Source organism: Chrysoperla carnea, chromosome 2 (genome assembly GCF_905475395.1).
Source record: "Chrysoperla carnea chromosome 2, inChrCarn1.1, whole genome shotgun sequence".
Taxonomy (NCBI): Eukaryota; Metazoa; Arthropoda; class Insecta; order Neuroptera; family Chrysopidae; genus Chrysoperla; species Chrysoperla carnea.
In genome coordinates this window covers 76,061,660-76,133,748 of record NC_058338.1, presented here as the reverse complement: position 1 = coordinate 76,133,748, position 72,089 = coordinate 76,061,660, and the positions used below count along the sequence as shown (strand labels likewise).

At 28.9% G+C, this 72,089-nt stretch overlaps 2 protein-coding genes across 2 annotated transcripts; both read left to right on the top strand.

The window, feature by feature from the left end:
- Nucleotides 1–28,162: 28,162 nt before the first annotated feature.
- LOC123292929 lies at nucleotides 28,163–49,886 on the top strand. Its single transcript, XM_044873643.1, has 8 exons — nucleotides 28,163–28,329; nucleotides 28,920–29,113; nucleotides 29,388–29,550; nucleotides 38,804–38,995; nucleotides 39,257–39,468; nucleotides 40,368–40,501; nucleotides 41,366–41,459; nucleotides 49,745–49,886. The coding sequence occupies exons 1-8, from the start codon at nucleotides 28,165–28,167 to the stop codon at nucleotides 49,884–49,886; spliced, it is 1,296 nt and encodes a 431-aa protein (XP_044729578.1). The 5' UTR covers nucleotides 28,163–28,164.
- Nucleotides 49,887–51,398: 1,512 nt separating this feature from the next.
- Nucleotides 51,399–70,425, top strand: LOC123292928 (proton channel OtopLc-like). Its single transcript, XM_044873642.1, has 9 exons — nucleotides 51,399–51,409; nucleotides 52,957–53,065; nucleotides 58,045–58,399; nucleotides 60,515–60,708; nucleotides 62,105–62,267; nucleotides 62,400–62,507; nucleotides 63,289–63,523; nucleotides 68,232–68,481; nucleotides 70,021–70,425. The coding sequence occupies exons 1-9, from the start codon at nucleotides 51,399–51,401 to the stop codon at nucleotides 70,339–70,341; spliced, it is 1,746 nt and encodes a 581-aa protein (XP_044729577.1). The 3' UTR covers nucleotides 70,342–70,425.
- Nucleotides 70,426–72,089: the final 1,664 nt, after the last annotated feature.

The following is a 72,089-nucleotide window of genomic DNA, read 5'->3' as shown; positions in this document are numbered from 1 at the left end:
TCTGTTTCGGTTAGTGTTCTAACTCAAAATACATTCGGGGTCATATAGATATTATCAATGAAAATAAATGAGAACTCTAGGATATTTCGAAATGAATTTCGATTTTAGCCCCAATTTGCTTGACCAATTTTTTGTGTTATGTAAATACGTATTTTCACTACCAAGTAGACATCATCAGTAAGAAGTAGCTAATAGTAATTACTCTTATTGTATCTACATGCAGTCCGCCACCAAATTAGCAACGAATAACATATACAATAAGAGTAATTACGATTAGCTTAGTCATACTGATAATGACTATTTGGTAGTCGAAAGATGTATTTAAATATTACAAAAAATTGATCATGGGGCTCATGCCAAGCGCCCCACCAACTGGGCCATTCGAGCTCCAAGCACAGAGTGAAATTTTTTCAACTCATCGAATTTTTATTTTTACTTTGTTTATATACTTATTTTTATTATTATTTTTTCTGTTGCTTACTTTTAATCATGTATACGACATCTATTTACATCAAAGTCTATCGATTATAATTGACGATTTTAATATGATACATACAGCGTTAAAAAATGTTTGGGGTAAACTTTTATCTCTTTTTTTCTATTTCAATATCATTCTTATAATATACAGATAAATAATGCTGTTTTCAGAAAGCTCAATTTATTTGATCATAAATAAAATAACTAACCATTATTTACTAATTAATTAATAGACAGTTAAAGGTATTTCCTACTCTGTTTATAAAATAAAAAATAATTAATAATAAATTGTGTAGGTATGGAAAAAATCTCAGACAATTTTTTTATAGAATTAGAAACTTTTTACTATAAAATATAATTAACTATAGAATAAATAAATTTCATTTGACGCCAATCACTTTAAAATAAATTGACATTGGAATAGCCAGCCAAACATCAGGTTTGATCGTACACTAGGTAAGTATATAAGCTATAGTTTCTGTTTTCCTACTTGTTTACAAATAGACAAATGTTCAATATAACCAAAATAGTCAATACAAATAATTGAACATTTATTTCACTAAGAATGGTAGCAGTATAATTAATGTAAAAGAAAAGTTACAAAAAATTTTTATTTTACGTTGCCCGGATTTCGAATTTCTTTTTTCTTATTGAAATCAGTTAGAAATGAATTAATTACGCCTGGCAAGTTTCGTTAACTGCATTTACGAAAGCGCATTCCCAAACAATGCTGCGAAAATTGCTGGTACCCATCTTTTTAAATATTTTTTTAAAATCGTTTTTCATGCCCTGTTACAATGTAAATAATAATTGGCAGGCAGTTTTTCCGGTATTATTCAACCGCACTAAAACAATTTGGTGGAGCTGTAATTTTAAAAAGAATTAAGTTTTATAATAAAAATTTTAATTTTCTTTTGTCAGAATATTCAGTTGATTTCGCACGCATCCATACTAAAGATCTATAGTTGATTTCTAGCTGGCTTCTACAAATTAAGGTAACTCTTTGCCAATTTTCACTCATAATCCAGCTTATTTGTAAATAAAGGACATTCTCTAGTAGGCCCTTGACTGCGTTTCTCTTCTGCGATACTTAAGGCTGCCAAGCTTTTGGAATTTTGTATAACTTTTATCTGATAATTAACCTGAAACCCAGTGCAAGCCATTTATCATAGTTCTATTTTAAGTCACCGATTGTCGTAGTATTGCTTCTGTTCAACTATGGACTAAAACTTTGGGTATATTTTAACATATTTCCTGAAATTCCCAAAAACAATTTTGGGAAAAAGGAAGGTAAAATAAAAAGTCAAATCAGTAGATAAATATATATAAAATGCACACAAATAAATGTATGCTTAATAAAAACAGAGCGTAGAAAAGCAGGTAGGAAAGCAGCAACTAGTACAAACTACTAGGTATCCTCGATAGTTGTTAGCATTGAATGAATATAACCAAAACAACCGTACTTCTTCTCTCCGTCTCATTTATCTAGATAGATGATGATGGTTTGAATCTGTGAGTATTTTTATTTATTTGCAAAACTTTTGTTTGTTGAACTTTTTTACTAAACTTTTCAGTTGAATCTCATATGAATTATTCAATAAATAATATCATTCAAATACGATATTCATGTAATTTAAAATAAAAAAAAAAACCTCATGAAGTATTGCATTAACGAATATTTATTCTCCAATACAGAACGAAATGTTGCCTTTTTTTTATACTTTCAACTTCATTCAAAAAAATAATATAATTAAAAATCTTGAGCTTATTGGTATATGGCATTGCCGTTGGCGACGCGTAGTGGCCGCAATCTGAAATAGAGCAAGTAGATCAGTTTTAAAACTGAACTGTCAGTCAGATACACTACTTTAATTATAGAATTGTATGGATGCATATATAATTGTATGGATTGCATTCATGATTTACATTGAAAATTTTATATTATTATCTCACAAATTTAAATAAATAATTATGAGAATTTACATTTGAAAAATAATATTTGTGCAATTTGATTTGTTATTTTCACAATTTTTAATTCATTAAGTTTAATTAATTAGTCTATTTCAATAATTTTAATTTGACATTTTCTATAACATTAATATGTAAAGAACTGCAAATTAGTCATCACAGCCTCCTGTATCGCCAAAATTTTTAACTGGAATCACTGGCATCGATTTTATTGTCCCTACCATGACTACGCACACAACGAATAAAGCACATATATTATGAGGTTACGTTTTGACCTACTAGCTCTAATTACTTTTTTGACCATTTGGTGTCGTATCGTCCAATGCTCTTTACTAATAATGACGTAAAAATTTTATTCACCTTACCTCGTCCACAGCAGAGATGAAAATCTTTCCGTTTCAGCTATAGACGCGGGTTGTAGCTAGTGTTATATAAAATAATATGTACTCCTATTGTTTATCAAACGTCTACACTCCAATAAGCAAATTCAAATGTAAAACAAATAATTTTCTTAAGATAATTCTCTACAATATTGTTTCTTGTATTTAAATAAATAATAATAACATTTATCGAAATTTATAGTACTGAAAACTAGCAAACTGTTTGTTGTATTAAGATTTTGAAAACTAATGATGCTGAATGATACTTATACTAATCTATAAAAAATAAAGACAGCCTTTCAAGTCAACACAGTAGGTTAGTTTTTCTATCGAAAATCGGCATAAGTAAACGGATTAATAAATCGAAATGATTATTAATGTTTGTTTTTGTTTACTCTTAATCATGCATACGATATTTATTTACATCATGGTCGATCATTCATCGATCATGGTTACATCATTCGATTATATTTGATGTTTTTAATATGATACATACAACTTAAACTAAATATTGACAAATATCTTGTCTAGTAATCTTAATTAAAGAGAATTGAACAAAATACACTCGAACCCGGACTTCTTGGATTCATGCCAAGCGTCCTACCAATTAGGCTATTCGAGTTCTAGACACGAATGCAATTTTTTTAATTTTTTTATCCACTTATTTATTATTATTACTTTTTGTTTTTGTTTACTCTTAATCATGCATACGATATTTATTTACATATCATTCGATTATATTTGATGTTTTTAATATGATGCATACATACTTATGTTAATGGTAATGCTCAATTTTAAATTCGAAAAAGGAATGATTTGAGGAAACTTTATTTCCACCTCTTGTTCAATTAGATGGTCTTCGGCCGGGCTTGGTCCTTCGACCGTGTGGCTAGCTGCGTTCACATACAGCTTCAATTCATAAATAACTATAATATGCTTGGCTCCGTTAAACAAAAAATTTACTTTAATTTTAAAATGTTAAAGTGTTAAATTTTTGTTAACATCTTCATGAATTTTCATAATTAGGTGCAGAGTCGACTTGTCTCCCGTTTTGTTCACAATATCATGAATTTTAATTTTTTGATGCGGAGCCCTAATTTTTTCAGAAATTAAAAATGACGGATTTTCTATGACGAATCGGACTTCCTCGTATATTAAATAATTTTTCTCGCTTCTCCGCAATACGTGGGTTTGAAATTTAGTTATGATCATAGAGAGATTGGTGAGAAAATATTCGATTAAATCTGAGCTGCAATGGAAAACTAGATGACACCGAGGCTGGAGAATTGCTCACATCTTTGACATGCACCAAAAAAAATGATTTACGATTAAACAAAATTAAAATTACAATATTAAAAAGTTCATGCCAGGCTATACATTAAGCATCGAAGCAAGTCCTATGTCAACCTGGCACACTTTTATTCAAGGATTTCACACACCATTTCAGGCCATTTTTTGTTTACTAGTTCGAAAAGTAAAGTTTCTTGAAAAGTTAAAGTTTGGAAACAGTCCTAGGACTGTTTCACAAAGAAAAATAATTATTAAATATAAATAGTTCCCACAAAAATCACTCATGGGGAAAGATATCAATCGCAATGTTGCAAGAAATAATAATTTGTGGCTAAAATTTATTTTCTCTTTTTCAAATAAAAAAATTATATTATTTTATATATAAAAGAGTTTGCGAATGACAATCATATAAAAAATAAATAAAGTTATTGTTTAAATTAAAAATTTTAACAAAATTCAAGTTGTTGCTATATTATATTCCTCTTCTTATTCTATCCAAAATGATGATATTCGTGCTACAGAGTAGTATAAAAGTTTTTCGTTCACGAATTTAAAGTTTCATAAATTAAAAAAATTATTATATTGTACGATCAGCACAATATGGTGCTCACAATCTTATCTGTGATAATCAATAATAATATGTATGCACTTGAACGAAGTATATTTCAAGGTACCTAGTAGTGTATGGCATTCATTGAACTTACGTTTGTAGTTGGATAGAGGAAGTTATTTTACAAAAGACAACGTTCATGTTCGAAAAAAAGTTTTCAATAATTATAAAAATTTTCGAATGAATCTTTCAGAAAATTGACTTCCTTAGAATTGGCAATTAGAATCGTCCTCACCTCATTACAAATTTGCACAGTTGTAAGAATGATAATAATAATAGGGTTTAACCTCCGTTTTCAGATATCTTTCTAAAACAGAGGCCACCCACATCATTTTTTTAAATCATTATTTATTTTACTTTAAACTACATCCAATATACAATTAAATTTTTATGATGTGGGTGGAGTCAGTTTCTTTCCAAGCGACGAAAATATGCTCATTATTATAATTGCTCAAACTGCCGCTGCCCGGATTCAGTCCCGCAACCTCCCAGTCAGTAGCCGAACGGTTTAAAGACGATTTAGACCGCACGATCACTAATTTGTACAGTTATATAAAACTCGCAAAACAATGATATTTGGGCAGATTAAATCTAAAATGAAAATTAACCATGTTTACTAGCACATCTGAACAAATAAAATTAATACCGATTGATACTCAACCACGGTATCCAAGAAGTGTCTCCGAGGTGGGTACTACGCATCCTCGAATTTCCCTCTGGAACGGGAGCCAGTTTCCCCTTCGTCTCAGTACCTATGCGTCGAATAAAGATTGCCATGGATGAGTATTATTCTTGCTAATCTCATTTTGTTTTGTTTTTTGCATCTCCGCTTTTTTCTCTGATCTTTTCATTCGAATAAAAAACTAAAATAGCACAAAAACAGAAAATAATTTTTAACTTTATTGAAAAGCCTTAATATTCGTCAACTTATGTATTTTTTCTCTGTGGTTATAATCGCGTAAGTTTACTTTCAGAATTTGAGACAGAAAAAACTTGTAGAAATTAATGAAATTGGAGAAACATTACTTAAAAATAAATTTAAACATTACTTAATATATATTTATTTCAAAATATCCAGTTCTCTCAAGAGTTCTCATTTATTTGATAGTCTTCATTTCTTTGATAATATTTATATTACTTGTAAAGGCTAATCAAAAGTAATATAAGAAGCCGGTGTTAATTAAAAAAACTATTGAATTGTATATTCCAAGGGAATATTTGAAATATTATTGTTATGGTTTGTGTACTCATTTCACTGGGTAATAACCTTCTGTACTATTTCTCTATCTTTGATGCTTATACTATAACGTTCCAATATTTTCCACAAAATCATAATTTATTCACGCTACTTGAATATAATCTGCTATGTCTTTATTTTACTATCTACAATAACAAATCAATTATCTTAGTTCAAATCGTTCGTCTTTTTATTTAGTTTTTTATATGCATGTATCTAACCACTACCATAACAATAGATATATTTTAAGTCTTTCCTTAGTTACAAGAAATAAGATATATAACCTTTATGTATCAAAAGAAGAATGCCAATGAATATTGGAAAACAAATTTATTACGCTCCTAAAAAACATTGGTTGCTCATATTAAATTACACAGATGCATTTTTATGTTAAACTAATCTACAACCATACGTAGTTTCATGTTTCCTAAAAAATTGACTTTTTGCTAAATATCTAAATTATCACTTCCATCTTAGGATCAAAGAAATTTACAAAAGAAATTTACAAAATTTAAAGAACCCCGACTAATTTTTCGATTACGGAACCCGAAATTCGCACTTGAAACATGTCTACGAACACTCTCAATTAAATTACCTTTTCCATACTGATCTCCAATTTTTTATTTTTTCCAGGTACGGAACCTTTAACTCGCACTTGAAACATAGCTAAGAACGCTCTCCATTAAATTAACTTTCAAACGAAACAAAAAAAATCAAAATCGATTCATCCGTTACGATGCCACAGACAGACACACACACATACATAGCGGTAAAACTTATTACCCCTTTTTTTAGTTCAGGAGTTAATAAATTTTAAAATTGCCTTATCTTCTGACCGGATTGCTTATCTAAGATAAGTAATCCGGTCAGTTATGACTTTTTTTTTAATATTTTGTCCCAAGAAGCATAATATCGAAAATTTATACGATATCAAAGGTTTTTCTGCAGTATAAATATATATATCCAAATACTCGAGGTCTGTTAATTAATTAGCGAGGTAGTTAACTACGTTGTCGAGACGCGCGCTGTTAGCTTTTGGTGAACTGTCAAATGTTCTTGGGTGACAATCACGCGGTGTTACTAACTTAAAACTATAATTCTTACATCATCATCGTGCAAAAACGTGACTCGTTCATTAAGAAAATTTTGACTTAAAATTCTCGGATGTCTACGAAAATACATCAAACACTGCCTGAATAAAAATTTTTAATACATCCAATATATGAAGCGTATTGAAACGTTTCATGTAAGAATACCTCTCTGGTAAATAATAATTCTTACCACACTAACTTATCGTTTAACAAAAGTAATTGATGTCAAAACGAAACTTTTTTATGAATAAAAAATATTTAAGGAATGCATCATATATTTAGTACCTACAGACAATATTAGGTATTTTATTCACGAAAGTTTAGCATTTGATAGATACAAACTTATATCATTAATATCATCCTTGCAATGTTCTTCAAGAATTTCACAGATTCCGTACAATCGATAATGAAAATGTTCAACATTGATTGAGCCTATAACATGGTTTACTACCCAATAGATGCCTAATAATAATTTGTACTGAAACCCCCGAGTATAATTGGAAATCTGCGAATAGTTGATACTGAACACTATCCTTGGTTTGAAGCTGTGCTAAGCCCTTCGTCTTTCCCCATTCCCCCTTCTTTGGTACTTTGTCTTTAGGTATTCTTCATTTTTTTTAGTTGAATTCCCATTCACCTCTTGCAGGAGAACGTTATTTCGCAATTTCTCAGGATGTTCAATGTCTCACCATTTTCTCCTACCCAAATCCTAGTTAGAAACAACCAGTTTCTATCATATCTCGAGACTGCTTCACATTTATCTGTGAATAAACGACTGAGCATTACTTAAAAGTTATAAAAATTATTATGTTTGTATATTTATATCCTTATGTTTGTATGCTTATCTGATAGTATCTCCAGGTATTGCTTCAAAGGTATCAGAACACGTTATAAAGCAAACCTCATATCATTCCTATAACTCCCGAAGTGCATCTTTTTGGTCTACTTATTGCCTCAGTTTTGATGTCGTACAGATTTGCCTTCATATTTTTTCAATATATACACAAGCTATTTAAATTAGTGACCAGCACAAACTGTAAAAAATAGGTCTACTCTCTTTTAAATCTACGTTTCTTCAGAATTGTTTTACGGCGAAATATAACTATATATTTAAATTATTTTCGACAGTATGCTTTACTATTTTTGGCAACTATTGTAATGTCATATGAGGGTCGCTGCTCGCATGATAGTTGACTCCAGTACTATTTAAACACAATATGGAATATTCATGAAATTTAAATTTGGTTCAAATATTTTTTGTCCGTAACTTTATTAGCTGGACATTTCAACTAAACTATTATTTTAGTACTTAATATCTTTTTAATTAATTAAAATTAATTTATAAAAGTGCAAATTCAGCGCGAGAAATTTAAAATTTCTAAAACGAAAAATCATATTTTAAAACGGACGTAACGTCATAGCATTGGCTTGTCAATTCGTTTTACTTATATTTTGTATGGTATTACATTGAGTTATATTATTCTATAACTTTTTATTAGAAAACTTATTAATAACGAGTGTAAATTCTTTGATGTAAATTCATTTTTTTAAAGTGTAAATTATATATTAAACTGCCATCAATTGACAGGTCACATATTAAAACGTCGTCAACAGAGAGCGCCAAAAGACTGCGTTTAAACATCTCAAAATTATTCTGTATTTTAAACATTTTTTTACACTTAATGAACGCATTTTTAAACAGTATTTATATTTTTTACTAAGTAATAACGGTGTAAGCAATGAATCAAAAATATAAAAAAAATACATTAATATTCCCTATTAATATTTTTTTTTAATCTAAAGAATGATTCCAATTTTAAGAATTTTTTTTAAACCATATTTTGTGATCGTATCAATTTTATTTGAGTGTCCATCGGTTGCATCAGTTAACTTTATCATACAAAAAAATTTATTGAGGTAATCATATTGTAGCTACATCGTTTGTTATAGCGTTCATTCAAAATTCATTTATATACCAAACATAAAAGGGTCGTAGAACAAAGAAATTCAAATATTATATTCAAACCATAATAAATGCATGTAATTATGGTTGAAAAATTTTTGAACAATTTTCTTTATATAAAATTTCATCGCAATATTCATTGTGTATACATAAAACATTGGAAATTTATTGCATTGTATTGACATCAAATCTTAAATTTGTTCCTTAAGGTTATTTCATTATTATATCATAATAATAACAATAATTCACAATTTTCCCAAAAACTTATTTCATTTTATACGAATATAATTTTAAGAATTTCATAATTAATATATTTTAATTATTAGATTACAATTAGAAATGAAATAACGTTGACTTGATTTCATATATTTCTCAATTTCACCGAATTTTTTCGCCTAATATTTAACTATGATATTTTGAAAGAAGGAAAATTGACCAGATGTGTGATAGAAGAAAAAACCCAGGAAAAATAAATAATATTTATTTCTATATCAGTAATTTTAAATTGTTTTCACATGCAGATAGCCAGAGCTGGCAAATCGGGGTCAATTTCTGCCCCCTACAAATAGTAAGGAAGAAAACTATTTTAAGATATTAAATAACAGGTCCTTTGCATAAAATAGCTACCTCGTTTCAAAGAAAATTTCAAATAAGTAAAAACAAACACTTGATTGAGTTAATTGTTGAAATACCATGTATAGACAGTGTTGATTACTCTATCACATTACACATATACTATAAATGTCACGCATACATAACTGATAATCCCATATTAACACATACTATAAAATTTGCATCTAATGTGCGCTCTCGTGATTTAACAGTGATGTTTACAAAAACATGGTCCAAACAAAAGTTGTTTATTCTTTAATAAGGAACAGTTTTTACATTTAAATATTTGTTCTATCTCTAACGGTTTACAAGTTGGGTCCTACGGACCCAAGACCCAATGGACCTATGTTGCTCATTTACGAACTCTACCTCACTTTTTACGTCCTGAGTGCGCTGTAAAAATTTCAGCTTGATATATTTTTTCGTTTTTGAGTTATCGTGTTGACAGACGGACGGACGGATGGACAACCGAAAATGAACTAATTAGATGATTCTATGAACACAAATAACAAAATTGTTTTCGTAGCATCAATATTTTTAAGCGTTACAAACTTGGGACTAAACTTTATATACTATTTATATTTCAAATATACATGGTATAAAAACGAGAAATGTTTGTCTCTCACTTGGATAAAAATAATACATCCAAAATTCGAGCATGTTAAGTTGATGGCGATTGAACGTGTAGTTTCCGATATATCGAAAAAAAAAATCGTTGAGTTACTTTGAAACAACTTTCTTCGTGGATACTTCTAAATCTATGGATTATATACAGGAAGCAGGACTTGTACAAAAATTGTTAACAATTATACCTCGGAAAGATTACGTGATCGAAGAATTAATATTTTAGATGAACACTCATAAATTTTTTTGTATAATTCGGTATATTTTTATACTAAAACAATATTTACGTAGCTATCGCATTTGAATCTGCAGTATTATTTTTTTTTTTTTGTTGGATGGAAGATACCACTATAATAAGAATTTGTTTTAGTAAAATAGGTAAGCACGTGTATTAGATGGGTCTGTTTGCAACACAAAAATATTTTATACAAAATTGCTTGTACACACATAGAAAGAAAACTTTTCTATTGTTTTTTCTTCTAGATACACCTTTCCACACTTTTTGTTGTAAGTTATGGGCGGTAACTGTTTGTAACGGAGCAAATCTATCAGTCTCTTAATATTGATTTTGATATCCTTATACTCGATGGTATATAGCTAGGAATATATTCATATTATGTGTACTAAGGTATAGTGGGATCCTTCTATAGAAAACGATTTTATATAAAACAAAACCTTTACTGATATCCAAAACAAGTCATATACACTACAATTTTATTTGCTATTTCAACTGCTACTACCTATATGGCTGGTTATAATACCATCACATATGAACCGAAGAACAGACATTTTCAAAGCACTTGTTGTAGTATATACAATAATATTCTGTGTGTAGGTACTTTTATTTATCATACATTCTTTTGTTTTTTAGGATTTTTTTATTGTTACTTCCGTTTAAGAATAATTAAGACTAACTCCGATGTGTCTCTGTTTCTTTAACATAGCTATTGAAGAGGGAATCGATCTATCTAGTTTCTATTTCATAAATGGTTGCTAGAATAATATTGAAACCTACTAATAAAAGCAATTTTTGTCATTTAATTTCTTATTTTTTTAACATAATTTAATGAACTTATGAGTCTCATAGGTTATGCTCAGCATCCTACGAAAATTATCGAGGTAAAACAATTTGGTACATTATTAATCTTCACAAAAAGCGATTAATCCTGCTTTCTGAATTATACTGCAGGATTCTAATCCCATTCCCAACTGGATGACTTTTCTTTTAGCATCATGTAATTTTTCAACGAAGACGATTTTATCCATTTTTTTTTAAAGGCTCCATAGTAGGTGTGCTTAGACTATGAGTTACCTAGGTGCTACTGTGTTACACAGTGAAGAACTATTTTACCGATGTAATTTTTAAAAGATATTATCGACAATACCATGACGAAAATTTATGGAAAAATGGGCATGCATATTATATAAATTCAAGATTTAAAAAAGCAAAGCTACTATTGATCCATTAAAAAACACGGTCTAGATTTCTATAAAAATAGAGACTTACTGAGAAGTGGAGGTTGGATTGAATCTAAAAAGCGTTGGATCAAATCAACTAAAGGTTGTCTTCCTGCAATTTTGTAAAAAAGTTTTGGATTAAATGCACGAGAAGAGTATATAAGCTTGTCATGAAATAATGTGTAATTTTAATCTCTACTGTGCCACACAACTGTTACTCATACAGTAGGTAGTTTACGAAGAGTTTTTTTTTTTTTTAATTCTGTTAATATAATTATTTGTCTTCAACCACAACACTCTACAGAAGCATGAGTTTATTTTTTGAAAGGTTTTTGACATGCTGAATACGAACATGTGTCACTTAATATCAGCCCCTCATGTTTCAACGGTGAATAATTTTGCTCACAAAAAAAAAATCTTTGCACTCAAAATGTAGATACATTCATTTCCCTTCAAGAGCCACTTTGAATTTTTCTTAAATATTTTTGCTGGAAAAAGAACAAATAGGTAATGTATATAGTGTGTCGCATTAATGACCCTCGCATTTTCGTTATTTATAGGAATGTCAATTAGAAATTTTTCTCAGTCATGAAGGAGAACGAACACATATTTTAAGATACTTAGCCGAAACTTTAAACTCACCCTGCTACAAATTAACAAATACGACCGATTCCTTATATTTACTAAAAAAAGTTGCTTAGAAAATTTTGTAAACCAAAATTTTCATGACTAAATTCGTATTTCTTATTTTTTTCATTATCTTGTCTTTACTCAAAATTATTAAAAGTTTTATTTTTTAATTTTATAGTGTGTTTTATAGTATGGAGTGTAAGAACTGGACAAATAGGTAATTCAAGAGTGTTATGTATTCAAATATTTCAATAAACTTGTAATAATTTTGAGTGTAGTCCAAAATAATGAAAAAATTAAAAATAATTTAATTTTGATGCCCTCAACTATCAGTATATTTCCACAAACTGAAGACCACAATATCTTGAAACATCTTCGGTGATTTTTCTGCACTTTTCTCGACTGTTTCTAATATTAAACATCACAATTATAGAAGTGACTTGGTGTTTTGGTATTATACGACGAATATGTATACAAAATATACTTTGTCTTGGATATGTGGTAGCCAAACCTGCCTGCTTCATGTATATGTATGTACACATAGTCTTATTATATATGGTTGTAATTCTCTTTAAATATTAAAATGATTTGTGTACTGTGTTGTGTGGTGTATGTCTAGGAACTAAACCTGTTACTGATATGTTGTAATATTTCTATTCTAAGACAATCATGAAGTATTTTACTTCTTTCCATATAAACGGTTTTTCATTTAAAATGACAGAACTTTCTTTTTTAACCTACCAACGCAGAGGGATGTTATGAGTTTAATATGCCTGTGTATCTGTGTATAATGTCTATGGCATCGTAGCTCCTAAATGGATGACAAAATTTTGATTTATTTGTTTTTGTTTGATAGGTGATTTGATCGAAAGTATTGAGCTACGTTTCATGTGCGAGTTAAGAATTCCGTATCCGATTACAATTAGAAAAGAGATGATCGTCAAACGTCTGATTTGAATTTTGCTGAAACATAGTTGAAACATAGCTAGCTGAGAACACTCTCGATCAAATTACCTTTCAACCAGAAAAATTTTAAATCAGTTCCACTGTTTAGGAGTTTTGATGCAACAAACAAATCGATTATGAAACTGAAAATTTTCATTTTTTTTTAATTAGTAAAATTTTAGAAAATCAAGTAAACAAAATTTATAAACTGATCATTTTTTGTAAGACTGATATTATAGAAGTATTTATCAATAATAATGAATTGTAATAATTTTAAAAAAAATACCGAGTGTTGTTGGCAGGACGCAGTTTTTAGAACGGCTGTCTAGTCTTTAAGCCACAAATTTTTGTTAGAATAAAAAACTTTTTAATTGCAGTGTTTAGGACCTTTATGCAAAGTTATTTTCCCCATCTAAGTTGACAATGTGAAGAACAAGGAGCACACACAAATAAACAGCTGGCTTGAAAGAGTATTTTGTAGGAATGTAACCTGAAGCTTAGCTGGAAAGTGCGACATAACAATAACTGGGAGAATGCATCATTCATTGCAAAATGCGTAATGAGTCTTTGAAACGTTAGGTTTGATTGAGCCATCACGAAAAGAGACATCTTATATTTTTATAGCATTTTCAGGACGCAAAAGGTGAGTTTATTTAAAAAATAGACAACTCTTGTTTGATACATTTTTTCGCAATTATCATTGTTTTCTCGTGAAGGGGCTTATTGGGGCCATTGTTTTTGGTGTACATTTTCTCCAAAACTATAAAAGATAGAGAGTTTTGAAATTTTGTAGGTATGTTCAAGTCATGTTAAAGATTTCTGAAACAAACAAATAAGTTTTCCAGAAAATACATCGAAAAACTTTCGAATTTTTCAAAACTATAAAAAATGGTGGTCGGAAGGTCGCCCGTAAATGTATTTGTATTTTAAACTTTTCTAATTTATTAAAAATAATGCAAGCACTACTATTAAACATTATCTATACAGAGTATTTCAACAATTAACTCAGTTAATTGTTTATTTTCACTTATTTTCTTTAAGTTTATTATTCTGGCATTTTAAATGGAAAATCATTTTCGACTACATATGTATAGAAAACCGTGTATGAATAACCGCAAAGATTTTTTGCTGTTGCTTTGTTGCTTGCTCAGAAAATTTATTTATTTTGGTCAGTATAGAATGAATGTTTCTTCTCATCTTTTTTTATGCGTATAAAATAATAAAATCTGTTCGTATACATCTACACTCTTATATAATCAATGCGTATATTATTTATAGGATGATTTGAAAGGTATTGGTTTTATATGGAATGTACACACTATTGATTGTGTGCCGTTGCAGAAAATAATTATACTAAAGGTAAAATTTACTAAACTATTATATCGGTTCGGGTTTACCACTATGTCGGAAATTTGATACCTTTACTCATTGAAATTTCATATTACTCGTAACTCAAAAAAACCCCCAACTCTTTAAATAAAGGCCATCCATCACTCATTCTTTACTTATATGGATTATTTACATTAAATTTTTATGATATGGATGGAGGGAATAAAATAGTGATGCCTCCAGACGAGTAAAAAAGTCATTCATTACATTTTTGGAACAAGTTTTTTAATAACATTCATTTAACGTTTTCAAACTTTTCAAAAAACCCTTTAGTGGTAAATAAATATTGAAGAATTTCAATAACGAAAAGTAGTATTATAAAGTTTTGCATCAGTTATCACAGTGATTCAGTTGGGAAAAATCACATTGTTTTTTTTTCGAAAAACACCTATTCTACAAAAAATCGGTAAAAATTCTCTACTGTGGAAAACTATCATCACTTTCTCCCCAAATTTTTTATATATATTAATTATTATAGTAAATTTGTATACCATGTATATATGAAATATACATAGTATATTAAGTTTCGTCCCAAGTTTGTAACGCTTAGAAATATTGATGCTACGAAAAAAATTTTGGTATAGGTGTTTATAGAATCACCTAATTAATCCATTTCCGGTTGTCCGTCCGTCTGTGGACACGATAACTCAAAAACGAAAAAAGATATCGAGCTGAAATTTTTACAGCGTACTCAGGACGTAAAAAGTGAGGTCAAGTTTGTAAATGAGCATCATAGGTCAATTGGGTCTTGGGTCCGTAGAACCCATCTTGTAAACCGTTAGAGATAGAACAAAAGTTTAAATATAAAAAATGTTCCTTATAAAAAAATAAAAAACTTTTGTTTGAAACATTTTTTTGTAAACATCACTGTTTACCCACGAAGGCGTTAATTAGGTGGAAATTTTATAGTATGTATTAATATAGGAGTATCAGTTGTGTGTGTGTCTATTTAAAAGTGAATATCTTTTGTTATTTACGTGACGTCAAAAAAACAAACGATTGCGCATCAACACTGTCTATACATGGTATTTCAACAATTAACTCAGTCAATTATTTGTTTTCACTTGTTATATTATAAACTATTTACAGCCAAATAAAAATATTTGTTTAATGATATTTCATTATAAATATCCAAAGAGCTCGTTCTTAGAGATATATTTTTGTTCAACAAAAAATGAAAGAAATATGAAGAATAAATCCCATCAAATTGTAATCAACATTCAAGACTATTTCATACAAAACTATAATAGCTTCTACAAAGAGTTCTAAAAGTTGTTTGAGGTATTTAGCATTTCATTTCTTTATATCACTAAAAAAATTATAATAATATCAAAAAACAAATATATTATACTTGTATAGAAAATTTAACTAAACATGACGATAAATACTAGACAATTTTTAAATATAATGTAAAATTTCGTCTTAAAATTTATATGGTATTCTATTTTTGTTGCTTCCAATTTTTATTGGTGACTGTTCGTTGCGGATTCAAGGGGCGTTATAAATTTGACCGCTATATGTGTTTGTCTGTCTGTGGCATCGTAGCAACTAAACGGATGAACCGATTTTAAGTTTCTTGGTTTCATTTGAAAGGTAATTTAAAGGAGTTTGTTTCTTTGTTCTTAGCTAATTAAAATAATTTCCAAACTTTGTCCCAAAAAATGAGCTCCCTAAGTATCCTTTTCAACTCATCTGATGTCCTTGACCACCACTTTGATAATGATTTAAGAAGGAGTGTTATAAGTGTTTTTCTGTGCGTCTGTGTGTTTCTGGCATCGTAGCCCCTAAACGGTCGAACCACCTTGATTGACAACATTTTTTAGCGAAGTTTCCAAAAATCGATTTACAAGGAATAAATCGCATTTGTCGGGGGTTTTTTAAATTTTGTAAATTTCACTTGTGTTAAAAATCTTAATTTTCTACGAAAATTTTAAAACTTTCAAAAATAGTGAGAACCTTTACTTTAGAACACGTAGTATATAAATAGTACATTTTAAATCATTTAAAAAAAGATTTTGTAAAATAGCACGCATCATATTTCAAAAGTAACATAAATGTTTCTCGAATGTTTGAACAAACAATATGCTGTGCTTTTAGTGGATGATTCCATTATTCAATTGTAGTAGACAAAAATACATTCATACAATGTATTTCAAAATCATTTTTTCGAATGTATTTATGATTTACTTAAATGTGTAAAAAGTTTTCTTTTGTTATAAAAGATTTTTATGTATTCATAGTTTAAATAGATATTTGATAAGTTTCTTTTCTGAATACGATTAAAATTGAATGCCTATCGAAACGATAGAAAGTTGATAGCAGTTTAAGTATATTTTTTCAATAGATATTTCAAGTGTTTTGAATACTAATATTGTCAAATTTACACATACAACTTTTAACCCGTCAATTCTCCCGTCAACCATTCGGTAATCTTTAGTCCCATGCTAAGAAATTTGCGCGTTCTGCACATGTGTAAAATATTTCGGACGTTAAATATTCTTTAAGGTGTTTGTTTCCCTACAGTATTGTAAAAAAGTTTTGGTTTATTGCATGGTACATACAAATAAACCAAATACATGCTTTGTAGTCAAATAATGTGTTATTTTTAGCATTTATTATACCACGCAACTACAAAAATATATAAAATAATGTGTGCAAGTGATGCTTATAAATTTGATAATATAGATATCGCTCTTCAATCATCAATACTCTAATTATAGTCGTCTCTGTTTATTAAATGATGGATCCTCGATGAATTCATAATGAAATTAAAATTTTGTATTTATATCATCGACAACCTTATATTTTTATGGTATTATTATAAACTACAAGATTGTCTAAATATTTTAGATAGTTTTTTATCACACTCTCTAGATTTTTCGATATAGAAATTTCCCATTGAAAAGGAAAACCTATATGATTCATCACTTTTTCAGCCAACTTTGAACGATAAAATAAAAATAAAAAGCCTCATGACCTAGGAATTTTTTGTGATTTTTGGAAACTTTGTTAATCAAAAAATGTATTTATAAAGTTTTATTGAAATCCCTAGCATTATTCAATCCTTGCATATCTGCTTAATTTACTGAGTACGACTTTGAATAAGTGAATAATTTTAGAGCAAAATTAAAACATATTCGTTAATTATTAATTGTAAATATTTTTGAATTAATTATTTGCATTTTAGAAATACCGATTTTATATACAATGTGTCGCATTTAAGATGCAGACACCGTCATATTTTCGTTATTTATAGGGAAATCGTTTTGAAATTTCATTAGGTCATACAAAGTGATGGGTCACATTTTTTTAGATACTCGAAATCAGAGCTTTAAACTAAAATTTTTGTTTTGATTGTACAGGAAAAAAATTTTTCCAAAAACTGTTTATGTTATGCAAGTTTAAATATTTTCAAATAGTTTGTGTCCTAAATTGTAGTTTATGTAAGTAATGAATTAAATACCATTGAGAAGTTTTCCATTGAAAATTAAACATAGAAAATGTATATTTAATATTTTCAGTAAATGCTTTGTCTGTTTAGTATTGAAAAACGATTAAATATTGTGTAATATTTCTTTTCCATTGTATTTATAAAACTTGTATTGTATATTTGTTTCGTGTTAAATCTCCAAGATTTAAAAAAGTAATGGTTATGGTATATTATCTGGAAGTTATATGTATGAGCTTTGTTTTTAATTAATTAGACCTAGCGACCCTAACAGAATATTTTCATTAATTTCGTACATAACCGTTAATTGGTCGACTTTCGTATAATACTTAAGAAAAATGATAGTCCCAGTACTTTATACAGACCTAATTTTAATTGTAATTTTTTCAACTGCTCAAATAGCCCCTATACTGCCGCAAAGAAACTGTACGCCCCAAAGAGAGAGATTAAGGACAGTGAGTAATTATTTTTCAATAATTTGTAAATAATAATGACTTGTTTTATTATTTTCAACAAAAAATGTAATTTATTAAAAATTGGCAGGATATTTTGAAATTTTTTTATTCTCTTACAACAGACTGTTTTTAAATCCATTCGTCATTATTAATATGACGTAAACCGAATACTAGACACAAACCTTATTTAATCGGCAAACAGAAGAAGTGTCCAAACTTATAGGAAAAAACGAATTTGTGAACTTTCTGAATCTTTTTTCGTTCATACAAAAAACCTAATACCGTTAGTAGGTAATTGGTAATAAATAAAAAAACAAAACTAAGTATTTCCTTAAAATTTATAGGCTATTTAAACTTCATTTTATAACCAAAACACAAACTTGTTCGATATTTGGCCTTTGATATGTCTTGACTATGCGCTTTCTCAAGTGGTACTATTCTATACAGGATTATGAACGTTTATCCTTTTATTTTCACATACAGGATGCTTTTAAATATAATGAAAATTTTTGTTGAAAAACTAACTAAGATATTTTTCATAAATGTTGTCCAATTTAAATTTCACAAGTAGCATTTTTTTTCCAAAGATTTTAAAAAACAGTTGTTACCTTAAAAAATCCTTAAAAATTCGTACTGGATAGAAGCTTCCTCCCACTTCCAAGAAAAAGAAATAATAAAAATTCCGTCAATTTGTTTCAAAAAAAGGATCTCTTGTACTTTTTTGGATTTCCGTTAGCTTTATCGAAAAAATTGTCATTAAGTATAAACAAATAATTTTTTAGAGAAATATCGGCGCTCAAAAAATAGTAATACTAACAAGAAAATATTAAACTTCCCTAGACATTTTAACAAGCTTTCTATTCAATTTAATTTTTTATTTTTGGGACTAACTTTTAATATATAACTATTAACTAATTGAAAGCACTCCAAATAATTATTGATAATTCAAATTGAACAGCGCGTTCAGCTTTTACACATAGTCATGTATCAGTGATTGATAACAAAAATTATTTCCTACTTTTTAATGCAATAAAGCTTGTTCCTAATAAAAGGATTTTTTATTCAATATCATTTTTTTAATTTATAACAGTTCTTTATCTAAAAACTAGACCAAAATTTTTGTCCTACCCTCAAATTCTTGTAGTTACGAATGAACAATGATTTGAATAATTCATGGGTCTTCATATTTGATCTTTTAGATAATACCGACATATTTAATTGTTATTTAACCTTTTTAAGAGCTACTTTCTAATGGGTTTTGCATACCTTTGCCTCGATCAGAAATTTTTCTGTTAGATTTTCTTGCCGACAATCCTGAATTCTAGCTATTTCACCCTATATATTAAAATGTGTATTAGGTTGTAATAGATCTTTTGAGTAACGTCTAACATTTATTATTCCACATCCGAAAGGAAATTAGAAGCGTTAAGTTATAAGATATATGTGAATATATTATTATTGTCGACATACATATACACATTATTATGATATATATGTTTGTCCTTTAAGAATTCAAAATGTCCTTAAATAATAATAACTTTATTATTATCATCATACATTGCATAGATACTTTATAATAATACTCCATGTGTTTTACATATTAATGTATTATTTATTCAACTATTTTACTATAGAAATTTGAATTATTTTAAAAAAGAAGTTTATTTTTAAATAATACCATTTTTCTTAATTGTGCACAATAAAAGGCGCATAGGATGAATTCTATAGAGCAATTTCGCGTAGATACTTTTTATACAACGCTAAATTGAAGAAAAAAAAATTGGCAATATAAAGGTTTTCTTGCTTATACATTTTCTTTCTTACCTACCATTATCAGTGAAATAATTATAAATCATTTATGGAAGTGGCGTTGCTTACGACAAAACAGTTTCCATTCGATTGGAAAAGAATATGTCAATTTTAAGAAACAGAAAATCAATATTTTGAACTGTCAAATTAATTTTAATTGATCTTCTTTTATGAATCGACTTCATCCAATCAATCCTGATTGGATCCTTGTAAATTATTTGATGTCAGAAATGCTCAATAGATACATTTTAAATTTAGTTCGCCAATTTTAATTTCATAACAGTTTTAAAAAGAATGTATGGTTTTGAAATTTTGTTTAAAAGTCGACGACGAATTATTAAGAAATAATTGTAGGTATAGACATATTTTAGGACAAGCAAGACTATAAGCAATTTCAAAACTTTCAATTGTCTATTAAAAATTTGAAATTTTGCACCTCATTTTAATATCTAATATTTTTAAAGTCACAAAATACACTTAACTACTAAAATTACATAGGCAACTTACATAACAGTCTAGCTTAAAAACTGCCTATATATGAATACGTTACACACATTTGTTGCTGTTTTTAAACAGCTTATTGTTACCCATACATGATCCGAAATGTATGTTTTTATAAAACATTTAACCGAATATTTTTTATATATGACACACATTTGGTAGAATGCTTGTACTTTGAGCAAAATTCAATCCAGTATGTAAACTAAATAATAGTTTAAAAAAATAAAAAAACACGATTTTGTAACTATTTGAAGTTGTTCAACGAAAAATCTTTTTATCGTACCAAACTTTGGGCTGCTAGAATTCAATTACTGTAAATATTTTATCGACAGATATTGGTACAAGTAAAGTCGCAATATCTTAAAAAGCATCCCATCCTTTTTTGCTATAAAATATTACGATTGTTTTCTTAATCATTCTATTTTTTCTACGTAAATTATTTTCTATTTTTTAGTTCAGCTAGTTACAGAAGCGTGTTTCTTAAGTTTTTATAACTATTATTTATTTTCTATTTTTTAGTTCAGCTAGCTAAGAAAGCGTGTTTTTTAATTTTTTTTAACTGTTTATTTATTAACATTATGGAAAGTTATCTGCGCTTCCACCATCAAAGATTTTTTTAGTTAATCGTTAATCCTGAAGATCCTAATCAGGAAAATCGGACAAAATTATTAAATTACTGTATGTTCCTTGATAAGTACGTGAAGTTTCAATTCAATCCAACGTTTAAAAGTTGTTGAAAATCACGTACAAAGATTCCGTTACATATATACATAGATGCACACAAAGCTAATAAAGTCGTATTAATTTTGTTTAAATAATTTCAAAAATATGACTCATATATAATAAAGTTTAAAATTTTGGTAAAATTTAATGAACAATTGGTAATAAGATTTAGAGGTTAATAATATATAATGTACAATTAATTGAATCTTCTAAAATGCGATTTAAAAAATGTTTAAATTACGAGCAAATATTTTCCAAATGTATACACTGAAAGCTTATAATCAAAATCCTATATTAAAGTAAGTAATCATCAATTTTTCAATTCAATAACTACACAAATGATAAACTTTATGTTCAATTTAGTGGTAATAACATAATTTCAATGTAAGTTGTTTTGCCAACTCTATACTTATAACCTAAATATGATACTGATGACATTTATCCCTAAAGATTTTAATGTTGAAATTCTAATAATATCCAATATGAACGGAATATAAATATAACACAAAAATGCACTAAAATTTATATCATATAAGAACAAAATTCTTTATCAGTGCTTATTTTAAGAAACACTCGTCATATTACTATACAACTCTTTAACGATAAAAATTTCCATCAGGTCTGAAAATGTGTGTACCGAACGGTTATAACACAGTAGATGTAACAAAAATATAGGTTATATCCACAATTTTTGTTGCAAAAAATATTTTGGAGGGTGTACTATGAAATTTTTTTTGTTTTGTTCATTTGTTGCCTACTGAGATTGAATTTCTAATTAATTAGATAAAAATAATTACGCCGGGATATCAACTCTCGTATCCAATTTTCATCGTCGAAGTCGTCTGATTTTTATATTATTTACGCCAAAATTATTCTAGAAAATGATTTTAATTCAAATCGGAGACAACTAAATTTTCCCGATTTTTTGAAATTTTCTGAAGGATAGAAGAAAAGAAAATTGTAAATAAAACTTTATTTCGGAATTATTTAAAACTTGGTATAAATTGTATTGCATTTCCTCACAAAAATTTCAAAAATGGGGTTCATTTAAGGAATGTATGAGTAGATTTTCAGAAATTCCCTAAAATCGATTAGGGCGATACTAAAGCTTGAAAACTACCTACCTAATCGTCAAATAACCAGGATTTTTTTAACCCTTATGAATCTTAGTAATATTAATAGAATAATGGGGTTGTTTTTGTGATGAACGATAAATTTATTAGATATTGACAAAAAAAATTACTTCGAAATACGATCTCTCGTATAAAAGTTGAGTTTATATCTCAGAAACTTCTTTTCCAATCGTCAAGGGATAAGGAAAAAAAGTTTCCTCGATTTTTCGCTGTTTTTGAGTAGATACCTCCCCAATTTGATGAAATTTGATATATAGGATAATTTTGAAAAATACCAAATAATACAAAAAGCTGGGTTCATATAAACAGGTAGATTGAACAGGTAGATTTTGAAATATTGCCTAATCCTAATGATACCTCGACAAATATGAACCTAATCGTAAAATGACCTGGATTTTTATCTATTTAGGTCCTAATGAACTTAATTAATCCAAAGACATAGGAACCCGCTGATATGGTTTTAATCCATATATCAGAAACTCTTCCAATCATCAAAAAGACCCAATTTTTATAAATTCAAAATGTCTAGAAAACGTTTTTTATCTAAATCGATGACAAACAAGTTTCATAATTGAAAAGATCAAGAAAATCATAAAAAATATTTTCTTTCAGAATTTAATGAAATTTTGTACTTACATAAGATTTTAGGATTAGAATAGAATCACCTAAAATTCTATACGAAAAGCTTTTATTTAAGAAGCTTCTCGAGATACTCCGGTTTCTCGATTAAACAACAAGATTCTGAGGTATCGACTAAACAAATTTTTGCGGTATAGTACTCAATTTTAATGTATAACTCAGAAACTATTCAGCCAATTGTCGGACATTGTATTTAGGGTTCAAAATTATTCTACAAAAATATTTTATCTAAATTTTCCAAGAAAAATTCATGAGAAACTTTTAATTCTTTCTATAATTACATTTTATCGAGTTATTGCCGCCTTGTGTTACTTAGCTTTTCGACATTTCGTCTCTTGATTATTTAAAAGGTCCTCAATTTTTGCAACAGAATGTGAAAAAAAAATTATCGTCATCAAAGAAATGGAAGTAAAGTAAAATTTCTTATATGACATAACACAAAATACCAACCACCAGACATAGGTATCGCATGTAATATGTACCTCCCACAAAAGATGATGATGTTATGTATGGTGATGGTCCATGTATACACTTTTTATTATACTGTACTGGGCGATCATAATGTTGGCGGTTGGTTTGTTGAGTATAAGTTTTTACAACTAATCGTATCATATAAGTATAAGCTTTTACTTTATATGTGAACAATTTTCAAGTAATAGAAGTTTATGAATTATAGCAGGGTTTACTCATAATGATACTGGGCCGTGGATCTATGAATGGTAAAATTTTTCAATTAGTTTTACCAATCTTTTGGAGAATTGATAAAAGTAAGTTTGGTAATAAAGAAAATTGCAATTTTAGTCACATCGATGAATGTTTTTACTCGGAGTTCCTCCTTTATATTATTTAAAATCAGAAACCTTTCAGACGGGTGAAATAATCGCATGGGGGAAAGGCTATGTCCCGAGTGATATATAAGCGCCCAAAGAAAGGAATTTTCGAAATTCATCCTCTAAAAGGGTGAAATTGTTGCACCAAAAACTAAAATCTATTTTTATTGTTATTAAGTTATAATACATTTTTTGTGGAAAAACATCACACAAAAAAGATTTTTTTATATGAGTTATCAACGATATTGCCTTAAATTCCCTTATTCCTTCTTCACTTAAATCTCTTGTTCACTTATTAATGGATTTTAACTTTTGGTTCAGAGCTCTAATTTTTATGAAAACAAAATACAGGCCATATTATTTGCAGATGATGTAGCATTCTATAGGGCTTTTCTTTTACGCAATGATTCTTTTTTATTTCGGACTGTTTTCAATCAAGTAAAGGCATATCTTATATCTTCTATCCTTGTCAAATAGCACTGCTTGGAAAAGATAAAATATATTTAACTTTCTTAGATTGAATAGTTTTTTGACAACTGACCGAAACAAAAGCAAATCGATAAAAAGGTTTATTGTTGAAAGTATTTTTTAAATCGGTTGATCACCATTTTTAAATCCTTGCAATGTTCATTTCAATGTTCAAACCATATCTATTAAGACAAAAGAGATTGTGTGGTCTTTTATTTTTTTAACATTTGGCAAACAAAAGCAGCATAAATTTGGCATTCGATTAACTTGACGGTTAAATTCTCTATTTTTTTTTATCATTGGATCAAAAGATAAATAAGAAGAATTTATTTTTCAATTTTTACTTCATTATGAACTTGGGCAGATAGAGGTCTCATTATCGTGTGTTTAGTGTAGTCTCCCGTTAAGATAATTTGAAGTAGTTACTTAGCGTGAACATAATATTAGCTAAGTTTTTTGAAGACAAATTAATTTTTTTCCTATCATTACGTTCATTCACTGATACATGGGCAAACCCTGTGACTACGTTCATTCACTTATCCGCATAAAATCTGAGAAATGAAACCTCATTTTTTTTAAAATTATATAGTAATTTTTATCAGTTCTTTTAACCTGTTTCATGTACACACATTAATATAGGTTTTGTCTTTCTTATTTGTTGTGTATTAGTTTTGTAGACCGTTTCCTTGCAAAAAGCTAACTTTTACTATCTCAAGACAGTGAGAGAATACTTTACCTAGCTGATGTTAACACTCATTGAAACACTTTGATGAAATTTTCCTACTTTTCGGTTTGAATAAACTATAATTGAAAATACCAGTAACAGTCGACTTCTAGGAAGAGTCAACTCTTACTTGAGAATCAACTCTTCCTGTAACATATTTATAAACATATATAATTTTCCAGGTGTTGGAAGGATGCGAATCCCGAAAATCTATTTATAAAAACATATTACTTTGACAAAATACTCGTTTCAGAAATTGAAACGTTACAGAATGACTATATGTTTTGGACACAACCAAATACTGCCTTCAACATTTTACAAACGATTTCTATATAAATATAAGTATGTTAAATATCTTTTTATCTATATATAACACATGGAGCAGAAGAAAGAAGCAACCAGCACACATATGACACTGAGAACACACACTTGATTTATATAAGTCATCAGTAGGTATTATTTTGATATCATTTTCATCATTGAGCTTCTTAGCTCAATGCTCATGTAATAATACCAATTTATTACATGTTATATGAGCTATTTTTTCTTCATTTCTAAAAAGTTTAATACTCTTTATCAAATTATTTAGTAATTTCACCAAAATTTCATCATATTGTTATAGTATGGCTATTTGCAATAAAGTTTAAGTAATTAGTTTTAGCGATAATTATTCTGGAAAAAAAAAAAAAAAAATTTATTGCAGATATACACGAATGGTAAAACCTAGTTTTGATATAATTGATTATATCGTAGTTTTCAAGCCAGCGGTATGGTTTTCGATTCGTTCTTAGATTAGTATTAACAATATTATTGTATTTTCCACACCGCTAGTTTTTATCCATATCAGCCATTCGTTTGTTGTTGTTTGTTTGAACGATCTACAATATCATGACACGATGAAAGGAGATTGTGAGATATGTGTCCGTCTGTCTGAGGCATCGTAGCACCTAAGCGGATGAATCGATTTACATTTTTTTGTTTCGTTTGAGAGGTAATTTAATGGGGAGTGTGGGATAATCTTCAAAATCGATTCCGTTTGGAGAAGGCTCTGAAGAAAAAGGTAATTTAATGGAGAGTGTTCTTAGATATGTTTCAAGTACGGGTTTTTTTGTTCCGTACCCGAAAAATTTTTCGGGGGTTTTTTATATTTTGTAAATTTCACTTGTAATACTATCATTATTTGTGTTATATGTATATGTGTGACCATTTTGTTGTTTCACCGTGGAATCCAAGACCTGAAATGATTTCGAAATTTCGACTATAATGACTCAAAATCAAAAATCACGGTAGTAAGACTTGTAATCTACTAACAAGATATCTTTATTATTTACGTAGTTTGTTTATGTGTTCTTTCAGCTAAGCTAATATGGCTTCGTTAAGGAGGTTAATTCGCGACTCCAAAATACTTATTAGAGTTGACCCCTACCGATCTAAATAAATGGTGAAGAGATTGTAAAAATTATCTTAGAACATATGAGTACAGGGCATAAAGGAGAATTTCTATGAATTGATTTACGAACTAGAGTTGTTAAATATTAAATAAATTAAATGTTCTAATACCCGGGTTATTTTAGACTGGACAAACTTGAAAAAAATAGTAAGTTGTTAAAGCACACAAAAAAAATAAATTGTATTACTAGAATCGAAAACATACTTTGAAATTACCAATGCTGGCCCTCTTAAATAAACCAGGCATTCGTATCCAAGAGACTATAGGAGACACTACAATGGCGATTGCAGAGAATATAAACATCTATCTCCATGGTATAAACAAACAAAAAACCATAGAACATGTATTTTATACCATTCACAACACTAATTTGTAAGTCAGGAAGTAGAAATTTCCATTTTATATCATACTAGATTGATAAGTAAAAACCACCGCTTTATAGCCTCCACTAGCTATACACAGTTTTCAATTTTGTTAAATGTAAAGTAGTCAAAATTCATTGAGTATATCAGAATAGTTGGCCATGATTTGTTTGACATTTACTATTTTAAATTTTTACAGAATTCTTTAATTTATGGTTCAAAATGATGATCATAGATCTGTCCATCTTTTATCATCATTTTGAATCATAAATTAAAGACTTCTGTAAAAATTTAAAAAATGGTAAATGTCTAATTTAATTTAATTTTATTATTTTATTTTATTTTTTAAATATATATTTATAAATTATAGTTAGTGTGTTATTCTGATATATCAGCTATATTGCTGTATAGTTTCAGTAAAAACTATTCGCTAGTTTTAGCGTGAAAGCGTAACAAACAGAAAAATAAACAAACATGCTTACTTTCACATTTATAATATATAGGGAGGGATTTTCTAAGCTAATGTTTATACGATTTCATATTTAAATCAGCAGAGGTCATTACAGTATTTAAGAGTCGTGAATAAGTGTTTTTGTTTGTTTATACCATGGCGGAAAATAGTTTCTAGGAGTCACGAAGAATATCTTGGAAACTCAGTATAATTATTTTAAAAGTGTAAGTATTGAACTAAATTAGTTTTCTTTTTCGAAGGATTTATTTTCGTATTATGTGCATAAAAATAATAGACTCGCGTATAATCCACATCGTGTATAGTGTTGTTATAGAAACGATTGATTATACACAAATATTTTAGAATTGATTATACACAAATATTTGTATAATAGAATTTGATTTCTATTTTCTGTTTGTATTTTAACAAATAATTTATCTGAGACCTGTGTTTTTTTCAGGCACACCATAGTTTAATTTAAAACTAACGGTTTAAGTATGTATAAGCAACATAGAACTTGCCAAAATTTGGATACGAAAGAAACCAAATTAAAGGATCGGATATGTAGAAGAAAAGTATCAGAAGTGAAATATGAGGATAAAACTGTTCCTCGAATGTATTGGAAAGGTAAAATTAAAAAAGTGGAGCAACCGGTTATTCTTGTAAGTTGTATTAATAATATTATACTTTCTACTACGTTTAAGACAATACAAAGATTGCATCTACTCTTAGACGGATGATATGAAATGTATACAACAAGTGAAATGTACAAAATTTAAAAAATCCGGAACCCTAAACTCGCACTTGAAACATATCTAGGAACACTCTCCATTAAAATACCCTTTTCCTTAAAGCCATTTCCAAGTTGAATCGATTTTGAAGATAATCGTCAATTTTATAGTTTTTTCCGGCACCTAAACCCTAAACTGCCACTTGAAACGTAGCTAAGAACACAGCTTAATTAAATAACATTTCAAACGAAACAAAAAAATCCAAATCGGTTCGTCCGTTTAGGCGCTACGATGCCACAGAGAGACAGACAGATATACACACACACATAGCGATCAAGCTTATAACACCCCTTTTTTTAAGTTCGGGGGTTAAAAATACTTCACAACTTACATATTTATTGTGGCCACAATTTTTCATTTTATTAAAACAGTAGTTTAAAGTATATTAAACATAACTCATCAACCAAACATGAGAGTATCAAAAGAAACAGATCAATGTGCAAATTTTAAATTATTTTTAGCCCCACGATCGACGTAAGCAATATGTTCAGAAAATGGTACCAGAGGATGTGTTTTCCGCAATTTTAAATGTTCTTTGTTTTGAAGATGAGGATATTACTGAGGATACACACAAAAAATCATCTGTGGGCGAACTAGAGAAACTGGAACGTGTAGCCGAAACAGTGCCAAGGAAACAAGAATCATTTGAGTTACAGTAATCCTTTAACATGTTTAATAAAAAATAAATTTAACAATTTTGTTTAAATTCTTATACGTTTATTATACGTTTTCAAAATAATAGACAAAATTAAACACTAACAAAGAATAATGAAAATCTAAACTATTTTGAGTATTAACAGACGCGTTTCATTTTCATTAATCTTTGATTTTTCAATTACAAATTGATACTCAACTTTTTAAACCCTTTTTAATTTTTTTTGCTATTGATTTGATATTGTTAAAATTATTTGAATTTTTTTCTAACACAGAATACCTGAAGAAGAATTGTTACCCGGACATACATCCAAAGTGAATCCGTATATAAACTTTTTGAAGAAGTCTTCAGAGGATGCTAATATATGGCTGCCAAAGAAACCACCAGATTTTCGAGTGAAACCTTTAATTGAAAAGTCTTCAATCATTACACATAATGTAATGTAATATTAATATTAAAAATTTGAAATTATTTAATATTGCAAGTAAATAGGAAAATTTTAATTTTCATTTTACTTTGGGTTTTCTATCATAGTTTTGCAAAAATCTCAAAATCAAAAATTGCATATAATACAGGAAAAACATTTAATATATATATATATATATATATATATATATTGTTGGGAACCACTGGTTTAAACATCAAGACAGGAAACGGAGGAAATTAGTCATCAATAATACAAAATCATCCTCTCCACGAGCAACACATGTCACGTTGCTTCCAAAATCGATGAATTGCAATAAATTAATATATAAGCAAATCAATTCAATCAATTTTTGTTCAGTCTTTTTCAATATTTTGCATTGTTATAATATCGATAATTAATAAAGTTTAATTGTTAATATTTTAATTAATTGTTAATATTTTAATTAATAAAGTTTAATTATTAAAAATATTCAAGTTCATTAATTAGAGTCAGTGCAATCAACATTCTAGTCAAACAAGTTGCCTAACGTCGATAATTAATATTCAAAGATATAGTAATTAATCAACATTCTAGGCAAACAAGTTGCCTAACGTCGATAATTAGTATTCAAGAAATAAGTAATTAATCAACAATCGTAAGTCAACTTCGTAACTAGATAATATACTAGTAGCCTAGTTATATCAGAAAAGGACGTGCCTGCCAATACAAGGATAATTAACCAAGGACCTACATCCAAGGATAAGTTCCCTAATTATTGGTATACAAGTTTCGGAATCGTACTTCAAACGGTTGACCTGGTGACAGCCCTGCCCAAGCAGTCTAGTTTGGAAACCTAACGACGGGAATCCAACATAAATTGGTGAACAGCGGTGGAATACATCACATTGGAAAAGGAAAATTTCAACATTCAATGGTTCACAGTAGTGATTTGGTTGTATTTTAACGAAGCAAACCTCCTTTTGGACTGCCTTCCGACTCAACTTCGTTGCGAGCCTACGAAAAGTAGCCCTTCACTCTCAATCGTAAGTTTTATTTTAACATATTTGTGTCCATCCTCAAATCCAAATATTTAAATATCCCTTTAACAATATTTTAAATTCATATAAAATATTCAATTTAAATCAAAAACAAAATGTCACGTTCATCTTCTCCTGACGGTCAAAATATTTCAGAAGATGAAATCGACAATCAAATCGATAGTCATTTAAAAATGCCTATTTCATTCTTGTGCAAATTAATCACCCCATTCAATGGTGATCGCGAAGAAGTAGAAAACTTTTTACTCAACGCAAAACACGCACACGAATTCGCACAGCAAGATCAAATCGTACCTTTATTCGCGTACACTCTTGCCCAAATCTCAAGTTCAGTAAAAAATAAATTGAATTTATCTGAAATAACAAATTTCGAAGCATTAAAAATTGCATTGAGGAGATTATTCGTCGATCACACTCACTATACACAATTAATGGAAGATTTAGATACGATAAAACAAAAATCTAACGAAACCATTACAGAATATTACACTCGTCTCGACAAATTAACAAGTAGATGTATATCTGCTTTAAAAACGAAAAATGATAATCCGAATCTATTATGCGGTAAATTAGCATTTATCAAAGACACTGCATTAAGACGATTTATCTTTCATTCACATCCTGATATTTCACGCGTATTAAGAATTCATACAAAACTAGATAACTTAAACGAAGCATACAGTATTGCGATATCAGAAGAAAAAGCACTTCAGATGTACAAAAAATCATCTAACAATTCTTCTGAATCAAAATACTGTAAAAATTGTAAAACAAAATCTCATAATACAAAAGATTGTCGTTCAAAAAATCGTTCAAACCATCACGACAACAATTCAATTTCAGACAACAATTCAAAATTCTGTAGATATTGTAAACACAAAGGACATGAAATATCAGAATGTATAAAAAAGAAACAAAGTGACGAAAGACGAAATGCACAAAACCCTCACAATCCAAAAATAAATCATTTAAACTCAAGAATGTCCGACCTGAGTGTCGTAGAATCGGACAACTCAGCCAAACCGACACAACTAACACTCCAAATGCTAGATTAAAAAAATTAAAATTCTACTCAAACAATTCAAAAAATAAAGAATTTATCTTCCTTATCGATACAGGAGCTACAGTTTCTTTAGTAAAACATACTAACGTTACAAAAGAAACTCCATTCGATCCTAGACACGAAATTACATTAAACGGTATCGGAACATCAGACAACACAGTAAATACGTTAGGTAAAGTTCAATTAACGCTAACTGCAAACACATCTTTTGAATGTAAACATAATTTTTACTTTGTTGATGCAGGAAAAGTCAATTTAGAATTTGATGGAATAATCGGACACGATTTTCTTTCAAAATTTAATGCGAACATTAATTATTCAACAAACACTTTAACTTTATCTCACACTCCAAGTGAAATAATTATTAAACCTCGTATCCATCAAAACATACCAATTAATGTAATCAGTAATTCTACTGGTGTCATAGATAAATCAAAATTAAATCTACCTGAATCGATAATAATATCAGATAACTTCCTTATTGACAAAAATACAAAATACTATCCTATTATCAATATTTCTGAACAAGAAATCAAAATACCGATTCCCCAAATAAATCTAATAGAAATGGAAATAATTCCACAGGAACAAATCCTCTCGCTATCCAAAGAAAATAGCTCTAAAATCAATAAGGCCGATCGCCTATCTCTTTTAAATCAAAATCTTCGAACGGATCATTTAAACCGCGAAGAAAAAGAATCAATTTTACAAATTTGCAAAAATTATAAGGATCTCTTTCATTTGCCTGGTGATCAATTAACTTATACAAAAACTGTACAACATGAAATAATCACCACAGATCCGACTCCAATATTCACGAAAACGTATCGATACCCAAAAGTACACGAACAAGAAGTGAATAAACAAATCGAGAAAATGCTCGATCAAGGCATCATTCAACCCTCCTCATCTCCATACTCTAGTCCAATCTGGATCGTTCCTAAGAAACAGGACGCTTCAAAAGAAAAGAAATGGAGATTAGTTGTCGATTATCGAAAGTTGAATGACGTAACTATCTCTGATCCATACCCGATCCCCAATATCGAAGAAATCCTCGATCAACTAGGCCAATCAGTCTACTTTACGACGATTGATCTCTGTCAAGGATTTCATCAGATCAAAATGGCTGAAAAGGACAAAGATAAGACTGGCTTCACCATTCCCTCGGGAAAATCTGCGGGCCACTATTCTTTTAATCGTATGCCATTCGGATTAAAGAATGCTCCTGGAACCTTCCAAAGGTTAATGAATACCGTGCTTAGCGGACTTCAGGGCATCAAATGTTTCGTATATCTCGACGATATTGTGGTCTACGGGACTTCATTAGAAGATCATAACGAAAAATTGTGTTTAGTATTTGATAAATTACGCGAACATAATTTAAAACTTCAGCCAGACAAGTGCGAATTTCTTCGAAAAGAAGTAGCGTATCTTGGGCATATTATTACAAACGACGGAGTCCGTCCCAATAACGATAAGATTGACGCAATCACAAAAATAAAGCAACCCAAAAATCCCAAGGACATAAAATCCTTTCTCGGTTTAATCGGTTATTATAGAAAATTTATTCCGCATTTCGCGAACATTTCTAAGCCACTAACATGTCTTTTAAAAAAGGATGTTCCTTTCATTTGGTCAGAAAAATGTCAATCCGCTTTCGAAAAATTAAAAACAATCCTTACAACAGAACCTATTCTCCAATATCCGGATTTCAACAAACCGTTCATCCTTACAACTGATTGTTCGAACGAAGCATTAGGTAGTGTATTATCTCAAGGAGAAATCGGTAAAGATTTACCCATTGCATATTATTCTCGAACATTAAATGCCGCGGAAAGAAACTATTCGACAACAGAAAAAGAGTTACTCGCGATCGTTGATTCTGTAAAACATTTCAGACCCTATTTATTTGGTCAAGAATTTACCATTGTTACAGATCACCGCCCCCTTACGTACCTCTTTTCGTGTAAAGACCCCTCTTCACGACTAGTCCGCTGGAGGCTAAAATTAATGGAATATACTTATAAAATAATATACAAGCCGGGAAAAGTTAATTCAAATGCCGATGCACTCAGCAGACCAATACACAGCATAACCAATAACAACGTTACAATAAATAGCCTAACAAATAAAAATTTTAAAAATTTTCAACGTTTTCATCAAGAAAACCTCGATGTAAAAGTTCCTAGTAGAGAAATATCTACACTAGAAAACATTCGAAACCTAGTCGTACCTTATTCTTGCGACCTATCTGAAAACAATAATTATTCATACTATCTAGAAAAAAACTGTCCAACCCTTCATAGAAACTTCACGAATCACAGACCAGGAGAAGTAGCAATCATAAATTCAAACCAAGAGAAACAAAGAATAATTCTCTTGTTCGTAAAACAATTTTATAACGACATAATCGACTACAAAACCTTATTTAATTGTATGTTAAATCTTAGGTGCATTATGCATTTACAAAATTTGGACAACATTACAATAACAAATATTTCGTTCAATAACCCTATCATTAAACTAGAAACGTTCTATTCAATGATCCAATACTTATTCGAAGACAAAATCGTAAGAATTCTTCAGCACGTGAAAATTAAAGTCACTACACCCGAAAATATAGAAACGGTATTGAAAGAACATCACGATCATCCATTAGCAGGCCATCCAGGCTTCAATCGAATGTACGACGCGATTCGAGAAAATTATTCTTGGGACACTATCAAACAAGACGTACAAAATTATATAAAAAAATGTAAAATTTGTCAAACAACAAAAACAAATTTCAAACCCAACAAGTCCCCTATGATAATAACATCAACCTCTAGTTCATTCAATGAACAAATTGCGTTAGATATTATGGGACCCTATCCCGAAACGCCAAATGGAAATCGTTTCGTCCTCACCATACAAGACGATTTAACCAAGTTCATTCAAGCATACCCTCTATCTAGTCACAATGCTGAAATAGTAGCCATCCATCTCCTTAAATACTGTTCAATTTTTGGATTTCCTACATACATCCTAACAGACCAAGGAACGGAATTCACATCCAAACTATTTAAAGAGATCTCCAAACTACTCGAAATCAAACACAAACAAACAACGCCATACCGACCACAATCGAACGGAAGTTTAGAACGTACCCATCTTACCCTACGCGATTTCATACGATGTTACGTCGATAAAAGTAAAGACAACTGGGACGAGCTGCTAACATTAGCCACTCACTCTTATAATACCCACAAACACAAATCCACTCACGAAATTCCGTATACTCTCGTGTTTGGAGAAAAGCCTAAGATTCCATCACAAATTGAAAAGCCAACCAACAAACCAACTTACTCTAATTTAGCTCAAGATGTAACGAATAAACTAAAAGTAATACGTGACACAGCTAAAGAACAATTAATAAAAACGAAAAGTAATACAAAACAATACTACGACAAAACACATAATCGAACTCTGCCATTCGCAGAAAATCAGTTGGTTTTACTAAAGGACAATTTAGCCAAAGCGCGAAATCAAAAACTGAATCCCGAATATCGTGGACCCTATAAAATCATTCAACTCCACAACAATAATACCGCAACAATAGAAATATCAAAAGAAAAACGTCGAACTTTTCACCTTAACCAACTTAAACCCTTTGTTTCAGACTCAGAAACATCTAACGAAAGCGACAATGAGATCGATCCTTCTGCTGACAATCCTATCGATCCAGGTCCTAGCACTAGCCACTCATAAAATAGAACCCATCAATTCTTCAGCCGGGCTATTCTATAAAAATCTAGGTAACGCTAAAATTAGTAACCAAAAATTCTCTCTAGTATTATTTTACAATTTAACTCTCTTAGATAATCAATTAGAATTAGTTAAATATCATTACACAAAAGCCGTATCATTATGTCATATAACAGATGAGGAAAACTACAACGTCTTTTATTGCACTAACCAAATCAAACTCATTCATAATACCTTAATAAAAATTCAAAATAAAATAGACATTCTCGAAAAACATACAAGACAAAAACGAGGACTCATTAACGGAATATCATATGGACTCAAATGGTTATTCGGAACACCTGACGCAGACGACGCAATGTTTTATTCTGACTCTATAAACTCGTTAATTGACGATCAAAAACAAACACACACGTTAATGCAACAACAAATAAGAATAATCTCTTCAACAATTCAAAATTTCAACAATACATTAATGAATCTAAAAAATAATGAATACATTCTAAACTCAAATTTAGAACAATTCAATAATTTCTCAAAAATTACAACTAATCTAATAAATAAGGAAAGACACGGAGTTCAAATCGTTGAACACATAACATTACTTTCAAATATCGCAAACGAATTACTTTTACAAATTGAAAAATATCTTTTAGATCTTGCATTAATCAGACACGGTATTATCGACTATAACACAGTCAACCCTCAAACCTTATATGATGAATTAAAATTAATTTCTTATAAATATTCTCTTCCAATACCACTATCGCCAGAAAATATAGAACGCTATTATAAAATAATAGATATTAAAGCTTTCCTTCAAGACAAGAACTTAGTCATCAAACTAAATATCCCCATTAGTTCCATAAACGAATACGATTTATTCCAAGTTTATCCATTACCAACCCCACATTCAAATAACTCCTTTATTTTCTCATATATTCAACCAGAAAATCCATATATACTACTATCCAAACCCAGAACACAGTATGCTATGTTAAAAACTTTAGAAAAATGTGAAGAAGTCTACAATCTACAATGGTTATGTAAATCAATCTCAATATTTCACAAGAATGATCAACACAATTGCGAAATTCAATTATTTTCAAAAATAACGAAGAACATTCCATCCTCATGTCAAATAAAAACAATGCATGCGGACATCGAAATTTGGCAAAATATAAATCCAACGCAATGGTTATTCGTTACTTCAAAACCAACTGCATTGAACATTTTGTGTTATAATGGAAAAACACCAGACCATGAAGAAATCATCGATAAAATGGGAATCCTCACATTGAATTCAAACTGTAAAGCATACACCGATACAAATACACTGGAACCAGAAACTCTTTTAAACAATAAATCAACTACAATAAAAATTCCAATAACAGATATCACTCAAGATGATTGTTGTATCAAACATGAAATCAATACAACACTCAATACTCTTCATCTACAACCCATAAAATTCGCTCACATGGATCTTAATGAATTAAAATTCGCCCAACATCGACTTCAGCAATTTGATGACATACTACAAGAGCAATTATCGAAACCATTCATCATCAAGCATTCATCCTGGTTCACAACGGCAATATCAATAACCACTGGAATAATACTTCTCACAATCCTATATAATGTATCCAAATGGTGTGGTCTATTCAAATTAGCATCAAACATTCTCTGCTGTACTAAGGCACCTCGGAATAATCAAAGCTCACCTTGTATCAAAATATTCAACCAATGTTATTCAAGCAAAGAAGATCAACCGCAAACTACATTGTATAACGTAAAATACAACGCTTCAGATGAACAATTAGTATCAGCACCACCAGTTTCAAATCCACCACCATATTATGTCACAAACAAAATTAGCTCCAGACGATCAACTTCATCTTCAGATCAAATCCGTCCACATAAGAAAACTCATCCCACACTCAACAACGACTTAGATTGAAATTTCAACCCGTAATTCCAATCTTCAACCCTGGGAGGTGTGTTGGGAACCACTGGTTTAAACATCAAGACAGGAAACGGAGGAAATTAGTCATCAATAATACAAAATCATCCTCTCCACGAGCAACACATGTCACGTTGCTTCCAAAATCGATGAATTGCAATAAATTAATATATAAGCAAATCAATTCAATCAATTTTTGTTCAGTCTTTTTCAATATTTTGCATTGTTATAATATCGATAATTAATAAAGTTTAATTGTTAATATTTTAATTAATTGTTAATATTTTAATTAATAAAGTTTAATTATTAAAAATATTCAAGTTCATTAATTAGAGTCAGTGCAATCAACATTCTAGTCAAACAAGTTGCCTAACGTCGATAATTAATATTCAAAGATATAGTAATTAATCAACATTCTAGGCAAACAAGTTGCCTAACGTCGATAATTAGTATTCAAGAAATAAGTAATTAATCAACAATCGTAAGTCAACTTCGTAACTAGATAATATACTAGTAGCCTAGTTATATCAGAAAAGGACGTGCCTGCCAATACAAGGATAATTAACCAAGGACCTACATCCAAGGATAAGTTCCCTAATTATTGGTATACAAGTTTCGGAATCGTACTTCAAACGGTTGACCTGGTGACAGCCCTGCCCAAGCAGTCTAGTTTGGAAACCTAACGACGGGAATCCAACAATATATATATATATATATATATATATATATATATAGTCAAAACTTTAAGGTTGATCGGACATTATGGCTATGCATAAATAAAAAGCTGATTTTTTTTTTCAATTCTGAAGAAAGGTTTTTATGTAATAATTAGAATTTTAACATGTGAATAGCAAATGTTGAATGTACGCATACATTCCTGGTAATGTTGCTCCACAAAATTAAAAAATTAAAAAAAAAAAAAAAAAATAGTCTGATGAAGTCTATTACAAAAGCAATTATTTGTTATTTTTGTTTATTAAATAATTACATTAATTCGATTACTAGCGATGTTAGATGCCATTTATATTTAAATAATTAATTTACCTTCAAATCAAAATTTGTATTAATATCTGTAAAAAAAAAAAAAAAATTGGATTTTACTTTTATGCAGTGTGCTTTCAGATCAACCTTAACAGGAAACTAAACTATACGGAAATTATTCAAAATTCAGGGTACTGTAGAAAATCAAAGATTTACTTGAAGAAATTTTTATATCTAAAACCATTTTAAAAGTCAAAAAGTATTTATCATGTATAACAAATCAAATTTCCAAAGTTACTCTTGATGCAGAACAGCAAACTTTTTTTCGCCCAAAACAGAAATTTCATGTTTTCAATGGGAGTACAAAATAAATAAACATAGATAATTTTTGATTAGCCATAATTATTTTTTTTAACTGGATTGTTCTATGTATCAATAATATTTGAAAAACTTATCATTTCTTCTTACTTCTTAGATTATTAACGACTTTGTTGAATGGCTAAATACATTAGGACCAATCAATTCGGATATATCATTAAATGAAAAAACCCTTCAAAAAATGTTCCGGATAGGAATAAATGAATTTGCAATTAAATCACTTTGTATTGATGTCAAAGAGATGGGATCGGTCCCGTTTGCTGTTGCCAACGCTACTCAACATCCTGAAGTAAGTAAATGAAATTTTGATAAAAATTATTTTTCGGGAATAACTATCTAGGCTTTTATTTCAATTCTAATACAAGTAAGTCCATCTAGAAGACAATAGCTTTAACTACTACGATCAATTCTATAACATAGTATTTTGTTAAAAGCTCGAAGTACTCTATTTATGCGTTTATTCAATTCGATGCTCATAGAATATATAACATAGAAACAAACCATTCAATGTAGCTCTATCTAGAACCCATGCTTCGTATTTGTATTATAGAAATCAACACGCAGAGTTTTGCAAGAAAATCTGGCTAGAGATATAAAAGCGGAAAAATTAAAGAAACATACACACGCATTCGGTTCTGCATTACCCGTTGAGTTACAAAAATTTCCACCACATAACGACACATATAATAGATGGATTAAATGTTCAATTCCAAACGAATTGAAAACAATGGAATGTGTTTTTAAAGACATCACAGAGATCAAGTAAGTATTATCAAAAGATTTCGTAAGGAGTTTAAACGATCGCAGCCTTTACATAGTCAAAATAGGGAATATTCAGGAAATTTAAATTTGGTTAAAATATTTTTTTTCCCGTAACTTTATTGGCTGGAAATTTTTACTAAACCATCATTTTAGTGATTAATATTATTTTAATTACTTTGAATTAATAAAAGTACAAATTTATTGAGAGAAATTTAAATTTCTTAAACGGACGTGACGTCATAGTATGTGGCTTGTCAGATTTGTTGACATACCGTATGGTATTAATTACTATATTTGGTATTACCATGGATATATACTATAAGTACTATATACGTGGGTATTACACCTGTAGTAAACAGTACATTGAATTGTCACCAACTGATAGCTCACATATTGACACGCCATTAACAGAAAGCCCCCGACTAAAAGCTGAGGGTTATAAGCTTAATGAAATGTGTGTCTGCCTGTTGCAGTTGCTCAAAAGTGTTACTAGCCATGTCTCAAGTGCGAGCTTAAGGTTCCGTACCGGAAACAACTGAAAAAGAGGTGAAGGTCTTCAAACAGCTGAGCATATTTTCTTGAAACATAGCCATAAAAGAATCAATCAGACTTGATTTTTTGTCGGGGGTTTCTTTAAATTTTTAATTAAATATTTTTTTTACTAATGATTGCATTATCCACTAAAATCTCTCCTTTAGAAAATATTACCAATTTTTTCAATTTGATTACCTTTCGCAAAGCATTTAGCACTGGGCTAGCACAGACGATTCATTCAACCTTTCTTTAACATTAAACCATGTCGAAAAAAATTTACCACAAAGAACTTTCTTTTCCACCGAGAAAAGTGCTGTTATCAATATTGAAACATTGTTATTTTAACAATTTAATTTATTTTATAGCTCTGTTAAAGCCTACTGTCAATGGTTAATTGATCATCCGAAATTACCAAGGCCACAATATTTAGTTGATATGGGCTTATTAAATCCTAAATACTGGAAACAAACTATGTCAGTTGATACGAGAGAACTGGAAGGTATTATTTTTTATATGCCTTTATTTATAATTTTTTTAAACGCTTTTATAATATGGCTGATATTTGTTTCTGAGTTTGACATATACTTAAGTGGAAGTATTTTTTGATTTAACATTCTGCACACATTGCATGTTATACTTTTTTCTTCAAATTTCCGTGATATTGAAAGTGAATTATTTTCTTTGCAGCTTCATCTTCAATATTTTCAAAGCTTGAGAATGAATGAAAATATCAAATTTCAATCGAGTTTGCCGACGTTATAAAAAAAATCCAGGTTTAATCTTACGCTATCGTGGTTACCTATAATTTCAATCCTATACCTCGTGAAAAACTATAATACCTAATAATTATTTTGTGGTAGTTAACCACGATCAAAATCATTAGGAAAACGATTTTCTATAGATTAAAATTCTATAACGCGAAATTTCTGCCATTGTGTTTTAAACAGAAACTAACTTTCCGGCAAATGATTATGCATCGAACATCGATACATGTCATACGATATAGCTTAGCTAATTTGTGGTAAGAATTAAAAAAATAACGAATACGCAAGCCTAGAATTAGATTTAGAATTTGAAGAAAAAAACAATATCTCTGTAATAGAACGAAGTCCATTTATTAATATATACCAAGAAAATTACGCATTTGGTTCGTAAAATTTTGAAACGAGTAGTTTCTCAACGTTAAGTCGTAGATTTTTAATTTTCGAAAAAGTTTCGAGGTCAACTCTGACAGCACCTGGCAAATTACGTGTATTAATTTTCGCTGATTTTTTAGGGTTTTGATGCCAAAAAAAAAGCATTTAACAATTTGTCGTTTATATGTAATCGAACGAAATACATTGATTAATATTTATTTATTTAGCCTTTATTGCTGCAACATTAAAAAAAGAATACCCGTCGCTAGAACGACAAAGCAAAAAATCCATCACCTTTGATCGTGCAAGTATGAGTATGACGTAAAGTTTGTTTATTAAATTATAATAAAATGTGTATAATTTATATTTATTTAAATTTGTATTTTTTCCAATTTTCATTAAACCAAACAGTTATTTCAATTTTTTACTCTCATCTTTTTTTTTTAAATTGCGTGAGGTATTTAGAGAAGAGAAATAAAAATTTCAATAAACGATTTCTGAAAACTTTTTCTCCATGGAAAGCATTTAGCGTAGTAATATAAGTAAGGATATGTAGATTATAATGTTTTACTTGGCAATTGGTGGAAATTTGTGTTTTTAACCCCCGAATTAAAAAAGGGGTGTTATAAGTTTGACTGCTATGTGTGTGTGTGTGTCTGCCTGTCGGTGGTATCGGATGAACCGATGTTGATTTTTTTTATTTGAAAAGTTATTCAATAGAGTGTGTTCTAAGCTATGTTTCAAGTTCGAATTAAGGGATCCGTACCCGAAAAAACTAAAAATTGGCCATGATCTTCCAAATCGGCTCAGTTTAGAAAAGGTTTTATTGAAAAAGGCAATTAAAAGGAGAGTGTTCTTAGATATGTTTCAAGTTCGAATTTAGGGTTCTGTACCAGAAAAATTTGTTGGTAGTTTCTTAAATTTGGTAAATTTCACTTGTTTATAGTCTAATTAAACGTCCAAAAATGGAAGGTAAGATGGTTCCTAAAAACTAAGTGTATAAGAAGATTTGAAATATTTTCTTTGTGGTATAATAATAAAACATTGATAAATTAGTTCAGATATTAAACAGCTCTTTTCTGCTTTTCTGCTTTTTTTTTTTTTGTGCTTATAAAGAACTTTAATAACTATACCCAAATTTAAGATGATCTTATGAAAACATTTTTTTGAGAAAAGTGGATAATAATTATTAATTTCAAATATGAATAAAAATTTTTATTATGATAATTTCAAATTGGTTCAAATGTGATCGAATAAATTTAAAAAAAAATTTTTTTTAATGTTTAGAAAGTCTTAACACATTTTCTAAATTATTTCAGTTTAAAAAACATTTAGAGACGAAATGTCATTAAATCTTCTAACAATACCCAAAAGACATTTGTCACCTTGTTTTGATTTGATATTATTTAAAAAAAAAATCATTTTTCACCTCTATATACAGTGTCATCCTGAAGCAAATAAATTTAATGAGCATAAGTTATTTGAGGCTTTAATCGAGACCATAGTGTGATATTTATGAAAATAAAGTTTTTTTCTTTTCGTGTTTTTCGACAATATGTTGTTATTCTACTTACGTAAAGAAAATCAAGAGAGACAACACAAAAGATGGAAAGTATCCATCCTTAATAACTCTTGACCTGATTTGATTAGTATTTTGAGAAAAAACACGTTGATTTAGGTATCGACGAGAAAGTTCAAAATCGTACCTAGAAAATTTTAGGTTTAATTCCTTCACCACCAACCACCCCAACTTTGAAATTTCAAATGGCACTTCCTACTTTGTGATACCTCATTTGAAAGGGCATAAAACTCTTTCTTTAACCATCATAAAAAAATTGAAATCAATCAATTAGTTCTTAAGATACTACATAGAAGATGGACTGTATGAATTTAAGCTTCTGGGTATTCTGGGTAGAGTTATCAAGGATGGATACCTTTGTTTATCTTGAGAACCAATCCTGTAGTTTATCTAGAGAACCAATCAATCTTTTCCATTTTTTAACCGACTTCAAACAAAAATAAAGGAGGTTCTCAATTCGATAAAAAAATATGTTTGTTACCTCAGAACTTTCGACTGGGTGAACCGATTTTGATTATTCTTTATCTATTTGAAAGCTAATGATTCCCGTGTGGTCCCATTTCATTTTAATACAGTTCTGACAACGACATCCATGAGAAAACACTAAAAGTCTTAACTTTGCATTAAGTATGCACGACAAGAGGACGAATAACTCAATATCACGCAAACCGATTTCGATGATTCTTTTTTAAGTGATAAATTAGTTAGTGTACTTCACTAAAAATCACATAGTAAAAAAAAACTTTTAACAAAAAAAAAACCGACTTCAAAAGAAAAACTTTATTATTATAAAAACAAATTAATATGCACTAAAAAAAAAAAAAAAAACGATAATATAATGTAGTTAAAATTATCATTATCTTTTGTGTCGGTGTCAGCCAAGCTAATGTAGTAAACTGTTCTGTCACAGTTGTTTCTTGGCTGACACCGACTTCAAAAATAACAATAATTTTAACTACATTATATTATCGTTATTTTTTTATTTTTTAGTGCATATTAATTTGTTTTGTAAAAGTTTTTCTTTTTAAGTCGGTTTTCTTTTTTTAAGAGTTTTTTTTTATTTTCATGGTGAGTAGAGAATTTTATGCCCTTTGAAATGATGTCTAACACGGTAGGGGGTGCTATTTGAAATTTTAAAGTTGGGTTCGCTAGAGGCAAAGGGGTGAAGCTTTAATTTCTCTTTCACCCTCGATATCTAAATAGACGTGTTTTAAAATAAAAATCACATCGGGTCAAGACTTATTAAGAGTGGATACTTTTGAAATCTGTATACGGGTATATAAAATTTGTTTCAATATATGTATATCAAATTTTTCTTAATATTTGAGGAAACATTTATTACGGTCTTCGACGGACGTTACACTTAGCACCTCTATATAGAGGTATATAGATTCGTTTTACACCAATTTATTTTTTCACAAATAAAATCATGACCAAGTAAGTGTGAAAAAATAACAACATAAAATTTCCCTTTCACTATTTATTAAGAAATGCGAATAAACACATCACAATATTGTGTGTAAGTAGTTAAAGGTACTTTGTAACGTAAGTCGATGTGCTACTTATGGTCTCACTTTACTACCAACAATGAGAGTAAACACAAATGATTACATCAAAAGTGGTTTTCTTAATGTCATCCAATAAAAAAAAAAAAAACATAAGAATCAGTAAGTTGTGAACAATCACAACAATATAATAACGATATTAAATCGTATTTGATTTGATGTCAATCTTTTGAAACATAAATAGTTTTTCCACAAGTGTTTTACCTTAGATTTTTCCATGTTTTACTGTGTGTGTTAAGTTTCTTTGCTCATATAAATTTTGGATGGTCAAATGTGTCCATCTTCTTCGAAGGAAATTTTTTTTAATGCTAAAATCACGAAGGACTTATAAGAATTTGGTGAAGTGTAAAATTCAGTATTGTTAACAAGACTTTAAGCCGAAATGTAATATGTATAAATTTTAAACTTATTCTCTATACATTTCATGTCCAAAAAAGGCACTCAATTTTTGTTAAAGAAGTTTAAAACGTTGAACTTGATTGTGTAGAGCCCTTTCAGGTACTAACAGGGTTCATTTTAAATATAAAGAAGTGTATTTGCCGGTGCGGCACTTAACCAAAAGTGTTTTGTCCAAGCAAGTAGAAATTTAGGACTGTTGTGAAAAAACGAAAACATGTATTATGAGAATAGTTCTTGATGGTTACAAAATATTTATCAATTGCAATGCAAATGATAGGAGCTTTTTCATAAATCTAACTGCATTTATTTCATGTGTGGTAAGTGGTTTTTTTATTTTTCTTATGTTTCTGATCTTCTGATTACTTCGATGACCCTTCAGGTAAGAAGGATATACGACCAAAGTCACCCGCAGGTATTTACCTTAAAAATAGAATCTGATAAATAGTTAATCTATAATAAATACCGCTTTGTCGGGTGTCGAACAAAATATTTTCATGTTTTTGTATTCAATTATCTATTTTACCTTACCTAAGGACAAAATATACGATAGTTCAATATAGTCCACGAGATAGTACCATAGAAACTTTGTGAGTTGCTTCTTTTGGCGAATCTAAAAAATTGTCTCTCTACGACTTTTTTCATAAGTGCTGCGTTTTTGAATGAGCATGATAACGTCACATTGAAGCTATCGGTATGAAAAGCCACAGCAGGGAATTTTTCGAACACTTGATAACATTAATAGTTACTTTACAAAAAAAAAAAAAAAAAAAAAAATATATATATATATATATATATATATATATATATATATATATATATATATATATATATATATATATATATTTTGTCCGACAAAAATACTATATCACTGAGCTTGTCTACCACCTCGAAGATGCCGTGCTTTAGTATTTTTGTTTTTCAATACACATAGTTCACTTTTGCTGAATTTTTTAAATAGTTATTAATGCTTTCATACAGTCATGGCGCCCAAAAATCCTACTATCAACCCAGATGAAGATACTTGACCGTGTATGTGAGTGGTCCGGCAAATCTGTACAGGCATAAGGCTAGCTGTGGCGAGTTACCAACCAACTAGCCACAAGCAGGGGCATCGTCGTTTTTTTTTCTCGACCGAGTAGAAATCATCCGGTTAGCTGTAGCGTGCGTGGGCTCAAGCCTGCACAGGTATACCTGTCCCGTATAATTTTGCAGGTTTAACTGTTCAGATATACCGTTACGTGTATGCCCAGCCTTACTCACACCGTACATAAGCTGTGTGTATATATCCATACATGTGTTATGTAGCTTAACTGTGTTGTCGAAGTGAAGCTTTTATCATTAAATTGTTTGTTATAAGATGGTGCAATATATCACACAACAGGATGAGTGATTGATATATTTATTGAATGATTCTAGTAAAAAAAATACAACTTACGAAGTTTATATTTCCCGTATCAAATGTTGTTCCACCTCATCGAAATTTTTAGTGGGAAAAATGTATGTGGAAAAATACATTTAGTAGATTTATATTGAATCAGGTAAGTTAAGTGTGTATTTTTTTGTCATATGTGTGTAGTACGAAATGAAATTTTTGATTTTTATCATGGTATAAGATTATAATCGAAAATGGATGGCTTTATCATTATAAGTTTGAGCTTGTAGTATACAGTCTCTTAATATTATGGATATATAAATAAGATGTCCTATAATGCGTAAAGAATAAATTGGAGGCAATATAGAAACACATATGATCTGCATCGATTTTTTTAGTATTTAAAATATCCAACACAAAATGTTATTTAAATCATCTACAAAATCTATAAATTTTGTATATAAAGATAATCTTTTCATCCAAAAATTGTTTAAATATAGACAATTTTTTGTACCAAAATATGCTAAATATAGTCTAAAATGTTCAAAAATATTTAAATTTGGCCCACTTTTATAGGGAAAAATATAAGCTTTAAAAACTTAAATACATATCTATCTCTTTGATCCTAATATATTAGGATCAGTTAAAAGTTAATTCACTATAGAATATTTTTAGGATATTATATTAGGATCAGTTGAAAATTAATTCACTATAGGATATTTTACTATGTTTGAAAAAGTACTTCAAAATGTTGACTGTCCTACTAAAAAGCCACAAATAAATTTATTTCGGCAAAATAAACACGCATTTTTGCCATAAAATTAAATTAAATTTTGAACCTTTTTTATTCTTGAAAGAATTGCATTTTGGTGACGTAATATTGGTAAAAACAACAATCGTGTATGTAATTATTATATGTATAAAGTTGATAGTAACCTGCAATTACTATGAAAACTGTCAATAAATTAATAATTAATGGGTGTTATTTTTGCCTATAGGTTTTAGGTCACGTGATATATAGATTAAAAATTACGACGTTTAATTTTAATATAATTAAACAATAGTGTGCTTTTATCAATCTAAATCACAATATTACTACATCATTTTTAATGTTTATCGAATTTCATAATTTATTTTTAACTACCGAAAGTAGCCTATTCAGCATTATTTTTTTACACATTGTATATCTGCTTGTCATTGTTCTCCATAAGAGTAAGGCGTATAACCGATCGTATTTCTACCAAATACTAGAGAGCAAAACGGCAACAGCTTAAAGTCATTTTATTGAGTGCTTAGGATTATTACACGCTTTCTACAACGTAACATGCCCGGGCTGGTTATTTACAGAACGTTATCGACCGATAGTATCGGCTAAACGCAGCCATTGTTTAATATTTCGTATAAGAAAAGGCTACTTCGAGCATGAATACAATGCGTATAGAAATATATATTCTTTTTGAAATTGCATTCATAAATGCAGTTGCACTTAAATGCAATCATTTTCATTTTTAATGTGGATACTTAAAATGAGATACAGTATTATATAAAATAACTATCATACAATACTACTTTGGGCACCCACTGGGACAATTTTAATTGTTTTATATAGTATTTATACTTGTATAGAGTGATTTTCTAAAAAGTCTCCACTTTTAAATTTCGAAAACGAAGTCTTGAGTATTTTTAAATTCGACGTCAGTGTCAACAAACAGAGGTCAACTTCGTCTTTTTAAATGGAATTACATGTCTTCGTAGAAAAATTCTTGTTGTTTACGCCAAAAACACCAAAAATTTTTTTAGCCCCTTATTTCAAGTATTTTTGGGTAAAAAAAATTTCCACTAAGAACATTTTTAATCATCACCTAATCCACAAAAAGTTTTTGTCATGCTATTATTATAGTTTTTAAACTTTAAGAACCGTAAAATTGGAGAGAAGAAGAATTTACAATAAAAAATATGTGGTTCCATGTAAAAAACAAAGTTGACCATATAAACGTCTCCGAATAAAAACCAACCACTGTATTTCATAAGCCAATATTGTTCTAAAGTTTTATGATTTTGCATCCCCTTTATCGAAATATGAGAATGAAAACTTTTTAAAAAATCATTCTGTATATTTATTTTTTCTGTTTATGCTCTAGTAAGATGATTTATGCATTATAGTTACCTACAGCTGAAGAACAAATTATTAGTATTTTTTATTTACTCTTGCTTTTGTTACTATTTGCTTTTTATTATTATTTAATAAAAGAATTGTTTTATTAATTGTACCGAATAACTTTTACAACTTCCGCGCAGTTAATTTATACATTATCTAATTATTACGTTATGATAATATTCAAATAATTTTAATTTATTTCCGTTGAATTATATTCCAGTTATAACTTTCAGAAGAACTTAGCTTCAATTCGATTTTTGAATGAATAGTGCGCGAAGTGTTTTTATTAAAATGTTTATTCCTTGAGATTTAAAAATACTACCCTGTGTTCAATAGAAGATAAGAAGCTGACATGTATCATTGTGTAAAAATTCTGTCTGATTGGTTGATAGATTGTTTAATGATGATATGACAAAACTTTTGATTCATCATCTAGGTTGAGAAAGTTGAGTTTTGAAGATATTAGGTTTTCAGTTGCTGGAATGTTAAAAATTTTTGTTTTCCCTTATAACTGGGTGTTATCGAGTACTAAATGAACTACGTCGTCAATCATACATTTTAAATAATAATTTACAAAAATTTAAGACCATAGTTTTTAACCGTAAAATGGTTAAAATTAGAATGGTCAAGTTGCTATAGGTTTATTTTATAGTCGATAATACCCAGTTTGCGGGGTTCATCAAAAATTTTATATTTATGCCTATCAAGCAACCAAAAACTGCCCCTTAACCATAAAATACATTTGGATCGAAATAAAGTTAAAAAGTCCGACTAAAATCATTCATTTTGGATTATAATCTCAGATAAAGTAAAAGAGTTATACGTTTAGAATGAGGGTAAACATTATTTGAAAGCATTTTCATTTAATATTAATTGTAAATTTTTATAAGCCAAATTGGAGAAATTAATTGTAACTTCAATTTGTCAGCCTAATGTTGTTTCATTAAATTTTATGTTTACCAAGATATATTTGCTAAGAAAAAAAAATGTGCTAAAATATTCTACTTAAAATTTTATATAAATATAACGTAATGATGTAGGTACTTTTTACTTTATCTCAGAAAAACTTGTTAAAAACTGCTAGGCAGTTCCTGTATGTCGAATTTTCACGAGATTTAAATTGAATATTAAATATGCCTCAATGCACAGGGCTAAAATTTTTAATTTAATAAACAGTTTCTTAAAGGTGAAAATTATCTTCCTATTTCATTAATAATTCAATAAGCAATCAATCATGTAATAATAAATCATCCACGAAATATTTTGTTTATCCAAGTGAAACAATATTTCAAAAGGTTTACTTGTCGAAATAAAGGGTATTATTTCATTGCTTAAACTATTTCATTACTATCAAAGCAATAGTTGATTTTTAAACTATTAAAAATTTGATGAAGTAAAAACTAGAAAGTTTTGTTTAAAATAATGTTTAAGAAATTTTCGTTGGTATTGCATGTTATCTTGTGGTGGGCGGGTACAGAAATATTGGTATGTAATTAACAAAATATTGAACTATAAATAATTGTCAATTTTCAGGTTCCTTGAATATCGAATTGAAATGGTGCTTCACTCAAGTTTATCAGATGAATCATTAGACGATGGAATACTACGTTTGCCAGCGCTTCCATCAAAAATGGAAGCTCTGACTACATTCCGTAAGTGTATAATAACAACCTAAATCATTTCGCTCCAAGTAGATGCTTCTTATAATTTCGATAGTCTCGTACAGGGTGGGCCATTTTAATCTATTATGGCTAATAGCTTAAGAAAAAGTTTTAGAGTTTAATGCAAGAGTAAAATAGTCAATTTATATCCTAAAAAGTAAGAGATGGAATAATTCTTTAAATTAGAAAGTTGATCTTCATAAAAAAAGGCAACATTTTTTTTACACTTTTTCGAAAATTGACATCTTTTGGAGGAAATGCGACTTAAATATATTCTATTATTGCATTTAATCGAAAAAAAATACGTTAGCTTTAGAAAAAAGTTATTATGGACAATAAGATCAATAATGACATATTTTGCTGAAAGCTAACGATTTTCGAAAAAATGTTTTTATTATGAGAATCAACTTTCCAATTTAAAGTGTTAACTGGCTTTTAGACAGTTAAAAGGCTATGCTACACTTGAAAATTTGGTTATCCAAAATTGGGAGGCGTTTTTTGATACCTGCCATACGAAAAAATTTTCGTCATCAAATTCTTAAGTCATTAAATTAAACTTTAAATTTGTATAATTATATTTACGATATACACACAAATAGATTATTTCTTTAAATTTAAGATAAAGTTTAAATTATGAATGTTTAAAGACACTGTAGGATAAGCCCAGTGTATTTTAAGGAATGTTTTTATGAAAAAGTTTCTGGTAATTACTTTATTTTGATTCAAAAGGCTTACATTTTTTTTTATAATATATATTTGTTCACTTTTAAACTACGATAAAATGAGCCCTACACGAAAAAAATCAGTTTTATAGAAATTATAATCGGATAAAAGAATACATAAAATAGCCATTCTTAAAGAGTCCTCAATGACAGCTCCGATTTTGATGACTTTTCTTTTTCCAAAATGATTGAAGAACTTTTAAAATCGGTTAAGTAGTGAACTCAAAAATGACTAGATGCATTTTCATACAAACTTTCATCTCCCATTACATTCTTTTGGGGGATGAATTTCGAAAATCCTTTCTAATGTGACACTTGCAGTATAAAATTAATATCTTCTCGAAATCCCAAACTTCTCTCATTAGCGATTCAGACTGTGCGTCGATATATCAGCCACGACATTACCTATTCCCCCTCCAGAAAACTTCACCCATTTGAAATGTTTCAGATTTTAAATAATATACAAAAAAAAAAATCATTTTGAAAAAAAAAATCATCAAAATCGGAGCTGTCATTGGGGACCCCCGACTAAAAACATTCATTGATGCGACTATCATTTCTTCATTTTGTTATGATTATACTTTTAAGAGGAAAAGAATATTTCTATGTTTCAATATTTCATCATTATCTTTAGATTACACGAACCATTTGTTCTAATATATTATTTGGTTTATGCATACCTACGTATTTTAATGGTCGCATGAAAAATAATACCTGTTTCGCATATTATTCGCCATAGTGTTTTATCCAACGAAATAAAGTGAAGAGACCAGAACCATGCGACAGAATTCATAATTTTCAATGATGCGGCCTTTGTAAGTTACTACCTCTTCCACTGGTTCCTGTTTTTTAAGCTTTTAATTATTTTAGAAGTGATTATTATTACGCGAGTTAAATAGCACCCTTTTACTCATAAATTTATATACTAGTCTGATACCCGCTCGTTTCGCTGGATCTAAAAGTGATAAACACCTCTTTATAGCGTCTACCTCTCTTGATGTGCACAGTTTTCAATTTTGTTAAATGTAAAATAATCATAATTCATTGAGTATATCAGAAAAGTTGGCCAGGAATGGTTTGACATTTACTATTTAAAATTTTTACAGAATACTTTAATTTATGGTTCAAAATGATGATTATAATCATAATTTTGAACCATAAATTACAGATTTCTGTAAGAATTTAAAATACTAAATGTCAGATTAAATTTTATTTTATTTAAATATACCTTTAAAAATTATAGCTCATGTGTTATTCTGAAGTATGAGCTATATTGCTTTACAGATGCATTAAAAATCATTCGCTAGTTCTAGCGTGAATACGTAACAAACAAACATCCTAACTTTCACTTAATTCGCATTTATAATATATAGAGATAGAGATAGATATAGAGATAGAGACTTCAAAAGTAATACAATTTTTTGCTTTACTAATCAAAGTAATACAATTGCTTTAAAGTTTTTGAAGTGCATTCTCAACACTTAAATAATACTTAAAAGCAAAATAAAAAAAATAAAATAACAAAATAGAAATATCATCTTTTTTTAAGTGAAAAGACTCTTTAAGCGTATGTTTTGTTTTATTTTTCAGCACTTTCAGTCTTTAAAGTATTAAAAAATAATTTACAAGCATCAAACGATATACCCATAGTGTCAGCATCAGCACCTGATTATAGAAATTATAATAATAATTGTTCATCAGCTGCAATTAATGATCGTAGCTTAACAAATTATATCAATTATGAATCTATTGTCTATGATTCACATAAACGAAATAATAGCACACATAAAAGTCATTTAAAAACTAATCATAATTTACAAATTTTGACCAATGAACAAAAAACTAAAAAATTTCGGTAAGTGAATATCAATTGTACCGTAAGATAAATACAAGTCGCTTTTGCCTCAAAAGAGTTGAAAAGTAAATCGACTGATGAAAAATTTCTTTATTTTCTTTGACTGATTCTTTGTAAGAGACTTTTTCCAGTTCAGCTTATTGAGTAAATCCTACGCTAAGATGAAATTGGTAAAATGTTGAAATGAAGGATTAATTTACTCAGGAAATATAGCAGTTATCTACAAATAAAAATACCGCGATATCCACAAAATATATTTGAAGTATGTGGATGTTAAGTGAATTAAGAACAAATGTCAAATTAGTAAAAATTTTATCCACGGACTTCAATCCCATATTTTCCCCAGCTTAGTCAATATTGGTACACTTTTCAATTCTCTCCGACAGAAGCGAGAAAGGGAAGCTCTCAAATTTGTGTCTACCTTATTACAATCCATAAGTTGGATTATATGAAATCCTTAGCCATTTATTAAATCGAGTATATAACTTTTATAAGTTTAAATTTCAGGTCTCAATTAACAACAATCTTGAGCAGTATTTATTGTGTTTTTGTGGTAACTTTAGGAGTCGTCATTTATATTAGTGACATTATTTTACAAAACACATCCATAGCAGAGGTATGTACCACATTATTTTGAAAAAATCTATAAATTTAATTGAAAAGTTTTCGTATGTTTACGGCAAGTCCTTTTACAAGGGTACAAATTTGAAAAGCGGTTGCAAAAATCCTTCCTACAATTTTTCCTACAAGTTACTACACCCGAAGACTTTTCTTTTAGAGGCTTTTATGGACGATATTCAAATGACAAAATATTTGAATTAAATGTTTATCAGTGTGGTTAATCCAAAAATAATATCCGTTTTCTTCCAACACGCGATCCTTGTAATGGATAATTATTATGAATATCAAAATAGATCAAATACAAAATAATTCTGGAAAGTGCATATATATTATTCAAAATGCCATCCATTTATACCAGCCACATTATTCGGAACAAAAAAATCATTTTTTGAATAAGAAAACAAAAAACTGTTTGCATAAAGACCTTAGGGAGCTTATAAAACAAACTAATATCTATAAACGAAATGTTGTTATCAGGTTAATATTCATCTTTTACAAAAAAAGAAACTTTTAATAAACAAAAATAAATTTTGATATGAAGTTTTGGTCTAATTATTATGCAGTGTGAATTACATCAAATATAAAACTGGTATAAAAATTGCAAGGCTCTTTTAATATCGAAGGGAACATAAAAAGACAAAGTATAATAATTTAGTTTGATTTGAGTTTTATATATATTTCTGTATTCGCTCCGAGCGTGAATTTCGTTTCCATGAGAACGATACACTACTTTAATTATAGAATTAATGGATGCATATATAATTGTGTGGATTGCATTGAAAACTTATATTTAAAATTTAATATTCTTGTTTCACAAATTTAAATAAATAATTACGATAATTAACATTTGAAAAATAATATTTGTACAATTTGATTTCTTATTTTCACAATTTTTAATGCATTAAGTTTAATTAATTAGTGTTTTTCAATCATTTTAATTTGACAGTTTCTATATCATTAACATGTAAATAATTGCAAATTAGTCATAACAGCCCACTTTATCTCCAAAATTTTTCACTTAAAGCGCTGGCATCGATTTTATTACCCCTACCATGACTACGCACACAACGAATATACATATATTTGTTTATAAGTACTTCCAAAATAATATAGTCATGAGGACACATCCTCCACTATTAGTTAAATTATTATTTTGTTTTGGCGGCAGAATGCGCTAGGCATACCGCGTACGGAATTGTTTACGCAATAACCAACTTAACCACTAGAATTCGAAAGAAGTTGCCAAAATATGCCATGCCTCTCGACCTATGCATTCACTTAATGTGCATTCAGTGAATTCATATAATTTCATATTTTTTCAAAACGTACCCTTTCTTGATTTGCTTTAACGTAGTTCCAGCATGGTATTTGCAGTTTCTATGTTAAAGCAATGGTACAATTTTTTTTTCGACAGAATTTAACGAAAAATTAAATTAAAGAATTTAATAACGCTTACTATTATTTCCCAAAGTTTCAGAAATTTTGACCGTTTAAAATGGGAAATAATTATGCCAACGTCCCAATTTCGATCAATTTACGTCAAAATTAATATCTCGAAAGTGAAAATTAATTTCTAAATTTTTTTTTTAGAATTGTATTGTATAAACATTTTTTTCTACTTTTTCTTCAATATATAATAATATCATAAAAAATAGTTGGAGAGACCGGACATTTTACATGCTTTAAATGGGACATGACCCTCAAAATCGCGAACTTTGTCTTTAAATATCTCGCGATCTAAACGGCCAAAAATTATGAAATTTTAGGAATTCATAAATAAAGCTATTATAAACCCGAGAAAAAAAATTCGGCCAAATCTGTCGAAAAGTGATTTCATGCTGGTACTACCTTAAAGTAAATCTGCTATCAGAATTAAATTTATTACTAGATTGATACCCGCCTGCATCACTGGGCCTAGAAGTACAAACCAACGCTTTATACCCTCCACCTTTATTGATTTCACTTATAACTCTCCCATAACACTTGAAGGGATTGTGTTACACACCTAAAAGATATGCACAATTTTCAATTTTTTTAAATTGTAAAATAGTCATAATTCATTGGGTATATCAGAAGTGACTATGGTTTGGCATTTACTATTTTATATTTTTTACACAAATCTTTAATTTAAAGTCCAAAATCTTGATCATAGATCTGCTACATCTATGATCTTCAATTTGAACAATAAATTAAAGATTTCTGTAAAAATTTAAAATAGTAAATGTCAGATTAAATTTAATTTTTTTTTTAACTATCATTATAAATAATAGCTCATGTGTTATTCTGATGTATGAGCTATATTGCTGTACAGTTTCATTAAAAAACATTCGCTAGTTTTTGCGTGAAAGCGTAACAAACAAACAAACAAATATCCTTGCTTTCACATTTATAATATATAGACATTGCCATTGTTTGAAAAGGGGAATTATTATTAATACCAAAACTGATCATATACAAAAAAATTTCGAAAGTACAAAAAATTATAAATCATATTTATTTATTATTCCAAATGCCATCCATATACCAGCCATTCTGAAAAAATCGAAACAAAATACTGAACATGCGAAACAAAAAACTGTTTGAATATAGACCTTAGGGAGCTAAAACCTATTAACGAAATGTTGTTATCAGGAATTTATCCTTTACAAAAAAGGAAACTTTTAATAAACAAAAATAAATTTTAATAAAACTAAAACCTTAATAATAATTGAATTTTATTTCAAAATTAAATATAATTTTCGGTCTAACTATTATGCAGTGTAAATTACATCATATATAAAACTGTTATAAAAATTGCAATTGAACATAAGGTAGTACCAGCATGAAATCACTTTTCGACAGATTTGGCCGAATTTTTTTTCTCGGGTTTATAATAGCTTTATTTATGAATTCCTAAAATTTCATAATTTTTGACCGTTTAGATCGCGAGATATTTAAAGACAAAGTTCGCGATTTTGAGGGTCATGTCCCATTTAAAGCATGTAAAATGTCCGGTCTCTCCAACTATTTTTTATGATATTATTATATATTGAAGAAAAAGTAGAAAAAAATGTTTATACAATACAATTCTAAAAAAAAAATTTAGAAATTAATTTTCACTTTCGAGATATTAATTTTGACGTAAATTGATCGAAATTGGGACGTTGGCATAATTATTTCCCATTTTAAACGGTCAAAATTTCTGAAACTTTGGGAAATAATAGTAAGCATTATTAAATTCTTAAATTTAATTTTTCGTTAAATTCTGTCGAAAAAAAAATTGTACCATTGCTTTAACATAGAAACTGCAAATACCATGCTGGAAATACCATAAAAAGACAAAGTATAATAATTTAGTTTGATTTGAGTTTTATATATATTTCTGTATATTTGTTTATAAGTACTTCCAAAATAATATAGTCGTGATTAACCATTATTATTTATGACAACCCAATATAACTATTAAAAGAAAATTTCTGTACGTAACGGGCTATTACTCAAATTCAATCGCGTCAATTTCTTTGGAAGTAATTAATTTCTCTTGGCTAAACGATAGTCCAATGTCTAGTGGCTATCAGGCAAAAGAAAGGTTTGTATCGGCGACCTGCTGTCAGACAAAACTTTCATCGCTTCCATAGAGACATTCTAACCTAAAGCAGCACCTTGTACTATGTTTCTATTTTTCTTCCTCCTATATACCTACCTTGTCCACCCACAGCATATTCTGGCCAAATAGAAAATATGTTGTCGCTAGATAGATATTTATTATCAGGGTGATAATGCAAACAAAAACTATTGCCACTAAAAAATTGTGTATCATTCCATTCAAGAGAATTTTATTTATTTATTTTCAATAAAGAGCGGTATAATTATCTAAAATTCCGAGAGATTGTCTATCTCTTAATGAGGCTTTCAACGAAACCTAATCAAAGCACTATTTCAACCTAGTTTTATCTCATTTCTTCATATCTTGGCTAGCTACACCCAAACTCTTTTTAAATTAATAATACCATTTTTTATTTATATTTAATAAAAAATAGTTATATTTTTGAAAAAAAAGGTAGTGACATATTTACGACCGTTGAGGCTGTAAGGTAATCGAAATCACGCTAAATTCACATTTTTCGGCTTGTTTCTATGGAAAAGTACGTATAATATGTATAGTGAATGTCAGCCAAGAGATCAATCATCCAAAACCATTGTGCGGTGGCGTTACGAAAGCGACTTTTTGATGTCATTGCCGTTTAAATTTATAGTTTAGCTTTTAAAATCTATTTGAAATTGTAACATATATACACATTAAAAATCAATTATTTTTATTTTTTCTCAGTAATTTTTAGTAAACTTTCAAAAAAAAAAAAAAAAAAAAAACATTATTTTCCAATCGCTTTCACTAAATTTGATATACAGTTTTTTAGTTTTAAATAAAAAATTTCAATAAAAAATACTTTTTAAGGAACAAACTTTTATTGTAGTCGAGTATGTGTGATTCACGCTCGGCTTTTTTATTTTTTAGAACAATAAAAGCTTGTTTCTTAAAAAGTATTTTTTTAGTAAAACTTTTTTTTTAGCTATAATAATTTCTTTAAAAAATTCATACCATACAAATTAATGTAAAAATTAAGTTGGAAGTCATGTTTCATGTTCAAATGAGAAAAAGCTATCTATACACGTTGGTTTTAAAATTAGTAGAATATTCATTTAATTATTGACATTGTGCATCACAAATGATCAGATATGTGAATTTTTCGTAATTTATATGAATATTTATTGATTATTCATGATTTATTGAAAGTAAAAGCTGCAAATATAGTATTTGATACAAATGACGGCCTATGTTATGATTTATTTATTAATATTTTATAAGAAAATAAGTTATCTTTTATCATAGGCCTTATTTATACCCCGTTTTCAACAATTTGAAAGACATATTGTATAAAAATAAATTCTTTTTTATCATTTATTTTTTAAATTAACTTATTTATTTTATATAAGACTTTCAGTATATACCTTATCCTGATTGGATTCTGTTATGTGGTATATTTATATGTAGATATAAGATTATATTTAAATAAAGTCAAATTGGTGGAGGTAACAAGGGCTTTTGATCGAAGATGTGAACACACTGCTGGTTTTACTACCCTTTTATTTAATACTTCTTCAACATCTACATGTTCTACGACATCACCAACTTGTGAATATTTTTCACCACCGTCTATAAATTCTATTCAAAATTCATCGTCTATATTATCATCTTTACAACAATATCAACAGCGACATCAAAAACATGATTACTGTTTTGATTCAGGTCGACATTCGGGAAGTTTTTATCTAAAAACTGGAGCTGCTGGTAATTATTTTTAACACTTTTTTTTTTTATATAGATATTCTCCTCTATGTGTCAGCGCATATTAAATCGATTTCTATAAAAACAACAGCCAAGAAAAGGGGAATTTTTTTTTAAAACTTACTTACAACCACATTTGGACAAACGTATACGCCCAAAATAACAGGGCCGGATTTAAATTTCTGCCGCCCTGGGGCACTTTAGAAAATGCCGCCCTATGACTGAAATTTTATTTTAATAGTTTTGATATCTTATTTTTTAAAAATTAGAATAACTAATTAATTGCAGAAAATTTATTATGTATTACATATTATTTATTACTGTTCTTTTAAATTAAAATTAATTAGTATTATTTGATAATTCTCCAATTTTAGGAAAATTCATTGATCAATTAAAGTTTCTGTTATCAAAAAGACATACATAATTTGAAAATATTTTTAATTCTTCAAAAAAAGTATATTAATTTATCAATTCCAGAAAATAAAAATATCAAATTTTATTTTTGCAAACCTTTATGGAAATAAATTAATTAAACTATTTTAATAGTTTTCACTTAAATTTCCCATATTATAATATACAAAATTTTGATTTGATACATAATGCATAAATTATATTTCTTGAAAAATAAAATGTTTATTTAAAAGAATTAGTTAATTATATATTGTATAGAAAATATTTTCTCACATTCCAAATTTTGCCGCCCTAGAAAATTTGCCGCCCTGGGCACTAGCCCCGACTGCCCCTAGTGTAAATCCACCACTGCTGAAAATAAATTATGCTGTAACGAATGACTATTTGATTTGATTTGATGTACCATCGACGAGAACTATGACAAATTTGTTTTTGCCAAAAAAATCCTTTGTTCAGTCCGTCCAAAAGTTATGTTCTAACAAACAAACGTTAAAACTCGAATTTAAAAGGCTTGTTTCAGATATCTAAATTCATTTTTCGGAACTCCAAGTTCCAGTGTATTTTGACATCATACGACTTTTATTCGCACCTTTTTAAGTATTGTTCCCAAAATTTAACTCAGTCAAGGGTGCGCTCATAATCATCGCGGTCCGTTCAAAAGGGTCGGGGAGGGGGAGGGATTAGTTCAATATCTTCGCTGAGCTGTGAAAAGAATAGTACAAGATCCGAATTAAGGTCAACTTTCACCCATCTGTTTTCCGAATGAAAGTTATTTTTTATGAAATGTAAAATATTTACAAATATCCCTGTAGTGGGCTGCCTAAAAAAATATGGTAAAGACAACTTTTAATAAAAATATCAAAACTTGGAAAGCTTGTAAACTTTTTTTTTGACTGATATTTTGTGGGCAATCGTAAAGCACCGTATTTGCAATAAAGTTATCTTTATTTAGATATACGAGTCAATGAATTAAGAGATGAACGAAATTACTATTCACAACCTGTATAAATGCGATAATAGTGAACGAAAAGAGGCAGGCAGCCTAACTGCTGCATATTCTTTATGGCTTTTACTTTCGAGTAGATCAAAATTCGTTACATATGCAAGTCAGTCAAAAATTTCAAAAAATTTTACTATTTATATTTTCACTAAAAGTAGTCTTGACCACATTTTTTTAGGCAACCCATTGCAGGGATATTTGTTAACATTTTATATTTTATAAAAAATAACTTTCATTCGGTAAACAGATGACTGAAGGTCCATCCTAATTGGGATCTTACACTAGGAAGAGTGGTAATGAAATCAAACTACCACTAACTAATTTTCTTGATACTTTTTTCTTCGCGCAATTAAATTAATTTGCAGGTTAAGTTTTGATGTATGAATATTTAATTTCAAACATTGGCTAGGTACTCTTATATTTTCAGAGCCCTGTATTCTTACAATGCCGTATGCACGTGTCTTGTAGTCATATATTGTACGGCTTCTATAGATTTAGCAAGATACAGAAATTCAAAATGTGTTCCTGACTTGATAATATAAAAATTACGTTCCCTCGGATGGGGGGAGGTCGAACTAAAGATTACGATAGGAAACATGAAGGGAAAAGGGGTTCCACAGTGACTGAAATTGAGACACGTAGTTAATTGGCGCTCCCCAACAATAAAGAAATTATTAGAATTATAGTTATTAACATTTTTTTTACAGGTTTCTGTTTGGGTCATTTAATTCATAGTGGATTATTGTTAGGATATCAAATTGTACTTTTAACAAAAAATGGCAACAACATGAAAAATACTGATAATAGTTATTCATGTGTGAATATTCCCACAGTTATATTGGATATTGTGTATCCAGTTTATTCATTTTTACAATTATATTTCATATTTAAGTATTCAAATGTAAGTATTAATGCACTATTTTGTAAAAACTATTGGGTGTCTTTCTCTGGCTTAAAAAGTCTAATTTGATTCTTCAACAGATTCGCAAAATATCAAGTATGGTGTTATAGCTAATCTAAGCTATTAAATAACACATTTTTTTGTAGATGTATGCAGGCTTTGTCATCGAGTACCCGTAATAGTAATTCCAAACTATTATTTTGTCTTCTATAGCACTATGTAGATAATAACAAACAGTCTGTCTGCCCTTCTAGGCGGACGAAAATTGTCGTGAATTCTTTATATTTTTATTTTTATATATTTACATCAGACTATTTTGTTTTTTAATTTTAAGTTAATGAACGTTATAAATTAAATCAACAGGTTCATATACATACCTTAAGACTTTCTCTTATATTTTTTGGGATCATATAATTATTTAGTGGCCGATCAGGACGCTTGAATAGATTGTTTAACTTGTTTCTGGAAACCATCTCAGATTGTTAGATTGACATTTAGAGGGCCTAAGAAGTGTCTACTTTTAATAACTTGTTATACTAAGTAAAAAGACTCTTTTTAAGTCACCCTTAAAAACGGTATTTATAATATAGGAATAAAATTTGTGATATCATAAACATATAGTTGAGTTGTTCAAGGAAGGGTTCAGAATGTTTCTATTCAGCCCAATAGCCAATCGTAGACTTATGTCGAATATAACTTTTAACAACTAAACATTGAGGCTTTAGAATCAAACAATCAGTTATTACTCTTCGGAACTTTATAAAATATGTTCAAAGATAGCTTTAAGATTTTGAAAATCTCAAAAATTTAATTTATTAGCTATATTTTTCCACTTTGAAAATAATCTTTTTGTTTTTCCAAACATTAAACTGTTAATAACTCAAAAGAGGTGAATTTTAGGAAAAAATCAACAAGGAGCGTTTTTGACGAAAAATTACCTAAAAAATCTCGGATGGCTTTATTTGACATCTGATTGTTTCTATGGAGAAGGAGGAGTAAAAAAAGTTGGACCAATAGGATTTTTGAAAACATTAGGAATAGTAATCTTTAAGCTTTTCTGAACAAGATTCAATTCTCAATTCAACTCTATTTAGAGCCTGCTTTTATTTTATCTTTTTGAGTCATCACAATGAATTTTTTAACCTAGTTTTTTTAAAATGAAAATTTACATATAATATCAATTTCGTAGTAGCGTAACACTTCATATAATAAAGATGTTAATAAAATACCTACAAATAGGTCATTTTAATAGAACCAAAAATAAATTCATTTCCTGTGATTTTCTCATTGTATGAAATCAACTAATGAACTTTTTTTTAAAATAAATTTTTATCTTAATTTTTTAATATTTCAAAATACTTGCTCGCTTGTCTATTGATTGTTTATCGTAATACAGGTGATTATAAATCGTAACACTGATTTGGCTCGATTTGGAATGATGCATTGTATTGCATCTAGCTTATGTTTTTGGATATGGACAATATTACGTGAGACTATGGATTCATTTACCCATCACTATTATAAGAATAAAATGCATGAAACAGCTGTATCACAACGTCGTATAGCGGAGGCAACATTTGTCAGTGATGATTACCAAGATGTACCAATTGCGTTACCTGTAATGATACAATATCGAGAAAATACGGATCAAAATATATTTTCTAATATTTTTAATAAATCATTATCTGCAGCTACGAGTGATGATCACTGTTTTAATAAATTTTTGGGTATCAATCAAATTTACGAAAATATTTCTCCATATTTGTATCCATTTACTGTTGAATATAGTATTTTGATTGGTAAGTACTTAACTTTACTTTTTTTACGAAGCTACAGGTTAACTTCGATAACCAAGCAATTACTACCCTAGTAAATAAAAAATGTAAAAAAAAGAATTAAAAGACCCAAAAATTACAATCATCGAATTTATTTTGTATGTATTGTCAACCAATTTCAAGATACGATGTTACCGCATTTACCATTAAGGCAGCCTTGACGGGCGTCTAGGACCATCTACCAAAAAAAAAAATCTTGAGTCTTTTTTTATTTTGACTACGGTATTGCTTGAATGAAGATGATATCTCGAAAGCCCTAATTCATTTTACTTTTAAATTTTAATTGCAATGAAAGTTTTGACCAAAAAATCACGAAAATCGTAATTACTTCAAGGATATATCTGTCTTTTGCAAGATAGAAGAAGCTGGTATCTCGAAAGTCGTGATTTAGATCGAATTTTGGCCTGTGACATCGTTTTCACCAGGTTCAAATTATATTGAAACAAAGTTTACTTAAAAATTAGGGAAAAAATCATATTTTCTTAAAATTGTATTTATTTTTTTTGAACGGATATTCTTTGTTTTTCAAGATTCATCGTTTTCAACCCATCTGCTTTTAAATTTAAGCATTTTGAAATTGATATCTCGAGAACCATGGTGGATTTTTTTGAATGAATATTGTACCATATATTGTTTTTAATTTTTTATATTTTCCTGTTGGATTACTTTTCTATCAGATTCCTATAGTCCATTCTGTATACTGGCGTAGAATTTGGAGATGATTTAAAATTTTTATTTGTTACAGTTGGAGTTTTGTATATAATATGGAGGAATATTGGTTATTGTATTGAAAACCAAAATGACTCAGACAGAAAAGGATGTTCAAATCCACCACCATTGACTGCCGAAAATGGATTTACAAGTAATTTAGTCATACACGCTGACTGTCATTCATCAAATAAAGGATTATTTGCTGGAATTATCATTTTAGTCAGTTCTTTAATTAGCATCATTCTATTTTTTCTCGCAATCTCAAATGAGTAAGTTTATGGTAGTATTTTTAATAGGAAAAGCAACACATTCTCGGACGACTACGAAACTTGTTGGCCGAGGTGCTAGCCGTTGCGACCATAAGAGTCCGGGAATGTATTTTTCCAGCGAAATTCACATCCCGGTTTCTCTGAATGTGTTGACCAATAGCGACTTTCAAGTTGGGTTTTGATTTTATATTGCCCTGTATTCATTTAAAATTCCAGAAAAAAATATTTGAACTTCAGAAAATATATTGTTTGCAATTAATTTGAATGTAAGTACCTTGTTCGCTTGTAGATGGTCTAAAAAACAACAAACAAGTTTAATAAGTTAGTTGATGCTGGAATGAATAAAAATTCTACTTTCCTTGTGGTATAGACTGCCTATAATGCTTGAATTAATCTAAAAATAATAGTATAGTCCTTTCCTTTAGAGCATCGGTTCTGGTTTTGGTTTTGGTTAAAGTACTACCTCCCTACCAGACGAACTAGAATAGCCATTATGTGTGCCTTTGTCCTGTGTCAGTTTATTCATTGAAATTTTTAAGTTGTCGTGCAACCGTTGTTTCAATTGTCGGGAATGGCATTTTTGATTCAATTAAAACGGATATTTTATTAGAGATTGCCAACTCAAAATTAAAATAAAACAAAGAAAAATATTATCAATACCAATGAAAGGCATCCTTGAACGGTAAATTTTTGCGTTTAATATTTTATTATGGTTTCAATCATGTGGCCGAAATCTGGATATTCTATTTACACAATTGCGGTAGTATTTCGCCGTTAACCCGACGAATGTTGTATTCCAAGTGTTGAACCGTCTCTGGGTTATCGGCGAACACAAATGTACTTACACATCCTCCAAAAAAAAAATATATATATATCTAATAGGCTTAAATAACACTATCTTAGAGGCAAATTAACCGGTTCATTACGTGTAATTAACAAAAAACTTTTTTAAATTTTTATACAAATATTTTATGAAAATAAAAAATTACAACAATTAATTTCATTAAAACTATTAAAAAATTAATTGAACAAATATTATTTGAAATGGAGAGATATGGTACTATTCATACCGTGTATTATTATTATAATTATTAATATGAAACTATTGTAAAATTTTGATGATTAAATTTGATGCTTTTGTAATGGATACCAATTTTCTTCATTCATATCATACTTATTGAAAACTTTAAACAACCCTTGAGAGTCATTAATGTTTGTAAAATATGTATTTAACATTACATGTATACGTATTTACAAAGAAACTTCTTTAAAATGTTGGTAATGCATAAGGGAATCTATTCAGAAAAAAGGTGAAACTCTAGAGCTTAAACAATTGGATAAATCAGAACAGAGCTATTATTTCAGTTAAATCGTGAAATGGATTTTCTTAGGATTTCAATAAAATTGAAATATAAGATTAATAAAAGTTCTCGATTTTATTTAATTTATTGTAGAGAGCTGTAATTTATGGAAATCTACTATTATTGTTTTTATGAAAATAAAATAACACTTCAATTTCAAGAGGGATTGAACGAAATTTTTTTTTATAACTTCAGAGATAGAATTCTCACTTTACGAATAGAAAATTGAAGTTGGATTTTAAAAATCTTTACTAGTATGCAAGATATGAACGCTTAAATTTCCTAATTAAACAAAGAGGAAGATACTCATACATTGATACTCAGACATAGCGACGTCATACATTGTTTTGCTAAAAGGAGATAAATTTTGAATGTAATCTTTGATTGCTTATAACTTTTTCGTTTTTTAATCAATTTTAATTTCACTTTCAAATTTTCGCATGGTATCAAGTCTAGTTTTACATTTTTATGGGTAATATGGCCAATTCGACATCAGGACTATCCCCTATTTTGCTTTATACATTTTTTACGTTTACATTTTATGATTTGACATTGACATTCCATAAATATTTTTAATAAAATAATTGACAATTCAACAAATTCTTTTTGTTGAATTTAATTTTAAAGAAATAAAGATACAAAATTTGTAGTATTGGTCACATTTTGAAAATAGATTCAGAATCCGAAACATGTCACAACAAAGTACCAATGTAACAAGTTGGAAAAGCAAATAAGAACTCTTGAACTTTAATATGTCTGAAAAAAATCCACTTATGGTGGTCTATTTCGAAAAATTGTGGACATTAATGTTTTGCGAATCTAAAGAAAATTGAGATCGTTGATTAAAATCAATCCCATTGGACAATCGTTCTGTAGCAAAAACCACCGAATTTCCAAGATTTAACATAAATTCGCAGCTTTAGTTTTAATATATTTTTCTAATAGACTTTATTATATTATTCGGGAATAGTACATATTTAGCGTACATATTTATACGTTTTTTTTTGCGTTTTTATCTTTCAAAAAGCGAATTTCTAAAATATTTTTGATTTACGAAAAATTAGAACAAAGAAAAATTGATGGGCGATAAATTTTTTTTATTAAAATATCTTCGCTATTCCTGAAAAAATTTTTGAAATAGTATGTTTCGATTTCAACACGAAGGTAGAAAACATAAGTTTTTGAATAGTTTTTTACCTACCAGAATGTTTTCCCTTTATTACTAAGAAATGATTTTAACAAGTGTCAAAACACTTTTAAAAAAAATTGTTAAGAAAATCTGATATATATTTTTTGCTACAAGCGTAGATTAATAGTTAAGTTACTCGATTCATTCTTAGAAGGAAAAACGAAGCCTTTCAATTTATCCCCTAAAGTATAAGTTTCTACGTGCTCTCTTATGAAAAAAAAAAAAAACCCAATTTGAAACGAAAAACAATTTTTAAAGACATTTCACTGTACATTCAACTTATATAGATGATATTCAATGTTATCACAAAATGTTTTGCGATATCATTTAATAATGACATGATATATAATAATGATGAACGAGAATTTCGTTAAAGTTTTGGTAAAAAAATTTTTGATTATAAATTGTCAAAGTCTCTTCTCATTTATATGGAAATTTATAATTGTTTTATACTTTGTGGCAACGTACAAACTAACAATAAATGTTATGTTTGAAATTTCAATTTGAAATAGAACTAATTACTATAACCCACCTATATAGGAAGTATATACAAATGTATACCTTTTCGTATTGTTACCTGTTTATAACAATGTTAAAACAAAGATTAAAGTCGGCCGTTCCAAAATTTATCATAGTATCGTTTGTTATTTGACGTTTTAAAATGCCGTTTCCTATGTCGAGGTTATAATATGACAATGCTATAATTTTTAGCCATATAAGTTTTATAAAAGCTGCAGCCAATCATAGATTTTTGTATATTGCCGAACAAAAAAATTAAGTTGTATTGGCTTTATTCTCCCGCCGAGGCTTGTAGACAAATACATATCTGGTGGACCTTGGATACCTGCTTAAAAAGGAAATAAATCATCATTGGGAATATTTTTGATTGGTATGAAATCATTGGTTGTTTGGCGTGAAACTTTTTATTTTTTTAAGAATCCTCTAAATAGTCATTGGTAGAAAAAAATTTATAAATAAAAGCGGTTTTCCAGATAAGAATGGTTAAAGTTACGATTGAATTTCATTCACTGCGATTATACCCTTTGCTTTATCGATTTTTTTTTTGATATGTTATAGGTATTCATATTCTACCTGCCCTGGGTACTTTTATTTTTCGAAAATTCTGTTAATTTTTCATTGTTCACATCCAGGTACAATAGAATAAGAAAAGTTACCTGAGTATAAACAATGAAAATATACCTATAACAAATCTAAATTTCAAATCGAAAAAGAGTATAATCGGAGTGCTTGAAATTCAATTGTAACTTTAACTATTCTTGTCTGGAAAACCATAAAATTTCATGCTAATCAAACAATGATTTCACGCCAATCAAAAATGTGTATAGAACAGTCTTAAACAAATTTGACAATTCAGAATATTTTATCCTACGCAGACGAATGTTGTGATATCTAGAATTTTGTTTCATTGAGTTTAAATTATTTTTATCGTTTGTCTTTCTAACCACAATAATATTAGGTTTTTGTGAGTTTTAATATTAGGTTTTTGTGAGAATGCAAGGAATGATATGCTACTTTTATATATATCAAAAAAGGTAATTGCGAAAACGAAATTTTATGCAACACAGAGTACTTTCGATGAAATTAAAAGTTACGAATTTCTAGCAAACCATGAAAGTAATCGAGCGTTGCCAAGTGTACTTTGACTTCTTGAAAGTGAACTAGTTGGTAATTTAAGCGTTAAGATAGTACTATCGGTAATCGGTATCGGTAATAGACTTTGCATTTAGAATTTTATGAAACTTGGCATAGTTGTCCATTATTATATCATAATTAACCAGTTTAATTTTTAGGGGCCTTCAGAGAACTGAAAATCTGAGCGTCGTGTTTTGTGAAATAAAATAAAATCTGTAATTTATCATAAGGATCAATGTTAAAATATCTTTTAATATTTTTTTCAGTTCTCTGAAGAACCCTAAAAATTTAACTGGTTAATTTTGATATAATAATGGACAACTATGCCAAGTTTCATTAAATTCTGAATGCAAAGTCTATCACCGATAGTACTACCTTAAATTAATTCTGTTTGAAATAGTATAAGCTGTTTAGAAAAACCACCCCACCCCTTCTGAGTTATCTACCAGTGAAGGGAATATGTATATATATTAAATCTACTTTAATAATTTATATTTTGTTTAAGGGAATTTATCGATGATGGATTATTTATCAATACAATTACAGAATTAATTTTATTGATTTTGATGACGATTTCTGGTATGGCTGCATACAGGCAAATATCAAAATTAGATATAAATCCGCATCCAATATCATTACTAGATGATCTGTTACTATTCATTTGTATACCAGCCTTCTTTTTATATGCTATTTTTAGTATTGTGCCGGCAGTTCGAGCTGGCAATATGATAAATATCGTTAATATTATGCTAAATGTAAGTATTTCTACAACTATTCATTTTTCAGCTAATCCTGTAAAAGACTAACTTGTCATTCTAATCACACAATACCTAATTTATATTTTCTGATCACACCCTCTATAAAATTTTTTCGCATAAACAATAAAAGTTGCTAAATTTGAATGGATTGAATTTTTTAAATTATTCTGCCTCCTACTATGATTTTCGAAAAATTTAATCAATTATAAAATGGGAGAATTAGAAATGGATTTATAGAAGGGGAAGAATAACAGTTTCTGCTAAAAATTTATATTGTAAAGAACAGTATTGTAAATGAACTTCTTCAAAAAAAATATTGGATAAGCAAAACTAATATTTGAAAAACATTTCTACAATCGCAGAAACGATGCAAAGAAGTTTTGAAGAGTAAATCGGTTTTGAATGCGGTTTTCGGTATTCGATTCGTCACAGCGTCTGGAAATTTTGTGACCTAAATTGATTTATACGAACATGCAATTTGCATAAATAATATGCCTTTTTATACCATGTATATGAAATATATACAAGGTATATTAAGTTTATTATACCATGTATATGAAATATATACAAGGTATATTAAGTTTAGTCCCAATTGTTTGAGTCCGTTTTCGGTTCTCTGTCTCTCCGTCTGTCTGTCCGTCTATCTGTCTGTCAACACGATAACTCAAAAACGAAAAGACATATCAAGTTGAAATTTTATAGCGTGTTCAGGAAATTAAAACTAATTTCGAGTTCGTAAATGAGCAACATAAGTCAACTGGGTCTTGGATCCGTTGGACCACCCATCTTGTAAACTGCTAGAGATAAAATAAAAGTTTAAATGTAAAAAAGTTCCTTATAAAAAAATAAACAACTCGTGTTTGAAACATTTTTTCGTAAACATCACTGTTTACCGGCGAGGGGGCAAATTAGGTACAAATTAGGTGTGGTTATCTAAGAGTGGATGATATTTATTCTTAATTACATGACGTAAAAAAACAAACGATTGGGTCATCAACACTATCTAGACTTGCTATTTCAACAATAAACTTAGTCAATTGTTCGTTTTCACTTGTTTAAATTGCCTTTCAAACTAACCGTAAATATACGAAATTCACAATTCGTTTAATAGTGATGAAAATGATTATAAACGTGTTACTCGGGGGTTTTTGTGGTCGCTGAACCCGAATATTGCATCAGAATTGGTCTCTGAGGTACCTGGTGCAAAAACTCACTATTAATCGAATTGTGAATTTAGTATATTTACGGTAAATTTGAAATGCAATGATAAGTAACGAGTTTGCACCGATTATATAACTAATTTCCCTAACGACGGGAATACCGTTTATCTTGCGTTCCAAGTACCTCGGAGACCAATTCTGGGGCGATATTCGTGTTTAGCGATACTTTTCATAAATACTTTCTAAAAATTAAATTACTTCTATCAATAAATTGCTGCTGCTTAAAATGAAATGCATGTTTATAAATATACACTACGCTTGTATACATATTAAAACACTTTTCGTAGAATACAAATTAAATTCCTTGTTTTTTTAGGTTTTACAAATTTTAGTACAAACACCATTTATAATTGATGGACTGCGTCGATGTAGTAATTCACAACAATTACGATTAGAAAAACCTGGACGTGAATTAATTACATTTTTAGTTGTATGTAATGTTGCAATGTGGATAATTGAAACGTTCGAAGTTAAATCGAATGATTTACAAGGTGACGCATTCGATTTTTATGGACAAGTATTATGGACAATTATTAGTCATCTAACAGTACCATTAACAATGTTTTATCGATTTCATTCATCGGTGTGTCTAGCTGACATATGGAAATCAGCATATGAACCAGCAAATCACTTATAATTCAATTAAAAATATCTTGGTTTGTACAAAAAACCTTATTGATTATGTTTCATGTCGTTTAAATAAAAACAGTTTTCAAAAATATTTTACAATTTGTGTACTTTTCATTGTTGTATTGTTATACCAAGACTTTCAATTTATACCAAAATTTCCTCATGAAACACTACTATAATACCTATGGAAACACTACTATAACACTACTATAATACCGTTCAAAGTAACTGAAAATAATCGATTTTATTAATTTATTCAAAGTAAAAAAAAATTTATAAAGAAAAGGAAGGTTTTGGCATCTAGTTTAAGACTCTTCTAACACGCAATCTCAGAAGAGCAAGGGTTGCGTTGAAAAATTTTTTTTTTTCAAAAGTACTACATATTTTGAAAAAACTACTACTACATATTTCGAAAAAACCAAAGAGGTACTTTTTCACCCCTTTCTTTAATTTCCACCCTCTTATTTAATAGCACTCCGCGATTTTTTTTATCTTAATAGCCCATTGAACGATTCCTGCAATAAAACCCTTGAACACCGCAGTTCCTTTCTATATAACATAATCAATATAAATCAGTCTAATAAGCACTTCCTTATACACAATTATACCAATCGCCCCTCTTTCCCTTGTAATATATCGTTGATATATCTTCCCATCTTTACCGCATTGTCCTGTTCCCTGACATTCAATATTTGATATGGGTTCCTCAACCTGTGCATTGGCAATTCAATAATAAACCCTCCTTATTAGCGTACCATAGCCTCCTGAGAACGAAACATTTTTTCTTTTACTCCTATAGCCGAAAGTAAGGTATTGCCAGTCTCATTTAGTTCGGGGAAGAGCGACTTTTGTTGCGAGCTACAATGTTACTATGCTACCGAGCCATAAAAATTCAAACAACAAAAGTCGTTATTTCCGGATGTTAACTCGAGCAGGAAGGTCATATTTTAAGGTAAAAGATTAAGAGAAATAATATTCAACACATGATTAAAATGTTGGATGCCTCAGCGTAGATGATGTAAATATATGTCAGGAAATGCAACTTTCTGGCCTAGGTTCTTAAAAAACTATATCAGATCCAAACCTTACCCTTTTTCAATGGAGTTACAATTTATTATATCACTGTAATTAGAACGTTTACAGTAAGAAAAATGATGAAACCAAAGCTTTATTAAATGAACAATGCCGTTCGAAAGAAGGCTTTATGGAAATTGTATGAAGATTCATGTAAGTCCGTGTAAGCTTTCTCCAGTCCTCAAAAAATATTTTGGTAAAAGAAATTGCTATTTCAAATATTCCATATATTTAAACCTATAACCTAAGTTCCTATTTGTGTTTCAGTTGATCAAATCACGAGAATATCTTTTTTTCAATTCCACTAGCTCTTATTATAAAAAGCTTTTTGAACAATAACAAATATAAAAAAAACATCAACGTACTCAATGATGCATTACACTTAATAAATGAATTTAAAATTACAAAAAATAAAAATAAATATAATTCTTTTATATTAAATAATTAAAAAAATAAGGTGACAACAACAAAAATATTGAAAATATAATTTTTTTTTTTTTTTTCAATTACCTCAATTTAATTACGATACTGTTTTGTAATGATAAAAGCCAATACCTGCCTCTCATCTCGTCTGACTCTATTATACAGTGTATACTGTACAGTGTGGAGCAGAGAAGTGAGTGATTTTGAAAATGCTGTAAAAGAAAAACCCATTAATTTTTCAAATTATTTTTATGCCTT

Excerpts from the sequence above, each read along its gene's own strand:
- LOC123292929 (XM_044873643.1), top strand. The coding sequence starts at position 28,165 with ATGTATAAGCAACATAGAACTTGCCAAAATTTGGATACGAAAGAAACC. Across the intron at positions 29,551-38,803 it reads CTTCAATCATTACACATAAT|ATTATTAACGACTTTGTTGA; the intron begins GTAATGTAATAT and ends CTTACTTCTTAG. Across the intron at positions 41,460-49,744 it reads CGTGCAAGTATGAGTATGAC|GTTCCTTGAATATCGAATTG; the intron begins GTAAAGTTTGTT and ends GTCAATTTTCAG.
- LOC123292928 (XM_044873642.1), top strand. Across the intron at positions 58,400-60,514 it reads TCTAAAAACTGGAGCTGCTG|GTTTCTGTTTGGGTCATTTA; the intron begins GTAATTATTTTT and ends TTTTTTTTACAG. Across the intron at positions 68,482-70,020 it reads TCGTTAATATTATGCTAAAT|GTTTTACAAATTTTAGTACA; the intron begins GTAAGTATTTCT and ends TTGTTTTTTTAG.